Source organism: Manis pentadactyla, chromosome 12, assembly GCF_030020395.1.
Source record: "Manis pentadactyla isolate mManPen7 chromosome 12, mManPen7.hap1, whole genome shotgun sequence".
In the NCBI taxonomy this organism is placed as follows: domain Eukaryota; kingdom Metazoa; phylum Chordata; class Mammalia; order Pholidota; family Manidae; genus Manis; species Manis pentadactyla.
The window spans coordinates 2,025,565-2,082,090 of NC_080030.1; the positions used below are offsets into that span (position 1 = coordinate 2,025,565).

At 58.7% G+C, this 56,526-nt stretch overlaps 3 protein-coding genes across 9 annotated transcripts; all 3 read right to left on the minus strand.

Annotated features, from left to right (window-relative positions):
* Positions 1 to 13,482: 13,482 nt before the first annotated feature.
* REXO1 (RNA exonuclease 1 homolog) lies at positions 13,483 to 37,692 on the minus strand. 5 transcript variants are annotated; one of them, XM_057489646.1, is made up of 18 exons: positions 37,392 to 37,674; positions 35,735 to 35,789; positions 35,059 to 35,108; positions 21,738 to 23,419; positions 20,731 to 20,835; positions 19,859 to 20,069; positions 17,802 to 17,947; positions 17,579 to 17,710; positions 17,339 to 17,462; positions 16,659 to 16,772; positions 16,395 to 16,532; positions 16,194 to 16,307; positions 15,620 to 15,693; positions 15,323 to 15,433; positions 14,766 to 14,881; positions 14,542 to 14,680; positions 14,269 to 14,389; positions 13,483 to 14,187 (listed from the first exon to the last, which is right to left on the minus strand). In XM_057489646.1, exons 3-18 carry the CDS (start codon positions 35,063 to 35,065, stop codon positions 14,099 to 14,101), a joined length of 3,423 nt encoding a protein of 1,140 aa, XP_057345629.1. In that variant the 5' UTR covers positions 35,066 to 35,108; positions 35,735 to 35,789; positions 37,392 to 37,674; the 3' UTR covers positions 13,483 to 14,098. The 5 variants fall into 5 exon arrangements, 4 of the variants coding, with proteins under 4 accessions (XP_057345629.1, XP_057345630.1, XP_057345627.1 ...); XM_057489647.1 differs by having other exon boundaries at positions 35,735 to 35,871; positions 37,392 to 37,527; XR_008992961.1 differs by lacking the exons at positions 35,059 to 35,108; positions 35,735 to 35,789 and having other exon boundaries at positions 13,483 to 13,729; positions 13,824 to 14,187; positions 37,392 to 37,691.
* On the minus strand, positions 23,433 to 26,810 carry LOC130679891 (septin-7-like). The gene is given in 2 exon segments (XM_057489440.1): positions 23,433 to 26,385; positions 26,806 to 26,810. Coding segments are annotated over 2 exon segments (1,176 nt in total). The 3' UTR covers positions 23,433 to 25,214.
* Positions 37,693 to 42,474: 4,782 nt separating the features above from the next.
* On the minus strand, positions 42,475 to 55,085 carry KLF16 (KLF transcription factor 16). 3 transcript variants are annotated; one of them, XM_057489650.1, is made up of 2 exons: positions 53,335 to 55,085; positions 42,475 to 44,673 (listed from the first exon to the last, which is right to left on the minus strand). In XM_057489650.1, exons 1-2 carry the CDS (start codon positions 54,713 to 54,715, stop codon positions 44,372 to 44,374), a joined length of 1,683 nt encoding a protein of 560 aa, XP_057345633.1. In that variant the 5' UTR covers positions 54,716 to 55,085; the 3' UTR covers positions 42,475 to 44,371. The 3 variants fall into 3 exon arrangements, 2 of the variants coding, with proteins under 2 accessions (XP_057345633.1, XP_036746624.1); XM_036890729.2 differs by having other exon boundaries at positions 52,873 to 53,472; XR_005025994.2 differs by lacking the exon at positions 53,335 to 55,085 and adding an exon at positions 45,620 to 46,931 and having other exon boundaries at positions 44,554 to 44,673.
* Between the last annotated feature and the right edge of the window lie 1,441 nt (positions 55,086 to 56,526).

Below are 56,526 nucleotides of genomic sequence, written 5' to 3' on the forward strand. Positions count from 1 at the left end.
GAAGTCGAGTTAAAGTTTTATTTACGGAGAGAAAGTGCACACTCAGAGAGAGGGGAGTGTGGGCAACCTCAGAGAGAAAGGCGCATTGAAAGGTTTTTTTGAAAGGCGCATGAAGGATTTTTCAGGAATGTGACAAAGGGCTAGGGGTGTGGACCTGTGAAGTGGTCTCAAGATGAGACATGACGTTTCTTATCAGTCCTCCCGGTAATTCTGCAAAATTAGCTTAACACAAGAAATGCACTGCTCGGATTCCCTCCAGAATAGCAGCTTCCTGGTTTGGGAGCATATCAATTAAGACTGCCTTCCCTGCCTCCAAGGTGGGCTGAGTTATTGTATGTTCGCTGAAGAGTATGTTATGTGTGGATAAAATGAAAATTCCTGGGGCCAGGATTCTCACCTGGGCCTAGTCGGCTAGCTCACTACACATGTGGGCAATAGGTTGCTACTGACTCTATAGAAAGAGCTCCACCCAGTGCTCTGGGTGACACGGTGACACGGCCGCGAGGCTGCAGGAGAGCAGAGCAGAGGCTGGAGTGGTGGCAGCGCTGAGGTCAGAGGCCTAGAGGATGTCTGCAGGACGGCTGTGCAGGCAGAGAGGCCCAGAGGCAGAGACCGGCTTGCTGCATGCAGACTCGCTCTGATTGGATGGGATGTTAGGGATTGACCTGCCACGGTGGAAATAAAGTTGGGTAAAGCCCTTTCACCCCAAGAACGTTTTACTGTCATTTCTTTGGTCACATTGAATCCATAGCGAAATTGCCCAGGGTTGAAACCCATTGGCAGGACATTAAAAATCTCACTTCTTCACTTCCTGGGTTTTGAAATGCAATCTTAGCTTTAAGACAGAATCTTTCCTGTCTTACTGTGCTGTTATGGCTGGGCTAGCTTGCTAAGTGAACTGTCCAGTCCGCAAATTACTTGATATGGGGATGGAGGAGGAAAAACAGCATATAGGTAAAGGTAAAAAAATAAGCTGGGCCTTTAAGCAGGCTAAGTGAGTCTCACCATGACATGATTTACTAAACACAATAAAGACAAGGGTATGCCGAGAGACGTTCCTTTGTCTGGGGAACACTCAAGCATTCCAGGCCAGTTACTCCTGGCTTCTGGAACTTTAACTGATCTCACTGAAGAATGCCTATATTCTTAGTTTGCTATTTTTACCCTAGAGAAGGGACAAGCAGAAGGTGCCAAAGAGCCCCGTGCACCTTATTAAGAAGTGCAGACTCTATTTCATACGCAATATGATTTTGAGCAGCGAAATATGATCACTTTCTTATAGGTAGGTCACCTAGCAGTAGTGAGGGGAAAGAATTTAAGTGGGAGGCACTGAAGGATTGGGGGTCAAGTAGGAGGCCACTGCGCAGCTTAGGGGAGAGACGGTGAGGGCTTGGAAACCCACTGTGGTGGTGACAACCGAGAGGAGACACAGACGTGAGAAAGAGCAAAGTCACTGGAACCGGGCCTGACTCGCTATGCGCGGGATGGAAGGCGAAGCCGTCTCCCGGGTTTCTTCCTGGGATGGCGGGGGACAGGTTCCGATACTGGTAAGAAAGTTGTGGGCAGAGGAAGATAATGGACTAAGTTTGGAAGACTTTAGGTTTGGGATACTTGTGAGTAACCTAGGAAGAATTAATATTGTCAAAATGGTAATCCTACCTAAGGCAATCTACAGATTCAAATGCAAACCCTATCAAAATACCAACAGCACTCTTCAACGAACCGGAACCAAGCGTTCTAACCTTCATAGGGAACCACAAAAGACCCCGAATAGCCAAAGCAATCCTGAGAAGGAACAATAAAGCCGGGGGGATGTCACTTCCAAACTTCAAATCTTAGTAGATCTGCATAAGAAGTCAAGATCTACTACAAAGACACAGTAATCAAGACAATTTGGTACTGGCACAAGAACAGACCCACAGACCAGTGGAACACAATAGAGATTCCAGACATTAACCCAAACATATACGGTCAATTAATAGACGATAAAGGAGCCGTGGATTCATCATGGGGAAATGACAGCCTCTTCAACAGCTGGCGTTGGCAAAACTGGACAGCTACATGCAAGAGAATGAAACTGGACCATTGTCTAACCCCACACACAAGAGGAAAGTCAAAATGGGTCAAAGACCTGAATGTAAGTCATGAAACCATAAAACTCTTAGAAAAAACATAGGAAAAAAATCTCCTGGACACAAACAGGAGCAACTTCTTCATGAACATATCTCCCCAGGCAAGGGAAACAAAAGCAAAAATGAACAAGTGGGACTATATCAAGCTGAAAAGCTTCTGTACAGCAAAGGACACCATCAACAGAACAAAAAGACATCCTACAGTATGGGAGAACATGTTCATAAATGACATGTCCGATAAAGGGTTGACATCCAAAATATATAAAGACCTCACGGACCTCAACAGACAAAAAGCAAATAATCCAATTTAAAAAATGGGCAGAGGACCTGAACAGACAGTTCTCCAACGAAGAAATTCAGATGGCCAATGGGCACATGAAAAGATGCTCCACATCGCTAGTCATAAGAGAAATGCAAATGAAAACCATAATGAGATATCACCTCACACCAGTAAGGATGGCCACCAACCAAAAGCCAAACATTGACACATGTTGGTGAGGTTTTGGAGAAAGAGGAACCCTACTACACTGCTGGTGGAAATGTAAATTAGTTCAACCATTGTGGAAAGCAGTACGGAGGATCCTCAAAACACTAAAAATAGAAATACCATTTGACCCAGGAATCCCACTCTTAGGAATTTACCCTAAGAATGCAGCAGCCAGGTTTGAAAAAGACAGATGCACCCCTATGTTTATCACAGCACAATTTACAATAGCCAAGAAATGGAAGCAACCTAAGTGTCCACCACTACATGAATGGATAAAGAAGATGTGGCACATATACACAATGGAATATTATTCAGCTATAAGAAAACGAATCCTACCATTTGCAACAATATGGATGGAGCTAGAGGGTATTATGCTCAGTGAAACAAGCCAGGTGGAGAAAGACAAGTACCAAATGATTTCACTCATGTGTGGAGCATAAGAACAAAGAAAAAAAACTGAATGAGCAGAACAGCAACAAACTCACAGAACCCAAGAATGGACTAACAGTTACCAAAGGGAAAGGGACTGGGGAGGATGGGTGGGAAGGGAGGGAGAAGGGGGCGGGGTGAAAAGGAAGGGGACATTACTATTAGCAGACATAATGTGGGGGAGGCATGGGGAGGGTTATACAACACAGAGAAGGCAAGTAGTGATTCTACAGCATCTTACTATGCGGATGGACAGTGACTGTAATGGGGTATGTGGGGGGGACTTGGTGATGGGGGGAGTCTAGTAAAGATAATGTTCCTCATGTAATTGTAGATTAATGATACCAAAAATAAAATAAAAAAACACAATGAGATATCACCTCACACCAGTTAGGATGGCCAGTATATCCAAAAGACTAAGCAACAAATGCTGGCGAGGATGTGGAGAAAGGGGGAACGCTCGTACAGTGCTGGTGGGAATGTAAGCTAGTTTAACCATTGTGGAAAGCAGTATGGAGATTCCTCAAAATACTAAAAATAGAAATACCATTTGACCCAGGAATCCCACTCCTAGGAATTTACCCTAAGAATGCAGCAGCCCACTTTGAAAAAGACATGTGCACCCTTGTTTATGGCAGCACTATTTACAAGAGCCGAGATATGGAAGCAACCTAAGTGTCCCTCAGTAGATGAATGGATAAAGAAGATGTGGTGCATACACACAATGGAATATTATTCAGCCATAGAAGAAAACGAATCCTACCATTTGCTACAACATGGATGGAGCTGGAGGGTATTATGCTCAGTGAAATAAGCCAAGCGGAGAAAGACAAGCACCAAATGATTTCACTCATGGGTGGAGCATGAGAACAAAGCAAAAACTGAAGGAACAAAACAGCAGCAGACTCACAGAACCCAAGAATGGACTAACAGTTGCCAAAAGGAAAGGGACTGGGGAGGGCGGGTGGGAAGGGAAGGAGAAGGGGAATTAAGGGGCATTAGGATTAGCAGACATAATGTAGGGGGTGGGACGGGAAGGGCAGTGTAGCATAAAGACAAGTAGTGACTCTACAGCATCTTACTACGCTGATGCACAGTGACTGCAATGGGGTATGTGGGGGGGACTTGATAATGGGGGAAATCTAGTAACCACAATGTTGCTCATGTAATTGTATATTAAATATACCAAAAAAAAAATTGCACGGCCCCACCATCATTTCTCAGTGTCAACCTTTCAGCTTTCAGTCACTAAGCTGTGAAACTCAAGTGATAACTTCTTGAAAAATAATATCCAAATTACAGCTACATACACTAAATCAGGTGGAAATGGCAGCAATTACCCAGATAATAAAAGAAAAACAAGGCAAAAATATCCAATTATTTGGGTTATACATTTTCAGTTGTTCTAGATTTAGATAATTATATCTGTTATCCTTTTAGGTATACAATTTGAAATTCTTGCCTCAAGTAAAATCAAACAGACAAGCCCTACAGAGAACATTACAATTTATAAGATAGATTATTGTTAGATACAATGACTAATTCCTTTTTAGATCTATACTGATTTAAGTCTTGAGTAAATACACACAGTCTATTTAACACTGAATTGAAATACATCATCTACAGGCAATGATATAGTTCTTTACTCATTTCAAAAGGTTTATTTGGAAAACACTTTTTTCTTTGTGGTTTTGCTATACACCTAATTAAAATCTTCAGGCTTGACCTTAAAGACTGTGAATGGTGAGTTGCTATTGTTGTGTAATATAAGCGAGCATTTACGTGATACAAAAAAAAAAAATTGAGTGGCGGCGGAAACAATTTGCCAAGCCCCTGTACTGGTGTGTTTGACTCAGGATGGATTTGGGGGCGCACTGCAGAGGGCCACAGATACACTCAATCCTACATTTGCTTGACCCAGATGGTCCAGCCTTTATCTCTCACCACCCCACCATGGAAGATGGGGATGTGAACATCCCTACACGTTCTATTTTGTAGTTTCTTCTAAGGTGTTTTTGGTTGCAAGTCAGTTCAAGTTCATTGTTGTAAAGCATTATATTGTTTGAATATACCACCATTTATTTGCCACTTTATCATTAAAGGATATTTGAGCTGTTTCCAACATGGGACTAATAGGTTATAGGGATGCCGTGATGTCTTTTGGTGAGTAAATATACCCTTTTCTGATGAGAAAGACCTTGTTTAACTAGGTCTAAAATAGCAGTCATAGGAGATGGGGAGGTCCACCAATCCAACTTTATTAGATACTGCTAAACAATTTTCCAAAAATGGTAAGTCAACTTGTTCAACCACATGTTCAAAGTGTACGAGAGTTCTAATTACTCCTCAGCCTCACCAACACTGAGAGTGGTCTTTTTCATTTTGATACTTTATAATGAACCAGTAGCGGTCTTACATTAGAAAAGATTTTCTTTTAGCTTTTTATTTTGGATTTTAAATTAAGTTGCAAAGGTAGTGCAGACAGTATCCAGTTTCTCCTAAGTTAACATCTTAAATAACAATGGTACATATGTCAAAACTAATTAAGTTATTGGTACATGACTGTTCAGTAAGCTATAGACTTTATTGGATTTCACCACTTTTCACATGAATAGCTTTTCTGTTCCAGAATCAACTTAGGACACCACACTGTACTTAGTCATTAAGTCTCCTCTGGTCTGGGAAAGTTTCTCAGTCTTTCCTTGTTGTTTGTGATCATGGTAGTTGTGAAGAGGGTTGGTCAGGCACTTGGTAGAGAGCTGCCAATTTGGGTTTGTCTAATGTTTTCCTCAAAATCAGCCTGCGGTTGTGTATTTCGGGGAAGACCACCACAGAAGTGAATTGCTCTGCTTAATCACAACATACCGGGGAATAAAGTTATCAGCTGATTTCTCCCTGGTGATGGTAATCTTGATGAGTCAGTTGTATTAATACTGACAAAGTTTCACCACTGCACACTTCCTCCATATCCCCTTCTTTGGAAACGGGTCACAAGCCCAGCCCATACTCCTGGGGAAGGAGTACCTAAATATATTATGTTCCTCCCCAGGACACCACCTTTATTTATTCAGTCGATCATTTGGATCAGTATGGACTTGTATACTGACTTTATATTTTCGGTTATAAACCAATAATACACTATTTATTATGTTAAAGAAAACAACAACTTCTCAGATTCCAAAAGACATATGCACCCCTATGTTTACTGCAGCACCATTGACAATAGCCAAGATATGGAGGCAACCTAAGTGTCCCTCAGTAGATGAATGGATAAAGAAGAGGTGGCACATACACACAATGGAAAACTACTCAGACATAAGAAACAAACAAATCCTACCAGTTACAACAACACGGATGGAGCTAGAGGGTACATTACGCTCAGTGCAATGGCCAGGCGGAGAAAGACAAGTACCAAGTGATTTCCCTCCATTGTGGAGCAAAGCAACAAAGAAAAACTGAACAAAACACCAGCAGACTCACAGAACCCCGCGCTTGGCGGCCGCGTCCCGACAACCCCACGGCCCCCACCGCCCCGCTCCTCCGGGATCCCCGCGCCAGCGCCCCGTCCTACCGAGCACCAGCGCCCGGAGCAAGTGCAGCTGGAGCGTCCGGAGCGGCCACCACCCGCCCGCCGGCCTGCGCTCAACGTTGGAGTCGGCCGCCCGCCGCGCCGCCACGCGTCCTGGCCGGGCTCTCGGGCGCCGCGCGGACTCCGCGGTGCAGGCGCCGCCGCCGCTCGGGGCCGGGAGGGACCCCCGCGGGCCATACTGAGGGGCCGCCGCCGCCTGCCCGCGGCCCAGGGCCCTCACGCGCTCGCGGGGGTCCCGTTAGCGGGCGGCGGCGGGCCTCGGGGGGCGCGGCGGCGGCGGCGGCGGCGGTGAAGTTCTCAGCAGGAAAATTCCGTCAGACCGCCTTCACCGGCCCCGCAGCCGGAGCGCCCGGGCAGCGCCACGCCTCCCGAGGACTCCGGCTGCAGCTGACGAGTCGCCGCCTTCGTGGTCCTCCAAGAGCGGCGCAGGGAGAGAGGCGCGCACAGGCGCCCGCCACGGCCGCTGATTGGCCGAGGGGAGTTGGCTCGCTGGACCGCGCCCCGCCCCCACCGCCTCGCCTGTTTTCTAACTCGCGCTGGGAATTCCCCACAGAGCCGCGAGCCCCGCCGGCTTCCCGCGCCGCTTCGCCCCCTAGGGACGAGCGGCAGGCCCTGCAGGCACTGCTGCCCTTGACCCTTTGGTAACCACGAATCCAAAGCCTGCAAAGGCAGTAAGTACGGATCTATCGATAATCACCCTAAATGTAAATGGACTGAATGCACTAACCAAAAGACACAGAGTTACAGAGTGGATAAAAAAGCAAGATCCATCTGTATGCTGCCTACAAGAGACTCACTTCAAACCCAAAGATATACACAGACCAAAAGTGAAGGGATGGTTAAAAGATATTTCATGCAAACAATAGGGAGAAAACAGGAGTTGCAGTACTTGTATCAGACAAAATAGACTTCAAAAGAAAGAAAGTTACAAGAGAGAACGAAGGACATTACATAACGATAAAGGGGTCAGTCCAACAAGAGGATATAACCATTTATAAATATCTATGCCCCCAACACAGGAGCACCTACATATGTGAAACAAATACTAACAGAATTAAACGGGGAAATACAATGCAATGCATTCATTCTAGGAGGCTTCAACACACCACTCGTTCCAAAGGACAGATCAACCAGACAGAAAATAAGTAAGGACACAGAGGCGCTGAACAACACACTAGAACAGACGGACCTAATAGACATCTATAGAACTCTCCACCCAAAAGCAGCAGGACTCACATTCTTCTCAAGTGCACATGGAACATTCTCCAGAATAGACCACATACTAGGCCACAAAAAGAGCCTCAGTAAATTCAAAAAGGTTGAAATTCTACCAACCAACTTCTCAGACCACAAAGGTATAAAACTAGAAATAAATTGTACAAACAAAACAAAAAGGCTCACAAACACATGGAGGCTTAACAACATGCTGCTAATAATCAATGGATCAATTACCAAATTAAAATAGAGATCAAGCAATATATGGAGACAAAGGACAACAACAGCACAAAGCCCCAACTTCTCTGGAACTCAGCGAAGGCAGTTCTAAGAGGAAACTATATAGCGATTCACACCTATTTAAAGAAGGAAGAACAATTCCAAATGAATAGTCTAAAGTCACAATTATTGAAACTGGAAGAACAAATGAGGCCCAAAGTGAGTAGAAGGAGGGACGTAATAAAGATCAGAGAAGAAATGAATAAAATTGAGAAGAACAAAATAATTGAAAAAATTAATGAAACCAAGAGCTGATTCTTTGAGAAAATAAACAAAATAGATAAACCCCTAGCCAGACTTATCAAGAAAAAAAGAGAATCTACACACAGAAACAGAATCAGAAATGAGAAAGGGAAAATCACAACGGACACAACAGAAACGCAAAGAATTATTAGAGAATACCATGAAAAATTATACACTAACAAACTGGATAACCTACAAGAAATGGACAACTTCCTAGAAAAATACAACCTTCCAAGACTGACCCAGGAGGATACACAAAATCTGAACACAACAATTACCAGCAAAGAAATTGATTCAATAATCAAAAACTACCCAAGAACAAAACCCCCAGGTCAGATGGATTCACCCCTGAATTTTATCAGACGTTTAGAGAAGACCTAATACCCATCCTCCTTAAAGTTTTCCAAAGAGCAAAGGAGGAGGGAATACTCCCAAACTCATTCTGTGAGGCCAGCATCACTCTGATCATCTGAGGCTTGGGACAAAGGGAAGAGAGGGTTGTATGGGGTGACTGTCTAAGATGCAGTGTAAATTGGTCCTGTCTGAATATTTTGGTGAATAGTTTCACCCAAGCAAAGCACTGGTCATAAACATTTCCTTCAGTCTGTTCCCCATGATTAGCAGAAGGTTTAGATTGATCTTTCTGCATCCCCTTGTTCCACTGGGAACAAGCATCTTCTCTGTCCACTTCCCCGCCACCCCCGCCGCCCTTTTCTTCCTCCTGGGCTTTCATCTGTTACTCTGCCACTGATAGGCTTCCAAGGAAGACCGCCTCATTCATAGTCCCTGGCCCTCTGAGCACTTTTTCTGAGTTGACGCTGACCTCTCGAAAAGCTAAACTGTCTTCTGTGCCCCACTCCTGCAAACACACGCATTCCTACGCAGCTCCTGGACATCTCCCGTGTCTTGAATCCTTGCCAAGATGTAAGAGAGCAGGACCGCCTTGCTAGTCAGGCACGGGAACTCCCTCCTGGGCTTCATCAACGGACCCCATGTATTAGGGCAGACTTTCTAGCTAAGAAGCCCTGGTGAATTTACCCATGGAGGAGAGAGGAATCACCATTCTACCCTCTCCACCCTTCCTTGGAGTCCCCCCAAATATAGGAACACTCAGATGTGTTAGCAAGAGCCACAGAAATGTGAGAGATTCAGTAGTAATTATTCACAGCAGTAAAATAATTTTGTGTAGCCTCCCATTTTGGTCCTGAAGTCATATAAGGAACCCCCACAGGGATTTTCCTGCCTCAGGGGGTAAACTATGGTAATATCCTGAGCCTGAATCAAGTCACTATTTCCTAAAACAACTTTTATCATCTGATCATCTGAATTCATAGAAAGTTGAAAACAGCCTATTTTACTAGAGAGGATTAAGTATGTGCTCCTTCCTGGTGATCATTACATTGAATGTATATATATATGTTTCTAAATCATAAATCATATAAGATGGGTTAGAGGAATTTAAAAACACACAGAAAACTTTAGTAGCACTGAGTCCTGACTATGCTTAATGCTTAAAAAATTTCTTGACAAAATTTATCAGACCAGATAGAAGTTCGTCATATTCTAATAATTTTAGTAGAAGCTTATTTACAGGCACAGCGGCTCATAGTAAAACCTAAAGTATATGAACACTGAATTAAGTAGAAAATGTGATTATGACCATCAAATGAGAATCTTGTAAAACAAACCAAGGGTAGTGGTAATTATTCTAATATTGTATTTTAAAACATATACATATGCCTTTTAACCTTTGGGGCAACCCAGTGAAGCCCAGCCATTGGGGTATTTGAGTTTCAAGGGAATTCAGTGGCTGTCTTAACTCGGTTCCCTAGAAGCAGAGCCTGGGGCTAGTTGAGGGAGGGAAGCAAAAAAGAGCCAAACAGGGACACAGCCTCAGGTAAAATCTAGCATCACAAGGTGCTCAAAAACGTAAATCCTGTCTCCAGGGAAGGGGCATGAGTGAACTAGCTTCAGTCGGCCGAGGACAGTTGTCTGGAGACGGAGGGGCAGCGGTGAGCCTTTAGCAACTGCCTACAGCAGCTGGGAAACGGGTCCACCGGTCTTGGTGAAAGGGTTTTGGGCGGAGACCAACAGCATCCACTTCAGTGACCTAGGAAAAGGCTAGAAAACCAAGGCTGAGCAGTTCATCAGAATCTTCTGACTCTTAAGCCAAATGCCCTTTCTTGTTCCCTTTTTCCTCCCCCCTCCTCCTCGTCTTCCTCCTCTTTCTGTGTTTAAACCCTTGATCACATCAGAATGTTTGCAGGTCAGGATCTGGTCATGGGTTAGTGGGCTCAAGGTTTTCCATGAGGTTGCAATCAAGTCATTGGCTTGGCCTGAGGTTTCATCTGAAGGGTCGACCTGTGTGTGTACATGTGTCGGGAGACATCTTACAACCTTACTCACATAATTATTGTCAGGCTTTTGTTCCCCACCACATGGGCTTCTCCACAGGACTCCCTCAAGACTCGGTAGCTGGCTTGCCCAGGATGAGTAGACACAGAGAGTGTGTGAGATAGAAACCACAGTCTTTTCATAACTTAACATCAGAAGATACGTGGCATCCTTTCTGCCATATTCTAGTCATTAGAAGCACCCAGCAAGTCCATGCCACACTTAAAGGAGGAAGTTATACAAAGGTATACATTCCAGGAGACAGGGATCACTGGCGGTCATCTTAGAAGCTGCACATCACAGTCCACCCTCTGGCGCTGAATGATTCATGTCCTTCCTTATTCAAAAGGTGGTACTCAGGTCCGGATTCTAATCACAGATGACGCCACGGTCAAGGGGGCTCACAGGGGCCAAGTCAGAATCCAGACACCCGAATTTGCCAGATGAGACAGTGGCAGGACAGGAGTGAGTTTCTAGGGCTGGGGACTCCTCGGGACCCCGGGGAGCATGACGCTGAGACGCCTTCACCCAGACTCCCGGAGTGATGCTGAGAGTTGTGTCTCAGTCCTAACATCTCCCTGCATGAATTCACCTCTCCGAGCCTCAGTTTCTTCATCTATGAAATGGGGGTGTGGATCCTTGCAGGATGTTAGTAGTGCCTGGCCCACAGTAGGCATTGTAGAGATAGGTATTTATTCAATACACTGTATATTCATTATAGCATTATATATGCTATGTTATAATATGAACGGTAATGGTAGTTATTAAAATTAAAAATACAACATGCAAAAAGTAAACAAGTGAATTAGAAAGATTGTACCAATAGCTAAACTAACATTTCTTACCTAGCCCATGTAGGTGCTGTTCTAAGGATCCCTCATGGATTAGCTCACAAGTATACAATGAGGCTATTTTGCAAAAACAAGAAAATTGAGGCTCAGAGGTTAAGGAGCTCGCCCACGGTTGCAGTTGGTAAATAATTTCTGGATTCTGAGCTTCCATGCCTCATTTCTGGAAGGAAGAACTGAGCAGGGGAAATTCAACGAGATGGTGTTTGCAAGCATGCTGTGAGCCAACACTTGAGACATTTAAACATCAGAGTCCGGCGGAAGTGATGAGTTAGAAGTGTGAGCTCTTCAGCCCAACAAATATGGGTCTCAGTCCAGGTGGCCTAGAGCAATCGTACCTCAGTTTCCCCATCTGTGAAATGGGGCTGAAAATAGTGCCAATTCTTTCAGTTGGAGGATGAAGCCCACGGCAGCCGCCACAGGCTGGGAGCTGCCCCGCAGCGCTGACGCCAGGACGTGGGGCTCAAACTGGAACCCACAGCAGTCATGTTAGGGAGGGGGCGTGGCCGGGGCTAAGTGCTGGGAGTCGAAGGAGCAAATGAGGACGTGGGCGAAGCTGGAGGCTCCTGTGGCTCTGCCCCTTAGACTCGCAAATGAGTCTGTCTCCACCATCAGACTAAAACCTTCAGAGGGGAAAACAAGAAAACAGCCCATCGGGGCCAGAGACAGGACAAGGGGCTAAGTGGGGGGAAGAAGTTCGAGGGGGGCCCATCAGTTGAGTGCACATCACTTCCTTCCTTAGGAAGTGGTCCCCCTATTCCCGATTCACTGAGGCCAGGCCGAGGAAGAGCGCAGAGAGGGCATAGCCTGCTGAAGGTCACACAGGCAGCTCAGCTCCCCTCCCACAGAGCTCTTCGTGCTAATCGGATCCTTCCGGGAGCCAGGACACTGGACTGTCCCCCACCCCCACGCCATCTGAGCACCGTCCACACCCTCTCCCAAGGGCAAGGGTACAGTGGGCTCCTCCCAGAACAGGAGGCCCACTGAGAAGTCACCTGCCCGTTTTCTTCTTGGGGAAACTGAGTACCAGATGGGAAAAACACACGCCCACATGTATATGCATTAATTTATCCACTCAACAAACACGAAAATATGGTTCCTATAGCGCTAAAAAGAGAGTTAAACATAAGGGCCTGGAGGGGGCAGGAGAGTGAGCTTTGGAGAGGAGAGAGCCCCCAGTGAGCCCAGACCTCTCAGCACCGAACCAGCGCCCCTCCTGAGAGTCTCCCCTCACCCCAGGAGCTGCGCTGCATGGACAGGACTGCTGGAAGGACCCGTCTAAGCCCCGGTCCTGGCATCAAACTGCCTGATGACCACAGGCATGACCAGAGCCAGGAGCTCAGTGCCTGCTGTGTAGGCCTTGCAGTGCAGTGTTCAGTCCTGCTGTACAGCTCCTGGGGGTCACAAGGGGGGGTTCATCCAGCTGTGCCCCTGGTGCCCTGTGCCAAGGCAGAGTCACGGGTCAGAGCTGGAGCCCAGGCAGATGAGGAAGTGCTGTGAGCCTTGTGGCCATCCCGGCTTTTCTGGGAGTGGGACAGGTGCACAGGGGGCCAGTGGCCACCGCCCTTCCCATGGTAGCTTCCCAGATTCAAGGCAGTGGCTCTCCAGGTCTCCTCCCCCACCCCTCTGCCCCCCACAGGCAGACAGGGCAGCAAGCAAACACGGCTGCACTTGCAGGCCTTGGCCACCAGCTGCACTGCGGGCCCCGAGGCAAGGCCACAGGGCTCAGGGCCTGCTTCCCCCGGCAGGCTGGCTGCCCGACGTGGGTTGGGACAGGAGCTGGTTCTCAGAGAGGCAAGCCAGGTTCCCACCCTGCTCCCTAGCTGCAGCCTCACCAAGAACACGACCAGATGCCAGATCTAAAATCCATACAAACATTTATTCTGTCCCTGTTGGGGCTGGGGGAGGGGGGTCAGGGCACTGGGCTGTGGGCCTTTACACACAGCCTCGGGAAAAGGGCAGGGGCTCCGGTGAGGCCTGGGGGGAGGGTGGGGGGGCTGGCTTGGTTCCCAGAGGTCCTGCAGTCCAGGTAGGCTGCGCCAGGGAAGGGGACTCCTGGGCCCAGCCGGCTGACCAAGCCCGGCCCAGGAAGGCAGGCAGCACCAGGGTCCTGCTGCTCCAGGTGGGAAAGACAACTGTGCAAGTCATCAGGCTTAAATTAAAGAGAATAAAAATACAAAATAAAAAAGGACAACCCCGTCTCAAACCTGCACGGCCCTGGAGGTGGGGGTGGGAGCAGGTGGTCTCGCTGGGGGACGCGGCGGCCCTCGCGGCAGCAGCAGCCTGGAGGGCAGGGGTCCAGGGCGGAGGGGGCGGGGCTGAGCGGGGCGGCGGGGACTCCGGCGGCTCTCGTGCTGCTGCTTGCCCGCTCTCGGTCTCCAGTCTCAGCGACGGACCCGGTCAGCTCCCGAGGTTTATTGCACTGTTTGGAAGAGGCCTGGGGCAGAGGGCGGGTCGGAGCCCCGGGGGAGGTGGGCGGCGGTCACCGCTTGGTCTTGGCGTCTTCTCGGATCTTCCAGATCACCAGGTGCATGCAAGCGCTGGCATCCTCACTGGAGCTGTGCCCGTCCACTACGGAACAGCGCCGTGTCAGGAGGGGCCGGCCTGACTGCTGGGCCCCCGCCCTGTCCCCCGCCCCTGCCGGGCCCTCACCGCTGTCCTGGATGATCTGTCTGAGGTAGTCGGCCATGAGGGTCCTCAGGGAGCGCTTGTACGGCAGGCCCAGGCGGTGTGGGAAGAGCACAGCCGTGTCCACCACGGTGCTGTGGATGACCTAGGGACGCACGGCCAGCTGGGACTCGGCGCCCAGGGCCCAGGGGCTCCGGGGTAGTGTGGCCACGGAGAGAGGCAGGCTGCAGACACGGACCCTACCCCCTACCCGAGGGCTCGGGGCCTGCAGTGAGTGGGGCCAGGGCGGCTGGGCACCTTCAAGGCCAGCAGGTCGCTCTCCAGGCTGTGTCCGATGAGGATGGTGTCAGCGCTGAACATGCTCAGCAGGACAGCCTGGACGTCCCGGAGAGAGATGCTCGTATCGGCAAGGTCAGCCTCAGTCACCCCTGAAAACCTGGAGTGGGAGGTACAGGGTCCATGAGGGCAGCTGGGTGGGCTGAGCAAGGCCTGAGGGCAGCGGGGCAGGGCTGGGGCCCTACCTGGTGTTGTAGTCCACGATCTCATTGTCTGGCTTGACGAAGGTGTCGTAAACGACGTGCATGTCCGTGTCCACCACTGTGACGCGCGTCAGCTCCAGGCCGTAGGTGGTGTAGGACTGCAGGGCCAGGGATTCACCCTCAACTCCACCTCCCCTGCCGCCCAGGCCCCGCCTACCAGGTGCCCGGGCCCTTTTCAGACAGATTCGCCAACTGGGCCAGAGACCTTTGGGCTCCTGTGGCCACTGGAGCGAGCGGACCTGGGGCGCCCCTTCCCAGAGCCCACACAGCCCCTGCACAGTGTGTGACGGGTGCAGGCAGGGATCCAGGCACGGGCGGGCAGGCGCTGGCAAGGCCCGGAGGTGCCAGACACGGCTCGACGCACGCCGGGGCTGGGACCTGGCTGCTGTCCCGCCGTCACCCGCTGTTTACCCCAAGACCTGCACTGCCTCAGAGCTCGGGCGGAGGAGCAGGGGCGGCCCGCTGCGGCCAGGATGCCTGTGGTCCTGAGCAGCAACGAGCGCCTGGTGGGCACCCGTAGAGGCTGCTGGGTGACTCACCATTTCACAGTCGAGGGCGAATATTCCTGGGTGGGCATCTTCTGAAAGCTCTTTATCGAAGGTCTTCACGAAGCCTTCGAGGTTTTCCTTCCGGCCATCCTGCACGTGTTGCTGGGAGCGGGGGCGGGGGGCGGAGGTGAGGGTGCAGGCTCGGGGGCTGCGGCAGGAGGGGCCCCAGGAAAAGCCAACAACAGGGCGGACCCAAGGCAGGAGGAGGGGGGCTCAGGGCTCCAGCCTGGGCCATACCTCAGCCCCTCAAGGTTGGGGGGCGCTCCGAGCAGGGCCCAGGAGACCTACCTTGGCGACCTGGCAGCCGGTGGAGCCAACGGCGGCTGAGCAGCACAGGTACTGGGTCTCCCAGCCACCGGCCACTGAGAGGGAGACGCGGTCAGGGCCCATCCAGCCACCAGGCCCCATCCCCACGCCTCCCGCAGGTGGCTCTGGTACCGTCTGCCTGAGTGGGGCAGGGGCTCCCCAGACAGGACCCCGCCCTGGGCCAAGGGAGTGGGAGCCCCGTTTCCTGGGAGGTACCAGGGTCCACGAAGGGGTGAGGATTTGGGACAGGAGGGCCCTCCCTGGTTTGGCAGTGGGGTCACGCCCAGACACGGGTGGGGATGATACCCCACATGCCTGGCAGAGATGGGTGTGCAGGAGGCTGGCAAGCAGCTCGAGAACACGTGGGTCCCCAGAGCGCGAGCCGGGCGACTGGATGCAGCCACAGGCCAGGACGGGCCTCCCCGTGCAGGCGGGCGGCCCCCTGGGCACGGGGCCCAGGGAAAGCCGGTCACGGGAAGCCATTCATACTGCCTTTGGCACAAAAAGCAAATGGCAGAGACTAAACTGGGGTCAGAGGGAGGGGCCCGGGTCTCACCTCGGTTCCGTCGGAGCCGCCCCCAGTGGTAGGAACACTCCTCGTCCCGCACGCAGCGGCCCGAGGGCGACACGAGGTACTCGGTGCCACAGCGGCAGCAGATCCTGCAGGAGGCTGTGGGGGCCGGGACGGCAGGCATCAGGGGGCCGCAGCTCCACGCGCACCGCACCCATGCTGGCCCCCGACGCGGCCGCGACTCACAGTCCTTGGGCTTCTTCTCCTCAGCCGTGAAGACGAGGGCGCCGCCTGGCCGCCCCGGGTGCGGGAACGGGTAACCGTTCTCCTTGAGCTGGTCCTCGGTGAGCAGGTACCCCTTGAGGCGGCCGTACAGGGCGGCCCCTGGGGGTGGCGGGAGGCAGTCAGCCCGCAGCCGGGCCAGGTGGGGCAGCTGTGTGGGGGCGGCGGCCAGGGGGGGCTGCTGCTGTGCCCCAGGCGGCAAGCTGCACCCGAGGGAGCCAGGCTCACCTTTCGGGTCCTCCACCTGGAGGCTGCTTGGGTGGCTGAGTGAGAAGCTCGTCTTGGCGGCCAACTTGCCCCCCAGTATCACCTCGTGGGACACCACCTTCCGGCTGCTGGCTTCTAGAAGAGGGGAGGATGAACTAGCCTCAGACTCCCACATCCCTCCGCACGCGTCCCTCCCTCGGGGCCTCTCATCAGGAGAGGCCTGGCTCAGGGGATGTGGGGACAGTCTCCATGCACACCCCAACTCGGGACCAGCAGGTCTTGCTGCCTACAGGCCTCCCTCTCCGCCCTCCCCCCAGAAGGGAAAGACTCCAACACACAGCTGAAGCCTTCGGGCTCTGCGGAGCATACAGTAAGCAGGAGAGGGGCCCGTGCTCACAGCTGCTGACACCCTCCTGGCCCATCCTCGGAGCCTCACGCACAGAACAGGTCCACCGAGCCTGCCTTTGAAGAGGCTGCCCCAATAGCAGGCGGCCCCTCGGCTCAAGACCCAGAGATCTGAGGAGGGCGGCGGACGGCAGGGAGAGGCTGCGTGGAGGGCCCCGTCCGGCCACGGAGATGAGCCAGGAGCCAGCGAGCGGGGGCGTCACACGGCTCTCAGCCTGCCTGAGGCCCACTGGCTCAGAGCTGCAGAAAGGGCCCGAGGACCCAGCCCCTGCCCGGCCGCCCCAGACCTGGCTTACTGCTGACACCAGGCATGGGGCCGGGGGCCAGGCCCCGCAGCCTCTTCAGGGCGTTCACGGCGACGCTCAGGTAGATGTTCTTGCTGGGGCTGCGGTCGTAAGCCACCTTCTCCTCAGTCAGTGCCTGCAGACAGACACCACTCAGCCCTGCGTGTCCCTCCCAGCAGCCCAGGGAAGACGTCCCAGTGGCCCATGCCAGGCCCTCAGCCCAGCCAGAGGCCACGACCCAGGGTCACGTACCCTCTCTATGGCTTCCTGGTTGGAGGGACAAAATTTGAGGCACTCCTCGATGAACAGGTTGAGATACCGCTGGCGGATGACGGTGGGGACTTTGCCCCCAAACTCTTTTGGGATAACGGGCTTCTTTAAGCTCTAGAGGAGACAGAACCCCCAGAGGTGGAGGCCCCTGCCTGGGACTCAGATGTACCTCTTAGAACCTACGGGACACCCGGGGCGGGGGTACCTGCAAAGACGGGCTGTGCGCCACACGCCTGGGGGTGACCGTGGTGGTGGTCTTGGATGCCATGCCCGACAATGTGCGGGTCTTCAGGGGCTGGCTGCCTGGCTCAGGGCCACTGGGAGGCTGGCTGCTGCCGGCACCTGTGGGGGCTGGCGGGGGGCACGGGGTGTGAGTGCAGGGGGTGCGCATGCCTGTCACCGAGCTGCAGAGCACCCAGCAGCCCTGGGGGTTGAGCAGCAGCAGGACGCACATCTCGGAGCACAGGGGGAAGGGCCGGGGTCTGGGGCACGGGCTGCACAAGGACATTAGGCTCTATCTGCTTTTGGGCAGGTCCACGGAGAGGGGGCAAACACAAATGGGGCTCCAGGGGCCAGCTCAGGCAGTGTCGCCGCCAGGGCGGTCCAGCAAGTGGCAGGGGGCTTGGGGGGGCTCTGCCACGTGTTCCGGCCCCTGACTCTGAGGCACAGGCGTCTAAAGGAGGAAGAGCCCTGGCTCCTGGGCTCAGGACCAGAGGGCATGGGGATGTCCCAGCCTGACCACCATGACCAGAGGCCTGCCCGCCTCAGCCTCTGCGTCCTGCCTCTCCTTTGATGAGGTCACAAGCCAGTCTCCTGCCCCCAGGGAGGAGGGTGCCCGCCTGCAGGGCTGTTTCCGAGGGGTCCGGGCAGTGGCAGAGGGCCAGGGGAAGGGTGCGTGTGTGTGCGTGGACGCTTCTGACCAACCTCCTCTGGGTTCCGCCCTGAGGAAGGCACAGGAGCAGATAAGGAGATGGAGGCTCAGAGCCAAGGGCCCAGGTCCCTGACTCCTCGGGAAGGGGCCGGGGCCGGGGGCTAAGGCTGCCACCCATCCCCACCAGGGCGGCCCTCGAGGGCAATGCAGGAAGGCAGGGAGCTGCTGGCTGGGCAGGACGCCCTCCTTCCTCTGACGCAGGAAAGCTCTGGGCCCACTTAGACACAGACTTTCCCCACCGTGCTGGGGGTGTGTGTGGAAAGGGGAGTGAGCACGAAGCATCAGATAGAACCCCTAAAACTTCAGGTGAGCCCCCTGCTCCCAGGGAAGCTGCCCGCTGTCCCACCGTGCGGTGACCACCGTGGCAACCCATCCCAAGCCTGCCGTGACTGTGGGACTGTGTGCGCGGGCCAGCCTGAGTGTGGTGGGTCTCAAGGCCTGCACAGGTCAGGGTTAGCTCCTCCCGGAGCCAAGCCAGCACCCAAAGCAGCACCCAAAGCAGCACAGACCCCACCGGCTGCCAGGCTGCAGCCCATGTGCTCTGGGAGGGGAGGGAAGGTCAGGACCTGAAGAGCTTCTCCTGAAGAAGGTTCACAGTGCTGGGGGAGGCTCTGCGATCCAAGGGCGTCTGAACAAGCAGAGAGGGGGCCCTGGGCACCGATCGGGCAGGGGCCTCCCCACCGCAAGGGGAGCCAAGTCTGCTGGTGAACACACACTCCGGGTGGCCCTGGTGCTCTGTCCCATGTCCCCAGCTGCAGGGGCCCCCCCACGCACCCACTGAAGGCTGCTAGCCCATCGCAAGGCCAAGATGCTGCGACTTTCAATGAAGGCCAAATGGAGAAAGTGCCCTCAGAGCCAGAAGAGGAGATACGGAACCCAGCGACCCCCACACACAGACGGCTGGCTCAGTACGGTCAGGGCCAGTCGGCCTCCCAGGTCACACCACCCTAAGGCAGCCCCACCTGGGCAGGGGCCTAGCATGCACTCAGACCAGCCCCCTGCCCCAACCCCCCCGCCAGCCTGATAGCCCAGGGCCCCGGGGGAGGCCTGGACAGAGTGGGAGTCACGGGAGGACCTCTGGGTCAGGGCCTGGTGCTCTAGGTCCCACAGACAGACGGGATGGGGAGGAGCCAGCCCCACCGCGAACAGCTAACCCGCTGAGTCGGCCTCCTGCTAACAGTCGCAGAAACTGTTTTCCCTGTTTTGCAGACAAGCACACCGAAGTCCGTGGGCCCTGCTCAAGGACACTGCCACTGATGGAAGGGGGGCCTGGCCTGGGCTCCTGCCTGACGAGGAGAAACAGCCCCCAGACCCTGTGCCCTGGGACTCACCTGAGGCCAGGCGGGGGCTGGGGACGTGGGCCACTCTCCTCTTCTCCCCGGGAGCAGAGATGTGGATGGAGGACGGCTTCTCGGCAGGCCGCTGGGCAGCCTGCAGCCAGCTGGCGGACTCCCTCTGCGCCTGCTGCGCCCGGTGGTAGCACACCTCCTGGGCGGTCGGGGGGCGGGCAGGGGGCACTGGGCCTCTCCTCGCAGGCTCTGCCTGGGTGATGACAAATTTCAGGGCCTGGCTGTACATCAGGGGCACCCAGGGGGGCAGGCTGACAGGAGGGCCTGGGGTGGGTGGCCGGGGCTCCGGGGGTGGGGCTGGGCAGGCCCACACTGCTCCTCCTCCAGCTCCTGCGGAGAGCCTGGTGGGAACCAACCACCTCCACGTGCTGGCCGGCACACTCCGGTCACTGCGCTGTCCCGTGCAGCCTGCGCTGCCCCGCTCTCACGGCTCTGGTTCTGAGGGCCCGATCAGATTGGTGCCAATCCAGTCCCGCTCCCTGATCCTCTGGACGAGGGCTGCATGGGAAGGATCTGGCGACTCAGTCAACCAGAGCTCCGGGGGCTTGGCCTGGAGCCTGTCCTCTGCCCCAGGCTTCCCTGTGCCCACTCGGCCCACAGCACTGTCCTCATCTCCAGGCCACACCGCATGCCTCACAGCTGGGACCGGGGTGGACAGAGCCCTGGAGGGCTGCCACTCGCGCCAACCCTCATCTCGCCTTCCTTGGGGCCCTGCTCCGCATCTCTGGGCACCTCAGGACTGCCCGTGGGCTGCAGGCACCCTCTGACGGGACACTGTCTGCCAGGGCAGCCATCAGAGAGGAACGCAGGGCCCTCGGGCCGGCCTCTGCCTGGACCCAGGAGCAGACCCTTACCTCAGTGCCTTGCTTGGAGAGATGAGAAATTCTCCGCTTCTGCCCAGGGAACAGAGTGGTCAGGCCCAAGGGCCCCTTGTCCTCGGTCTTCTCCTCCTTGGGGGGCTGAAACAAGGCCCATCCCTCAGCAAGGCTCCCTGCCAGGGCCTCCCTACCCTGCTGACACGGGGGGCTCCTGCTGCACCCTGAGCGTGGGAGCACCCACTCCCAGGCCGGCTGGCTTAGGGGTGGGGGGCAGTCACGTGCTCTGGGAGGGGCTGCCATGGCCTGAGGCGCCACTCGGGGTCTTGCCTCCAGCCGGCAGGTGCACCCAAGCACATGCCCCGGGGGCCGGGGGGGGGCAGATTAGACCCCACAGCCAGGGCCCTGCGCCGGCCTCATCCCAGGCCCACCTCCCACCTTCCAGGCCCTGCCAAGGCCAAGTTCTGCAGACATGCCCCAGCCCCCAGGTCACCACAGGCCTCGGTTGAAGCAATCCCACCCTGGACGGCCGACCTACAGTGCCCCCGACCACTGCCCACACAGGGTGGGTGGGGCTCAGAACTGGGGGCACAAGGGCACAAAACTGGAGCAGCGAGGCCTCAAAAGGCCATGAGCCGGGCCAGCTCTGTGAACTGCAGAGGCCGCCGGGAGGGACAGCGCGTCCTGCCTGGTCCGCAGGCTGGCCTCCCTCTGCCGGCCGACGTGGGGACACCGGACAAGGGCGCCCAGACGGGCTGGGGCTGGCCTTGCGGGGAGGAGAGGGAGTGGGGAGGGCCTGGGGGGCGGCCGGCGCCTGATACCCCTCTGCTGGAGCACGCTCGGACGCTGCCGCAGGAACCCGGCCAGGCCGGCCGTAAGCCAGCGTCCTCTTTCTGGACGGGGTGCAGGGGGGCAGCAGGCAGCCACCGACGCCTCCTGAATTCTGAACGAGTTAAGAGGCCGACACTGAGGCAGCGCCCCATCCTGGCACACAAGCCCTGGGAACCAAGCCAGGGACTGGCCCCCCACCCAGCACGGACCCTCACCTGCCGGGCCAGGCGGCCCCTGTCCTCCGTCTTGACACTGGTGGACTCGTTGAAAATGCGCAGGCACTCCTCCATGGGGTCCGAGTCGAAATCCACCTCCTTCTCCAGGGCCGAGTAGTCCACGTCCACGCCCACCCCCGAGGACGCGGAGGAGGAGGGGGAGGCCGGGGCAGGCAAGGGGGGCAGGGAGGCCTTGAGGCGCTTGTGCGGCCCCCGCGCAGCAGGCAGGCCCAGGCTGGAGTCCGAGTCCGAGTCCGAGCTGGAGCCGAGGCAGGCGAGGGTGGGGGGCTGGGGTGCAGGCGCCATGGGCACTGGGCCCTCGTCTTCACTCTCATCCCCAAAAAGGTCAGCGTGGCTCAGGGCCCGCTTCTGCAGCTTGGGGGCACCCCGGGAGGCGCCCTCGTCCAGCGAGCGGGCCTTCCGCTCTGCCAGCTTCCCTGATGGGGTCTTCCCGCCCTTCCTGTTCGGTGGCTGGAGGGCACCCCCGCTTGTGCGGCTGGGGCGTGGCCCTGGCCGGCCGGGCCGGCCTTTCCCTGAGCTGGCCACTGGGGTGGCAGGAGATGGCTTTTTCTTGGTCCCTTCGGGCCGCTCTGCCCCATGCCAGGGGCTGCCGCCCTGCAGGCCCCTCTTGTCCGCACACGGCTTCTCACCCGGCCTCCCATGCTCGCCTTCCTTACCCCCGTCTTTCCTCCGGGCACCTTCCGCACTGTTCCTCTTCTTGGGTCTCCCCTCCTTGGTACCACTGGGCTCCTGCACGCTGGCGGGGGAGCTGGGCGTGGCTCGTGGCGCCAGCCAAGGGGCCTGGGGAGGCTGCCCAAGGTCCCCCACGTCGCACTGCACGGCCATCTCCTTGGTCTCTCGCAGGCCGCCCTCTTCGGGCTCCCGGCCCTCTCCAGGGCCTGGCTTCTCTGGGGCCTTGTCCTCCGCGCCCACAGGGGTTTGCGGGGGGCTCGCGGTGGCAGGCCTGTCACCCGGCGCTGTGGCATCGTCATCCGAGTCGGAGAACCTGGCGTCACAGCCACCGAAAGGGTCATAGGGCTTCTTAAGCACAGGTGTGTAGGGCTCGCTGCCACGGGGGCCGCGGGGCCGCTTGGGGGCCCTTTCGTCCCTGCAGCTGGCCCTGCTGAGCAGCCGGGCAGAGAAGTTGGACAGCGGGTCGTACTCCAGGTCTGTGGATGGCTTGGAGTCGTCTAGCACATACTTGCTGCTGGGGACAGGGCGCCCATACCTCCGGGACTGGCCCACGGCCTTGGGGACGTACTCCAGGGTGCCGCCGCCCCCTCCGCCGTGGCCCTGAGCCTGGTCCAACGAGTACTTGCTGCCCAGCTCGGCAGGCGCGGCCAGCGGGGTGGGCTGGTAGCTGGGGTTGGGGCTCAGCAGGCTGCAGCCACTGGGGTTGTAATCGAAGGACAGCGGGAAGGTGTCATCGTCCAGGCCGGTGGCAGGGCCGCGGGACGCCAGGGCGGGGGCCTCAGCCGCGCCGCGCCCACGGGCTGTCTCCAGCAGCTCCTGGTACCGCCGCTGCTCGAGCTCCACCTCGGAGCGCACGGCCTCGATGGCCCGGCTGACCAGCTCCAGCTCCAGGATGTCTGAGCGGGGATCGCCCTCTCTGGCCGGGGCACCATTCTCCCTCTGCACAGGGGGCTTGGGCAGCTCAGGGCTGCACGGGTCGTAGCCCAACCCTGAAACAGGAGAGGGAGAAGCAGCAATCAGCAGGCCGGCGGAGGAGGCAGCCAGGGGCCCAAAGAGCAGCCAGAGCCTCACCGCAGGCCTCAAGCCCCACACAGAGCAGAGGCCCAGTCTGCTGGCACCTACGGAGCAGGGCCCACAAGCTCGTAGGAGTTTCTGGGGCACCCCGCAGAGGCTCACAGGCAGAGTGAAGGCGACTTGGTCCGGGGACTTCCTGGCCTGGCTTGTGGAATCTGCAGGGCCACCAAAGGGATTGGAAACTGTACCCACAGGGCCGCTGAGATCCTGGGGACCAGGTGACGGCAGTGGGGTGCCCACCAAGCCCACCCACACTGAAGCCACAGCACACGCTGCTGCCTGCAGCTGGGGAACCAGGAGCGGGTGCATGGACGACCGGACCCCCAGGCTGGCGGAGACACTGGACAGGATGCAAGCTTCCCCAGGTGGAGTGGGGTGGAGGGCTGGGCCCGACACAGCCCACCTGGCAGGGCTGACGCGGGAGCGGCCCCACCACGGGATGACAGCCACCAGACTGTCCACCAGCTTTCCCACCGAAGTCCACCAGCAAGAAAAAGGAAGCCACTGAAATGCCCACCAAGTGGTACTGGGTGGACAAAGAACCCCCACACGACACATCCAAGGGGAAACAGGAGGCTGCACGCCACCCAGGGGAGGGCCCCGCGGGTCTGAGAATCAGCATCACCTGCTCAGACACACGGCAGCTGGAAAACACCAGGAAGCAGGGTGGAGGCAAAGCGCGCAACCTTCTAATGTTTTTTTTTTTTTTACATCACAACATTATTTATCATGTGAATTTTTTACAATACAAACAAAAAAAATACAGAAATGCATATATGAATACAGCTAAACGCAAAATGGTGACTTTTTTTTTTCCTTTTCAAGAGGTCATGATTCCCAATTCTAGTAAAATAGACTGCACATAGGTAGAAATAGGTTGGTCGTTAGCTTCACAATTTTGCCTAGAAATGAACTATAAATGCATTTTCCCCCCCTGCTACTTACCATGAAGTGTAAAAAGGGAATTAAAGGAGTTTTCTTTTTGGTTCCTAACATATGAAAGATGCTATATTCTATTTTAGCAGGACCAATATATGGAAAATACCTAAATTAAATATTACAAAAATGAAGCAGTAATGAGATTCTGACTAAAGAGGGCACTAAGTGAGAATATATATATAAAGAATCCAAAACAAACACACAAACAAAAGTTTGTTATAAAAAAGCTCTAGGTGCATTGCAAGCATATAGGGGTTTTTTTCCATGTGTATTTTTAAACAATGGAAGTGTCAAAAAATAGGGTCAACTGTGTTAGACTGAATTACATTATTGTATACGCTGCACTGAATGGGACCTTTGTACTTTATTTATTATAGAGAAGCACAGTTTGCATCATATTATGGCAATTTATCCTCAATGAGAACCTTCCAGACTCCTTTTATTTTGGACTATCCAGTAAACAATCAAACCACCAGAACACGACTGTACAACAGTAAAATGTTTTCTTGCATTAAATTGAAGACATCTGTTTAATAAAAAAAAGAGAAAGTAGGAAAGGTACTTAGAGCTGTTAGTTTCTAAGTACACAACACCCTAGACAATTCAAGGCATCTTAATCTCCATCAAGAACAAAGAATAATAATTTTTCATGTTGTTAAATCCGCCATTAAGGATTAAAACTGGTGCAGATTGGTCAAACGGATCCAACCAACGCTGATGTCCAAGCTGGCATACTGGCAACTAATACATAACTGCTGGTTAATTGAGGGTTTAAAAGATCTTCCCCTTCTTCTTGTTCTTTTCCAAGGTCCTTGAAGAGTTCTGTTGTTCTAAAATACGTTGTTGGGCTTCCCAGTTTGCTTTGTCATCTTCAAACTGACGACGTTTTCCCTCTATTTCTTTGGGCTGGGCTTCCAGATGCTTTTTCATTTGCTCATGGCGCCTTTGGAACTCAGCTTCACAGTCCCTCAGTTTTTGAACTTTTTCTTTGACCTTCATCTCAAACACCTGCTCCAGCTCCATCTCCATTTTCTTCATCTTAGCTACAGGTGCCCTTCTTTCTTCTTCCATTTGTGCAAGTGGGCTCTTAGTAAGCTGCCCTTTAGGCTTGTTATTATCAACTCCATTTTAAGTCACAGCTGCCAGTTTTCTGCTCCGGCAGTTTTCATAGTGTGCATTATTAGTGACATCTTTCAAGTCCTGCCTGTGTGTTCTTATGAACATATTTCTTAGAATTGTAAAATCACAATGTTCACCATTTTCAACTTCAGCAGCACCCCAAGGATACTGTCTTCCTCTGATCTGTTTGCCATTAAATTCAATGATAGCATTACTACCTACCACAGCAAGAGGGAAACGGTCCTTTATCTTTTTAACAAGCTTGTTTTCTTCTTCATCATCTGTCTCTGGAAACTCATATATTTTAATTTTATGTTCTTGGATTTCTTTCATTATCTGTTTTTTAAACTGCTGGCATTCCTCTGGTGTGAGGAGGTCTGCTTTGGCAGTAAGTGGAATGATATTCACTTTTTCATGCAAACACTTCATAAACTCAGTATCCAATGGTTTAAGTCCATGTCCTGAAGGAGCAATGAAGTATAAACACCACTGCACCCTGTTATCAGGCATCTGCCATCTGTCCACTCGAGATTCTGCATTTAGGTAGTCCTCAAACGTACTATCAATGTGGTCAGTAACAGGCTGCCGGCAATGACTATTATCCACTGCATCTCCAAGTCCTGGGGTGTCAACTATTGTGAGCAGCAACTGAACACCACCTTCTTTGATTAAAACTTTGGATTGTTCCACCTGTACAGTCTTTTTTATTCTATGAGAAGGACCTGGATACCCTGGAGAATACAAATCTGTGAGGAATAACGAGTTGATTAATGTTGACTTTCCCAGTCCAGATTCACAACCATAGTGTGAATTCAAACCCTCTCTTCACTGATTTTCTGTAGACTTGATTTGGGAGATTTGCAGATCCCACATAGTCTTCAAGGTTCTTCTGTTGAGCTCCTTTCGCCGCGGCCCCCAGCCTCGTCTCAGGCCGTTGCCCCGGCCCAGTGAGGCGGCCGCAGAGCGCCCCACGCCTGGCGCTGCCAGTCCGAATCGCAGCGGCCCGAAGCTGAGACTCCCCTTTTAATATTTTATCAATCCAAACAGTGTCCCCAAAGGTGTCTGGGGACAGACAAGCTGTGTGCTGTTCACTGGGGAGACGGCATTTTCCACGTGACAAGCACAGCCACAACACACCAACGTGGCACGACCTTCAGAGGGGCTTCTCACGTTCAAAGGTGCAGAAATCCTAAATAAAACACGAGCAAATAAAGCCCAGTGTTTGGACAAAGGACTAGTATACCGCATTCACACACATCTTGCTCAAGCGTTCCCAATCTGCGTGAGTTCACCACCAGCAAGTCTACAGGTCTCAATTCCATGGAGTCTCTTTAGTCTCCAAGCTGGAAGCCCCGGGGCTGGCAGAGAAGGGCCAGTTCTCCGAGCCTCCCCAGGGAGCCACCCCGCCCATGCCCTGACTTGGCCCAGTGAGGTCCATTCCGGCCTCTGACCCCAGAACCTAGGTCTAGAGTTGGCCTATGTTCCTTTAAGGTGCCCTGCTTGTGAACCACCGCCAGGACCCTCAGGCAGCTCCGGGGGCGGCCCCACAGGGGCTGGGGGCTGGGCCTGGAGGGGTCCCTGCAGGTGCGGCTTGTCTTCTCCCCACCTCCCCCGGGGAGGAGAGAGGAAGCCGGTCTGTGCTTCAGGCCACCCAGCACACCGGGACTGTGGGGCTGTGTGGGGACGTAAATGGAACACCAAAACACACACGACAGCGCTGGGTGCTGGCACCAGGTCGGGGGTTGAGGGCAGTCATTTCATACCCCCGCCTCACAGCAGAGGATTCCGGGGTCAGGCCCTGGTGAGGTACAGGGAGGAGCCACCCAGAGGGAGGGCAAGAGACCCCAGCAGTGACTGACCCCTGACCCGGCTTTGGTCCAAAGACATCAGTCGGAGACCCACCCCCAGCCCACCACCGCCTGGGCGGACAGTGAGGAGGCGAAACCCTCCCCTCCCTCTGGCAGTCCCAGATACGAGCAGAGTGGAGGGGTCCACACCTAGACCGCCTGCCTCACTAGGCACATCTTCCACGGGGTGGGCAGTGCTGGTCTCAAAGGGGCCTCCAGCCCAGCCCTCCCAACTTTTCCCTTTCAGCAAGGATGCCGCCCACCCCGCCCTGGCCCACCCCGCCTCCCCAGGTCCGGGAGCAGAGCAAGGGCCCACCCAGTGGGGATGCCCTTCCCCTGGGAGAGGTGGGCTGGGGTGAGACAGCCCCGAGAGGTGGGTCAGGGAAGAATGGAGGGGACTCTTTCCCCACCCTTTACCAGGCCAGGATGGCCCGCAAAGGGCCGCAGGCGATATGCAAATCAGCCAGACTCCCTGACCCTCCTCAAAGTATTGAGGTCAGAGGCCAGACCTCTGGCCACCTGGGATTTTGAAAGGAGGTACTGCCCCTAAATCAGTCTGCAGTGGAAGTGAGGTGAAGGGAACTGTGCCCTGGGGCTGGTTCCAAGCAGGAAGGAAACAGGCCTTGCAAGGGCCCTGAGGCTGCCTCTGGGGCACGCTGCAGGTAGAGAGGGGTGGTCTGGCTGTCTACCCTGGAGCCTCGGGCAGCATCTGCTTGCTTTCTAGGGGCCATTACACCTGCCCCCACCCTGCCGCCTCCTGGTGGCCTGGCTTCTTCAGGTGGGCGCACTTGGGGGGCCCAGCTGCTCGGACTCTAGAGAGGCTGCAGCTCCTGGTCAGGCCCAGCCCCCGCACCCACCCCCTGACCTGAGAACCCAGGACCCCCGCCAAGCTGGGCCATTGTCAGTTCCAATTGGAGGATGCCTCCCTGAACCCACCCCCGCACCAAAAAGCAAAAAAAAAAAAGCCAAGGTCAGAGACCCCAGTTCTGGGCCTCAGTTTCCCCACTGGTCCTGTAAGGCTACGTCACCAGCCTGGGGGCCCCACACAGGCCCAGAAGCTTCAGGCACAGATGCCGGAGATGCCCTGAGGCTCCGTGGGGGGCAGTCGGGGCCCAGCACTCAGCTCCTGCAGTGGGTGCCCCTGAGCCAGGGCTGCCTGTGGCTCCTGGGGGTGGGGACAGCAAATGCAGAAAGCACCTGCTGTCACCTAGCCCCTGCGCCACCCTGCCTCAGCAGGCCAGGGCCTTTGCAGGACTTGTGACAGCTGCAGGAGCTCCCCAAGAAAGTGGTTTGCAGGCTGCCAGGTGCCCCAGGGCCACGCCCGCCCACCTGTGGGGCACATCAGAAGGCTGGAAGGTAGGGAAGGGCGGCACCCAGGGCACCTTGGAAGGCACTTCCAATTATCCGGGAATTAACTTCGATGGGAGCAAACAGGTGTCCCAGTGGGGGTTTGCACAAGGTTAAGCACACAGCTGGTAAACAAGATTAATTAGGCTGTTTTTGGAGAAAGGAGAAGGCCACTGGTTGGCTGGAGAAGCCCCCCACGGCCCAGCCGTAGAGTTGCTCTCTCAGGAGGCATGCCGCCTGCCCCCGGGTGCCAGGGCAAAGGAAGGGCCAGGTGCTGCCTGGCTCCAGAAGAGAAGGGCCTGCGGGCAGTCACCTGAGGGACATCTCTCGGGAAGCCCGAACCACTGGGGGACAGAGAGCCCATGCCTCTTCCCAGCCCGCAGACGGCTTCGCGCACAGAGATGCAGGGGCCGCACAACCACCAGGAGCCGCCGGCCCTTCCCGGTTCAGACCCCTGGGTGGCCTTCCTGGCGACTCCATCCCGACACACTATCAGTTTCTGGGACCGTCATCTTGCACCGTGGAGACCAGGCTGGCTTCCCCACCGCACAAGGGGAGGCTGAACCCCAGCTTCCAGGGCTGTGGGACACCGAGCAGGAACACCCACCCGGCTGGGCCCAAGCCTGGGGGAGACCGCTGCCGGGTGGCACCACAGCCAGAACACCCCTACCGCTGCCACAGCCCCGGCTCCAGAAGCCCGCAGATGGCAGCCCCTGCTGGGGGCGTGAGGCCCCAGCGTGAGCTTCAGGAGGCACCCCCAGGCCCTCCTCGCTTCACCCTTATAGTCGCCTGCCTAGGCCAGCCCATCTCCCAGATGAAGACAGAGTCTCATCAGGTCTAGCTGCTCCCTAAGACCCACGTAGCTAGTGACCCAAACCTGGGTCCCTTCCCACCCAGATGGGGTCCCAGTGATGCCCAATCATCTTCGGCTTCTGCAGGCCCACCCCACCTCAGCCCTTTCCTTCCTGCCCCACCCAAGGTCCAAAGACAACAAGCACAGCCTGCCCAGAGGCCCACCCCCTCCGTGCTCTGATGAGGTGCCTGTGGGACTCACTCCTCCACCCCAGGAGGCGGCCCAGCCTGTGGACTCCCAGCGGGGGCGGCAGGGACATGAGGGGACGGTCCCTGCCGTACTGGAGATAAGTGGGGACACAAGGCTCATCACAGTGGACAGACTCGACCCACCCCCGGGCCCAGGGGCTGCCTAGGTGGCAAAGACCTTGAAGGTGGGGAATGAGGGGAGACAGTCCAAAAAGGCCTCAGTTCCAGGAAAGATGCCAGTGAGGGCCAGCTCTGCCCAGCCAGAAGGCCTCCGCCCCTGCTTTGGGCTTTTCTGGGGGGTGGCATCTGGCAGACTGTGCCCCTGAGGCCACCTCCCAAAGGGAAGACAGAGCAGCCTCCCAGGTCCTTGGAGGGACTGGCCGTCACCACCTCCCTCCGGAGCCTCTGTTCCTGGGAGACCCCCACCCTCAGGCAGGACGTCCTCACGCCCCACTGGGCAGGCTGGGAGCTGAAGCCCTGGGGGGAAGTACTGGCCAGTCTCTTGCTCTGGATGGAAGGAGAGTCCTGCAGCCGCCCGGGGCTCCCCAGACACGCCCACATGCTTTCAGGGGGTCCCCCTGTCTCCAGGGCCTGGGACACTGGCTCAAAGCTCAGACCTGCAGACAGCACCCCCCTGAGCCCCAGGGGAGGGGAAGAAGAAAGAGGGTGCTGTCCAGGCCTGTGGCCACCACCAGCCCAGCTCTCCGTGCCAAGGGCCACCCCGGGCGCCACTGACCACAGAGCTGCTGGGCTGCCCCTTCTGGTCCCAGGAAAGCCAGGGCAGTGAGCATGCCCTGGACCATGCACAGCCTGTGCCGAGCAGCCAAGACTGAAACCACCACAGGACCTCAGCCACGCTTCAAAAATACAGGGACACACACACACACACAGAGCAGGAAAACATGAAGGGCACTGGAAACGCACACGATCGCGCACACACTTGGGGAGAGCAGCAGGATGGATGGGTAGCAGGGGCAGCAACGGGCATGCCCAGGGCTGTGGCTGCAGGCGGCCTTCTCTCCGCGGCCCTGCCCCACCCTCAGATGGCATGACAGCCCCAATCACTTCCACGGTCCCAATAAGGCAAAGGTCAAGAGAGAGCTCTCCCCTCTCTGGCCAGGGCACCTCCAGGTCCCCAAATAGGATCACCAGTTTCTTCTGCCACCTTCCTCCAGAGCCTGTCTGGACATGGGGCATCCCCTACGGGCCTGCACACCAGGGCCGCAGGTGGGCATCGGCGGCTTTCAGTACATGGCCCCGCAGGCAGGACTGGGGACGCGTGGCAGAGGGCAGGCTCTCCCGGTAGGCCAGGGCCTCCCCTCCTTCAGGCAGGGCTAGCTTCCTGCCTAGAGCCAGAGAGCCTCTGTCTCAGCAACTCCTCCAGGAAGCCCTCTGGGATCCCTACAGACCCAGTGGGACTGGGCCGCCTGGGCAGGCCTGTGCTCTCCCCAAGGCGACCGGCACAGAGCTGGGACTCAGGCATGCGGGTGGAGGTGGCTGGCTAGGCCCCGGGGCTTCCGTGTCCCAGCTGCTGAAAGTGCCCGCACTCTGCTCTCAGAGCCCTTGGGGCCACTCTGCCAGATGAAGGGACACAGCCTCTCTGGACAAGAGACTGTGACGTGTGACCGTCACCTGGGCAGGGGTGGACCTGGCCTCTAGGACACACAGACAAGCATCACAAGGACTCGCCTGCAGTGAATGGGGCCCCAGTGCCCCTGGACACACCCCACCCCCTCACCTTCGGGGCCTGCCTCCTGCTGTCCCCTGCCGCCCAGAAGCTCAGCACACTGACCCCCCAGCTCCTGGCCAGCTGCCTGGCTAAGTGTCTACCAAGGTCTGTGGGCTGAATGAGTGCATGACAGAATGAAATGACGCAACCAAGAGTCCCAGGCCTTGGTGCCTGGGGCACATCCGTTCCCGCAGACACAGCCAGTCTCTGTGGTCAGGAGAGAGGACCTGCCAGGCAGGCGGCTCCCAGCAGCCACTTGGCAACGTTACCCGGCTGAGTCCCCCCAGCTCCCCATCTTTGGGGCGGGATAGCTGGACATCAGCGACGTCCCCAGGCCTGTGCTAGGGAAGGACAAGTTACAAGTCAGTGTGACAACAGGAACCTCCAGCCAAGGCCTGCTGGGGGCAGCGGCAAGGCCGGGAGCAGCCTCTCCTTCCCCCTCCAGGGTCCACCCAAAGCACAGAGCAGGAGAGCAGTCGAGGCCCTTCACCGCAATGTCCCCCTGCAGACAGCAGGCAAACTCTTATTCATCCTTCAAAGCCCAGCTCAGTAACTGCTTGCTTGAGGACGCTCACCGGATGCCCCTGCAACCCCAGGTGCCAACTGCTTTTTCTCCTGGACCCTGGCTCGTATGTGAGCTGCTGGACACCCCACCTCCACCCCCGGGGGCCTCTGCCTGGTCCACCAATATGTACTGAGTTCGGACAGACCTGGAAGAGCTGCTCGAGGTCCCGGGGCCAGCTCCCGACCTTAGATGACACCAGGCCTGAGTGTGACTGTGAGTGTGCGTGCCCAGCTCAAGGCCGCAGCATGTGACACGGCCGAATCCCACCCGGAGTGCACAGGCCTGGGGCCCCATCCGCCTCCCTCCTGCTCCCCAGCACGCAGAGGCAGCCAGGAGGGGGGCAGCCTCCCCAAAAGGCCCCTCAGCTCTCCTTTCTGTCCTGCCGCCCCACGAAGCCCAGGCACCTATGGGCGCTCCACAGAGCCATTTCCAGGAAAACACCGGTGCCTAGAGAAGCCGCCAGACCCATGGCCCTGCAACTGGCAGCACACATGCCTGGACCCTCCAGAGGTTGCCGCTGGCCACTGCAGGATGGACATGGACAACAGAGGCCAGGAGACGCCTCCGCACCCCCAGCCTGCCCTGGCCGGCTGCCGGCTCCCTGACCTCCTGCACCCCGTCTCTCGTTCAGGCCTGCACTTCTGGACACGAATCTCACTGGGCCAAACGGTCCACCTTCCGCATGTGGGTAACACGCCCAAAGCCTGTGCGCCCACCACCCGGCCTCCAAACCATCTGCTCGCCATGGGAGGGGAGCTGTAAAGGGCGTCTGCGGGTGGAGGGGAGGGCAGCAGAGCAGGACGCTGTTTGTGCAGTGCAGCCACGCGAGGCAGGAGGGGCCGTGCTGCTGCTTGAGGGCTCCCATCATCACCCATTTTGCAGAAAAATAGCTGAGGCCAGGCCGCCCCCTCCCAGGCCGGCTCTCTGCATGCACAGAACGCAGAGCTGAGGCCCTTCTTTGGGACTGCGCTCTGCCACAGGGCTGAACACTGGCTGCGGCACCTGCCCTCTTCTCTGGGGCCTCCGAAAAGCTTGGGGTGGGGCACATATCATGAGCTCCTCCCCAGCTGCTGGGCCGCCCCCGCCGACCCCATCCCTGGTGCTTGGACTATTCTGCCTCTCTCCCCCAGGCCTTAAGAGCTGAGGGGAGGCTGTGCTTTGCAGGGTTTTGCCCAGCTTTCCCATCCTGTTCCCAAAAAACTGGCCAAGTCTGGGGGGCCAATCAGGTTTCCCGGTCTCACCTGGCACCAGTGAGCTGGATAGACATGTGCATGTAGGGGAAGAGACACTAAGCAAAGAATCCTAAAGTATCAAAAACAGCTTTATGGGGAAATGCAGCCTTATGCAAATGGTGCAAGCCTGGATCTGGGCAAGAAGGCGGGCTTTTTAAAGCTCTTCGGGCCATTGGGGGGCCACCAGGTGTGGGAACGACTGACCTGAGACACGGGCAGGGGACAGCCCCTCACCTCACCGGGCATTGTGGAGCCTTAGAAAACAGAGCCTTAGAAAACAGAAAACTGGTGGGGCAGGATCACAACTCAGGAAAAAGACACAAAGCCTTTTGTTTTCAAGACCAGAAGGGAGCCTGCCAAGTTGGCCAATGCGGGACTTGGGGGCGATTTGCAGAATGTCTTCCTTTTAACTTTTTAGTGTTCACCAACATTTTTAAATTAAGCATTGCTCTGAGTCTTCAGGAGAAAAGCGCTGTGAGCAGAGGCGAGGCCTGGGCTTCCCTGCTGGGGCGCCGCCCCTGGAGAGAGGGGCTGCCTCTGTGCGGGGAGAACCGGAGGCTCCGGGCAGGAGGCGAATGCTGTGCTGGTGACATTTACGAGAGGGCTGCTTTGAAAACCCAGAGCCCCTTTCCTCAAATCCCATCTTTACGAAAAAACCCACAACAAGAGAACAACAGAGCCACCCACTCAAGGGCAGGGGAGGGTTCTCCTCTGGGAGCCCGCAGGCCTCGATCCCCTGGGCCCGGCGCCAGGTCCTGGGCCAGAGCCGCCCTGGGTTGCGCAGTCCCTGGGAGGGACAGGATGTTTAAAATGTGAGGTGGCCTCAGCAAAACACAGCCTGTGACTTTAGGCTCACCTGGGGCAGTTCTGCCCCCAAGGGCCCTGGGCACCTGTGGTGGTCACACTGGGGGTGCTCCTGGCATCGAGTGGGTGGGGCCCAGGGGTGCTACTCACCCCCTACTGCAGCCAGGACATCCCCACCAGAGAAGGACCTAGCTCCAATGTGCAATTTCTATTCCTCCGACCACCTTCACACTCCCACCCAGACAAAGGCGTAGGCCCAGGATGGCCCGACCGGAGGCACGCTGAGCGCCAGCACATCCCCAGGTCCTCAAGCGCCCCGGGCAGGCCCTGGGCACAGCAGGCCATGCTGCTCTCTGCTGGGCGTCCCCTTGGCGCCAGCCCTCTCCCAGGAAGGGGAGGGGCCAGACCGAGCAGAGCCCCCGTCTGTCCCATCACAGACCCGCGGGAAGCTGTCTCCCTGGGAAACCTGCTGGCGCCCGGCCCACAGGGAAGCAGTCAAGCAGCACAGTCGGTGGCCTGCTCAGCCTGGTAACACCTGGGGGCTGCCCGGCTCCAGCGGCTGCACCATGCCACAAGGAAACAAAATCCACCCTCTGCTGGGAGGCACTTGTTTCTCCAATCCCTGCCTGCCTTTCCCACCTCACAGCCTCACTGGGGAAGCAGGGCTTGCTCCCAAGATTCCAGGCCACAAATGCCACCAAGGGCCTAATCAGGGAGCCGCCCTGCCTCCCACTGTCCCCGGGCTCAGTCTTGCAGTTGTCCTCTAGGCTACTGCTGTTACCTGCCTGCTGCAGGGCAGAGCGCTGGTCCTGAACGTATCGGCAGCCTGGTGTGTGTGGGAGCCGCGGGTGCTAGGCAGCCAGAATCGGCAGGAGGTAGTGAGCAGGCAGGGGCCAGGCCACCCGGATTCAACCATAGGTCCCCCACTTACCAGCCATGCATACACAGGTGAGTGGCTCCCCATCTTTGGGCCCATTTCATCTGCAAAATGGGGACAATCACCCCTATCATTTTTAAGGGTCCCAGACAGAGCCTGCCCTAGTGTATGCTGCGTTAACTGAGCATTCCCACGCCCATCGTTGGGGGTAGGGACCCTGGAGCCCACACGAGGTGGGGCGGGTCCTAAGGCTGGAAGGAACAGGGTTCCTGCCAGGCCCCTCACAGGCCTGAGTCTCAGCTGAAATGGCCCAAGGCCAGAGGTAGTGGGCACACAGGAACCCACGTATCCCCTTCAAGTGGCCCCCCTGACAGCTGCTTAAAAACGAGCCCAGGCAACCTTGGCCACAAGTGGACCCTGCCAAAGGCTGGTTGGCTGCAGTCCCCTGGGGCACACAGGACTACATCACCAAAATGGGAAAGGTGTCCACTCAGGAGCAAGAGGAGCAGTAAGGGAAGAGGTCCAAGCACATGCTCTCCTCTGGCCCCTCAGAGGGCAGCCCCGTGAGCGTGCCACAAAGGAAAGAGAGGGTCCGAGAGGCCCCACAGCAAGAAAGAGGCTGGGCTGGGATCTGACCCTGTCCTTCTGCAGGGGGAGGCAGCATTCTACCAGAAGGTAAGCGGAGGCCTACTACTCCCACCCGAGAGGCAAGAAGACTGCTTATACTCACCTGCAAAAGGTAAACACAGATGTACTGGGGTGAGGAGTAGGCAGTGCATTCTTTCCTGTGGGAAAGTGGGGCAGACGGGACTACATCACCAAATGGGGGTCCTTTGGGAATGGTCCTGTGGGAAGCTAACTGGCCATCTGCGATGCAGAAAGAAATCAAAAGACTGACTTGGCATGGGAGGAACCCACGAGGAGAGAAACCAACGCCCAGCGGGTTCGGGAGCCTGGAAAGCAACACGGACCGGAGACAAGGCAGGTCAGTGGTTTCAGGGGATGGCCCTGCCCTGTTTGCCCCAAGGCGGAAGTCAGGGGCTCTGCACACCACCACACACCATGCCGAGAAGAAAATAAACAGAGTCAAGACACTGGGCTTCAACAAAACCAACACAAACCCTCACAGAGGAGACTCCCACAACACTCCGGACCCCACCAGAGGGACCTGTCGGCATGTCTGTCTGCCTGCCTCAACACAGGTTCCTGACAGCCAGGAGCGCACCGGCGCAGCTCTGAGGGCCCTGTGCCTGGCGCAGGTGTGGAGCCAGACAGTGAACACTGCTGTCGGCCGGCTGCAGGTGCCAGGGGTTCCAAGCAAATTTATGGAGGAAACGTGAGAAAATTCTACCTTACTTTTCTTTCTAGCAGAATGCGGAAACAGGCCTATTACTTAATAATTTTAGTAAGGGTTCTCTCCTCTTTTGAAAAAACGTTCTGAGATGACAATCACTCTTCTACGGGGAAAGAGAGAACACTCGAAGCTGAGACCGAATAGGGACGTCTGGGTCCGGTGGAAAGGGGGAGCCCGTGCTGAAGACAGAGAGGTCACCGATGGGGGCCTGAACCTCCCTTGCAAGGAATGACACCAGGTCTACCTCTCCCTCCAAGCCTCTCCTTGTAATGTCCCTCTTTTTTCCCTGTTCCTAACAGTTCTCAGCACGAATCCCGCACCCCCTACCAGACGCCCTGACTGATCCATTGCAGCTTTCCCCCAATTCTGCCCTGACATTGATAATCACCACGAGAATGTGATGTGCAGCCCACTAACCAAAAGCAAGTCATTCCTTGGAAGCCTACCCGCCCTCCCATCCCACCTAGGTGGGTTTGAATTACTCCCTGTCCAGTCGAGTCTGGCACCCGGCTTGACACACAATAGGTGCCCTAAGTAACACCCTCTTTGACTCCCACTACAAGAGACAGCGGTGGCCAGTACCAGAGGTGCGGCCGGCGCAAGCAGCGCGGAAACCGGGCTGCCACCACCAGCACTTGAGACTGGCGGGGCAGCAGGAATGGCTCACCGCCAAGACCTCGCCAGGAATAAGGGCAGAGGAAGGGATCCTGGGCCTGCCCACCGGTGACAGACGCTCTCGTTCCCGAGCCCTTTACTCGGCGCCTGGCCTGCGTTCTCTCACTCCACCCTCGCGACAGCTCCAGGAAGGCATGTCCTTTCACTATTTACATTTTACGCTCGTGGAATACGAGGCTCACATAGGTCCCCCGACTTGCACCGGACCCCGGGGTGGGTGGTCCCGGCTCGGAGGATGCCGTCCCGGAACGCGTGGGGAAGGGGCTGGGCAGAGACCGGGGGGAGGGGCCGGGAAAGACCCGACGGTGGAGTCCGGACCCGGGAGACGAGCCCGCGGGGGAGGGCTGGCGGGCATTACCTGCTGCGGAGGGCGCCTCTCCGCCGCCGCTGGGCGCACCCGGGCACCGGGCTCCACGGTGCCGGAAGTGGCAGTAGGGCCGCCGGCAGGGTCCCCCGGGCGCCCCAGCCCAATAGGGGCAGTCGATGGCCCGGAAGAAGCCGGTGGAGCGTAGCATGGTCCGTCCCGCGGCGGGGCCCCGGCCCGGAGCCGCCCGGGCTCCCGGGCCCCTCACTGGCGCCGCGGTCGCCGCCGCCCGCGCCTTACAGACCCCGCCGCCGCCATCTTGCTCCGAGGCCCCCTCACGCCCCCGGGACGCCGCCGCAAGGGACCCCGGGAACGGCTGCCCGTAGCGCGCCTGATCAGAAACGCCGGCTCCCGTGGGATCAAGGAGCGTCGCGAACCCATGGGCCGGGACAGGCTGCCGCGGGAGGAGGGGCGGAGGGCATGAGATGCCCTGACTGCGGCCCCCAGGGACTTCGCCTGTGCCGCCATTCGGCCCTCAGCGGCGGCAGCAGCGCCATTTTGAGCCCCAGGCCCCTGCGGCGCCTGGGCTGACCGCGGCGCGCCTGATTAAGAAACGCCCCCCAGGGCCCGGCCGTGGCTTATTTGCATTCACTTTGCACGTCATTAGCATATTACTCTAAAGTGCCCCCTGTCGGACAAGGCGAGTCCTAACTTACCCCCTCACCCACCTACCTGTACCCCTGTCGGCAGCCTCTAATTCCCAGGTCCACAGGAGTCCCGTTCTCACCAAACTCCGAGCACCTGCTGCACACCAGGCTGCCAGAGTGTGTTTTTACCCTCCTACATATAGGTGTAACAATAGCAGTATTACACAGAGCAGTAATAGTATAACTTCATTCAGGGACCGGTTCCACTGTGCATAAGTACGTGGGAGGGGGTCTTCCCACACACACCACCAAGCAATTCTCGAACACCAGCAGGGTGTCCGAGAACTCAATTCTGACGCTCTCTGCCCAGAGACAGCGCCAGATCCCCAGGTGAAGGGCTCTGTCCTACAGGACTGCCCTCCACCCCCAACTCCACATGCGGGTTGCAAGCCCCAGGCAGTTAGTTCCCTGTGCTTCTGACCCACTGACTACAGACTGGAGGTTCCCATGACCTCCTCCTTAGGTTTGATTAATTTGCTAGCGTGGCTCCCAGAACTCACGAAAACACTTACATTTACCAATTTAATAAAGGACAACACAAAGGATACAAGTTAACAGCCAGATGAAGAGAGACACAGGGCGAGATTCCAAATAAAGGAGCTTCTCTCTTCGTGGAGCTGGGGGCCTGGCTCTGGGCACGTGGAGGCGTTCTGGCTTCCCAAGCGTAGAGCTCTCTCCGAAAAAGAAGCAGGATCCAGGAAAATGAAAGGCCCTTCTCAGGGGTTTTGTGAGGGCTTCCATCACACAGTCATGACTGACTAAATTACTGGCCATTGGCTGATTCAACCTCCAGCCCCTGCCCTTGGGTGGGGGTCCAAAAATTTCTCATTAACATGACAAGACGCCCGTTTCACCTTTAAGACTCTATAACTGTGGATGAAGACCAAATATACCTGGGAAATACACATTTGGTCATATGAACGACCAAATATGTATTTCTTATGACTCATTATACTGCACAGGCCCTGCCCTAGATGCTCTGCTATCCAGACAAAGGAGAATGGAGGCTGGTGGGGAGGCTCAAAGCCTGATGGCCTTGGCCACCGTCTCAACGCAAAGCAATGAGTGGCCCATTGAATGTTGGCGGGACTGCAAAATGACGCAACTTCTGTGGAAAACAGTGTGGCGGCCGCACAAAAAATTAAAAAGAGAACTACCATATTATCCAGCAACCCCACTTCTGGGTGTATACCTAAAAGAATGAAAAACAAGGTCTGGAAAGAAATATTTGCACACCTGCAGTGATAGTATTATTCACAAAAGATAGAAACAACCCAAGTGTCCACTGACAGACTGTATCAACACAGTGGGGTCTGTCTACTGGAATATTACTCAGTGTGAAAAGAAAGGACATCCTGACACCTGGTACAACGTGGATGGACCTAAAGAACATCGTGTTCAATGAAATAAGTCAGACACAAAGGACAGATCCCGTCTGATCCCACTTGCTGGAGGTCCATAGAGGAGTCACATCCAGACAGAAAGTGGACAGTGGGACCAGGGTGGGGACAGTTTCATGGGGACAGAGCTTCAGTCTAGGAAGATAGAAAGTCCGGAGATGGAGGGTGGGGACGGCTGCACAACGTGTGAATGTGCCCATGCCCCCTGCTGTGCACTTAGACATGGTTTCTATGGCAAAGTTGTGTTTTTTGCAGCAATTATAAATATATAATAAGAGACTGGGTTCAGTGTTGGGGGCAGGTGGCTGGGGAGTGTTAAAGATGACTCTACAGAGGACTCGATTTTATTTTTTGCCCAAAGTCTGTCTCTTGGCTAGTCAGCAGGTCCTGTGGGCAGGGTTCCCCTGCCTCCATGGCTGTGTCACCAGTGGCACCTGTAAGCACTGAAGAGAGAAGGATGCTCAGAGGGTTGCAAGAGGGTGTCTCTCTTGAGGAGAGCCTGAGGTTGTGGACGTGTGAGGGACCTTGTTGTCCAAACCAGGAGGGCAGTGGGGAGCCACGGAGGGCTGGAAGCCAGGAAGGACTCGGTGGGATTTCTCTACTCAACCACGTTTCTCCCTGAGGACTTCCCACTGGGTGCGGTCACAATGCTTCTCATTCTCCAACAGGCAGGAATTCCATTCACACTGGCCTGCTGCCCACCCCTCACCAGACGGGGGTCTGAGAGTGAGGACCCTGTGGCCCGAGGACCAGCACCCACGCAGACCTCACCACACATATCCATAAAAAGGATCAATGACTGACTGTTTACACCATTTGAAAAACTGGTACTCACATTCACACCAGTTGTTGATGGAATGAAGTGGTCCTCAATTCTAAGGGGGTCAGAAAACTTCATTAAATGTGTGCTAACTAGGGTGTCACACTGATGATTGAGCACAGAAGTGCACAGGAGATGGGAGGGATCTCAAATGGGGCACCTGGATAGACCTTCTGTTTTGTTCCACTCAGTGTTTTTTATCTGAGGGGAAACACATATTAATATAAAATTAACTATTTTAAAGTGAACAATTCAGTGGCATTTGGTACATTCACTATGTTGTGCAACTAGCATGTCTAATTCCAGAACATTCCCTCACAGCTAAAAGAAATCCTATCCCCCTGGCTGTTACCCCCACCCCTCCCCAGCCCCTGGGCCCACGAGCCTATGTTCTGTCTCTGGCTTTGTCTATTGTGGACATGTCACAGAAATGGGGTCACATGCCATGGTGCCTGTGTGTCCAGTGACTCACTGAGCACGGTACGTCCAGGGTCCATCCATGTGCGTGTCAGAGCCCCGCTCTTTTCCACTGCCGAATAATATTCCCCCACGCAGATGGACCACATTGTGTGTGTCCGTTCATCCATGTTTGCACACATGCTGTCCCACACTTTGGCCATTGGGAACGGTGCCACTGTGAACACGTGCATATGTATGTTTGAGTACCAGTTTTTCATATGACAGAAATGTGTTGCCCCTGTTTAAGTCTTGGGGAGATGTCACATAAAAACTGCAATTCCCAGCCTCTCTGAATAATTGGCCTCTCGGGGCCACCAGCTGGCGATTGCCAGGAGCCCCCTGTGAACCGGGGACTGCCTCAGGTGCCCACGCGCGCCCTCTGGTGGCTGCTTCTGGGAGGACAGGCTGGGGGTGAGAGCGAGAACTGGAGACCGGGGACCCGGGCGACAAGTGATGGGCTGGACCAGGGGAAGGCAGGGGGAGGGGAGAAGCGTGTGATTCTGGACAGGTTTTGAAGGTAGAACTCCAGGATTTCCGGATGGATTGGATGTGAGTGGTGAGCCAAAGAGGGGAGTCAAGGGTGACCCCAAACATTTTGGCCTGAGCACAGGTACGATGGAGCTGCCAAACAGGGCGGCCTGGAGGTGGGGGAGACACTCACGCTGGCGCTGGAACGGGGGATGTCGTCGGCACACAGTGTGGCGTGAGTGTGCAAGGAGCATGGCGAGAGGGGACCTGAGCTTAGGGACGAGGTGCGGGGGATTGCGAGGGGCAGGCCTTCCCGACACCACATGACCAGTAAGTGTCCAGGAGGCGGGAGGCGACATGTTTGAGCTCTTCGGGGCACGTGGGAGTGTGTCCCCGAAAGATTGCGGGGAGGCTGCGCGCTCGAACCCCGTATTCCAAGAACTCTGTCACAAGGGGGCAAAGAGGCAGGCCCGAGCTGGGGGCCCTGGGGGCCAGGTAACGAGGTATGCGGGCTTGCGGGGCAGAAAGGCAGCATGGGTGAAGGAAGCACAAGGGGGCTGCACCAGGGTGGTCCCGGCCGCGGCGATCCCGACGGAGGGGCGAAGGAGCAGTTCCCAGGGCGGCCGCCAGATGGCGGGCCCCGCCTTCCCTCGGGTGAGCAGGGGAGCGCGAGGGGAGGGTCTGCGCCCCCACTACTGCAGCCCCGCTCGCCCTCGGGGTCATTTTCCCTAGAAGGGTTTCAAAGGTCTCACCAGCTTGTCAATTTTCCCGGGGCGCGAGGGTCCCGACCCCCCGACCCCTTCCCAATTGGGAGCTGGCACACCGGAGGCGTACAGCAGGCGAGCGGCCCGACGGCTGGGCGCGCGGGCAGCCAGGGTCCCCGGGGAAGGAGCCCTGCCTCGCCGCTCCCAGGGGCGCGGGCTCTCCCGGAAGGCGGTGGGCGGCGGACGCCCCCGGGAGCCGTGTCCCTGCGCCTGGTTGCCGGGTAACGGAGGGAACGGGGGCGGGGGGCGCAGCTGTGCCAGGCGTGGGTGACACCGGACGACAACATGCGCTGCTGCGAGAAGCCCCTCACGAGCCTTGGGGTTGGGGGCATCGCTTCGAGTCCCCACCAGTGGGGCCTCTCGAAGTCCGCCACCGGACCCCTAGGTTCGCTAAGTCCACTGCTTGTTTCCCCCGGAGGAGGTTGCTGACCCTGGGGGTCACATTATTGAGTGATACCGAAGGGCCGGGACTCCCCCGGCTGGGGGCCGGCGATAGGAAAAACCACACAGGCACCTGCGTTGGGTTTAAAAAAGGGTTTATTTAATTAAATACAAGGAAGAGGCCGGGCAGGGGAGGAGTAGGGAGCGCCACCCGAAAGCACAAGTCCCTTGGGGCCCTCCCCCACTTGAAAGGCCACACCTAAGCGGCTGGCATCAGGTCCCAATGACCACTAGCCCCTTGGGGGAGGAGGGGCACGGGTCTCCCCAGACCCCTGGACCCTGGAGAGGGGCCAGGGATGAGTTCGCAGCTCCCTAGGCCTCTGACCGGCAGTCCACCTGCAGACAGGCACTGGGCAGGGCTGGGACAATCCAGACAGGAAGAAAACGGGGCCCAGCCCACCCCCCATGGACTAAGGCATCTCACCAACACTGCTGGACCGGGTCAGAGGGCACACATAGTCCGGCTCCTAAAGGACCTGCCTGTAAGACACTCCCCAGCCCAGCTCCAAAAGGGCTTCCCCGGCCCGTCCCCCTCCCCAGGACACTAAGCACCCTCCCTGGATCCTGCCAGGCCGGGTGAGGTCCACACCACAGCCACCCAAACCCCGCTCCCTCGCCTGAGAAAACGGCAGGAGGCGGGGACGGGCCCTTCCAAGGTCTCAGTCCAGGGCGGGTGTCCTCTATCCAAAACGAAAGCCAACTGAAGCCACTGCAGGACACCAGGAGAGTGCACCAGCATTCACCACTCCCTAACCTACGCTCCCGTCATGCAGACCCCTCACATACACCCACACCCCCTGAGGACGACGGACCACCCACGGCCCGGATCAAGAAAGGGACTGGCGCCTGAAAAAATATTCTACCCGCTCCGAAAAAAATGAGCTATCCCGGAGGGCTCAGGGGTCAGCCCTCCTGCTTCCTGCCTGCGTGGGTGGGACCTCAAGCTGGTCCAGGGCCACGTACCCAGGGGGACCTGCCAGGTGTAAGGGCCAGCATTGTGTCCAATGGCTGTCGTGGTCCCAAACAGGAGGGATTGATTGTCACGTGATGCTGGGAAAGGCCAAAGTCGGGGACCCTGGCCAGCACCAGCCTCCCCAGAAATGTTTCTCACTCACTCCCACATGCGCCCAGAGGGGTGGCTCCACCCCCCACACCAGCCGAGATCCAGAAAATAAATAAGTCAGCATTTACTCCCATCTCATGATCTCTGCCTCCCCACAAAGTGAGTCAAAATGCTCTTTGGAAGTACCCCAGTTCCTCCCCCTCCCTATATCCCAGGTCTGAGGCAAAACGCAGGCCCCTACAGAAACCCTACCACCTCCCTCCCTACAGCGCCCCTGCTGCTCTGGAGCCGGGCAGCCCCTCCCATGGTCAGAAGCTGTGGACACCTGAGATTGAGTACCCGAATGGGGGCGGCGGGCCGCACCCCAGTTCCCTGAACGTCTCCAATGGCTTTCAGTGGGGTGAGGGGCCCTGGGGCGGGGTGGGGGGTGGGGACAGGCCAGGGCTCTTAGTAGCTCCTGGTTCATTTATGGCTCTTTGCACACACCATCCCAACCTGGAGAGAGGGGCATGGGGGGCCAAGTCCGAGCACTGGTTAGCGGCGTGCCTTTCCTGGCCGCTCCAGGCCCCCCACCCCCAAGCAGGGAGGTGCCTGTGGGGGGAGGGGAACGCCTGCCGGCCACCCACATGGGGTCCCTGCTCATTAACACACAGGAAGAGAGTTATCCATCCTGGCTATTTACAGACGCAGACCCCAGGTGCCCCTCCTGAGGACCACCTCCGGGTCCCATCTCAAGCCCCTCCTTGCTTTCTTGAGGGGGGAAAGGGCATCCCCGGGGCCCTCAGGGAAACGCTGTGAGTGGCCAGGCTGGCCATCAGTCTGCGGCCAGCCCCGGGGCCCTGGACAGCAGGCGTGTCGCTGGTGCTCGTGCCCAGGCCCAGCGGGGGCGCGCAGGGCGGGTGGGCGAGGGCTCTACAGGCCGGCAGGGGCAGGGCTGGGGGCCGGGCTGGGTGCGGGGCTGCCTGCCAGGCTACAGGGCAGCGAATCGCTGGGCGAGGTGCTGCGGGCGCCCGGGCGCCGGAGCAGCTCCGGGCGGAAACCAGGGTGGCGGCGCGCATGCTTGGTCAGGTGGTCGCTGCGGGTGAAGCGCTTGGAGCAGAGCGGGCAGGGGAAGCGCTTCTCGCCGGTGTGCGTCCGGTGGTGACGGGCCAGCTCGTCGGAGCGCGCGAACTTCTTGTCGCAGCCCGGCCAGTCACAGGCAAAGGGGCGCTCACCTGGGTGGTAGGGTCAGAGAGCAAACAGGCAGTGGTCAGTGAGGGGGACGTCCCGTCGGATCCCAAAAGGAAACGTCACTTGTCTCCCTCGCCACCTCAACTCTGCGTGCAAAATTAAAAGGTGTGGATGTGCAAAGAAAACGACCCTCGCTCACCCCACGACCCCCTAATGAATATTCTCGCTCTTATTTCCTGCAAACTGGTAATTACCGCCTATGAACAATTTCCTGGGTTAAAAGTAGAATGTACAGAGACTGAGCTCTGTCAGCCCACCCCCAGCGTCCCCACCTCGGTGCCGAGGGTCTCCTAGTGTGCTTGGCCGGGTCCTGCTGCCCCTACCCCCGCACGATTCCTTTCCACCTCCCACGTGGGGCATTCCGCGACCTCCCAGGTGTTCGCGACCACCTTTTGGAAATGACCACCAGGGCACAAAGTGGGATCGCAGTCTAGGCAGTTTCCCTCGCCCGACCCCTCCAAGGACCCTCGTGGACGCCCCCCGGGCCACCTGCAACACTGCAGGTTTGCCCTGCGCGCTCGGAGAATGCGGAAGGCCGCGGAGAGGACTGGCCACGGGCGGGTCACCGCGCGACGCCGGGAAGGGGCAGGCCCAGAGGCCCGCGACCGCCGGACTCACCCCGCCCCCGCGGAACCGGCGGCGCTGGGAGGGGCGGGCCGGCACCCGGCAACTTCCTTCGCAGACCCCTCCCACCGCCCAGCCGGGCCTCGCCCATCCTGCCCGCGACCTACCGCCGCCATCCCGGCCCACGGGTCCCCTCCCACCCGTCACATCGGGGATGGGGGGGCCTCTGTCCCAGAACGGTGCCGTACGACCATCACCGTGTGCTGTCAGCGCCTCCCCAGAGAACCCCAGGCCGCCCAGGGCCCCGCCCCAGGCCAAGGGTGTTCGCATCCGGAGCCTGCGCCCTTCCGGCCCCGCGCCGGGTACCTGGGACTCTGGAATCTCCGGGTGTCATTTCGCCCGATGCCCAGGAGTTTTGGAAAGTGTGCGCCGGGGGTCTGCACAGAGCGTGGACACGCGGGCCTGTGCGACGCCCTCGTGACACTGGACGGAGCACCGCATAGAAGCCAGCGGGCAGGACCGGGTGTGGGGCGCCAGAGCGGGCTCAGGGTCACCTCATGGGTTACGCACCCGGAGGCCTGCGCTGGGCACGGCGGTGACCCGGGCTGACCCTGTTTCCGAGCCCACAGATGGGGGCAACAAAAGGGGGATCCGCGGCAAGGCGCCAGAGGAAGGCCCCCAAAGCAGGATTGGTGGGGGGAGTGCAGAGGAGACCAGGAGACAACGGGGGGGGTACCATGGGGTTGACCCGCAGCCTGAGGGGAGCAGGGCCTGGATTCTCAGGGTGACCCAGCGACTTCTCTGCCCTGAGAACCCACGGCCTGCACGGGGGAGGGGTAAGGGGCACCGGCATAGTTCAGAGAGCTCCGGGCCCAACCGTGGCCCAGGAAAGCTCAGACCTCTCCTTCCCCATCCCTCTTCCTCCGGGACACCCCCAGCACTACAGAAGGGGGTCAGCTCAACAGCCCTGCCCCCCGCCCCGTTTCTGGTGCGGTGTCGGTTGGTCACGCTCATAGCTGGGGGAGGGCGGGCCCCAGGAGGCTGTGAATCCAGGTGCGCCGGTCCAACCTCCCCGTAACTGTCACTTGGGGAGCGACAATCCCCAAGCCGCACTCGACCCCCAATCCCGGGGACTGCCCCCTCCACACCCCAAGCCTTCCCTGGAACAACCCAGAAGGCAGGGTCAACAGGAGCTGAGGGCGGAGTCCCAGCAGGACGCCGCTCTGCAGAACCAGGGGGCTCAAAACAATCCCAAAGCCCACCCCCTCGCCCCGCCCCGCCCCGATGGTGACCACTCGGCTGTGACAGCTCGCGAAGACCGCAGGCTGAGGCAAGGGCCCGGTTATGGAATCGGGGCTGCTGGCCTTGGACCAGGCGCCAGGCGTGGGGCAGCGACGCGCCTCCGAGGGGCACGCAGCCCCGTCGCCATCTTGCAGGGCGCCGGCGGGAAGGGGGGGGCCCATCCGCGGCTGGCGCGCCCGCAGTCGGCTCACTTCCCCATTTAGGGCGGCGGGACTGGTCCCCGCTTCCCACCTCCCCTCCACCCCGCAGTTTCATTTCGCGAAGAGCAGGTTGCAAGAGCAGTGCCAGCGCCGCCCGGGCAGGACGCACGCCGCCGCCGGGAACACAGCTGCCGCACGTAGCTGGGCGGCTGGGACATCCGTAGCCAGCCGGCCCCACTCACGTGGTCCCGCTCTCGCCGGGGGTGGGGGTCTCCGAGCAGCCTGGACACCTGCCAGCCCCGCCCCTAGCCCGGTTGCTGCGTAGCGCACGTGCACACGTGGGTGGCGGTACCCGGGTGCGCAAGTTTCCCGCCCCCACAACTCTGGGCGAATGCCGGCAAGATGCCAGGTCGTGCCACTCTCCCACAGTCCGCTGGCCAGGAGGGGGCTCAGGGCCGGCGAGGCGCTCCAGGTGCGACCACCTGGTTGCTCCAGGCTCTCAGGATGGCACGGGCACTGGAGGAGGGTATAGTGGGCGGGGCCTCGGTGGACTTCACTCTCTTAACTAGGGCTTGGTCGGGGTGAGCTCAGGACAGCCCGAGCCACCAAAGTGCCATGCAGGCTCAGAAAATTGGAGGCTAGGAGGTCCTAGACACCTGGCAGAGGCGAGCCTGGAGGTGGCACCACGCGCCAGGCCTCCCTGGCCACCACAAAGGGAGCGAGCGCTCCACCTCCTTGGGCTGGGGGGCAGGGACCGAGGGCAGTGAGTCTGACAACGAGGGCAGTGAGTCTGACAACTAGGTGACCTCCTGAGGTCATCCAGAGAGGTGGGGAAGGAGGTGCGGCCGGCATCTGGCCCTTGCACACATGCCCACCCACCAGGTGGAAAGCATAGGGGGAGCACGCAGGGAAGGGAGCATCCCTCCAAACCTGCAGAAGGCTTGGGGCTGCAACAGATGGGGGAGGAGGGGAGCCGCAGGGGGCTTTCCGGAAGGAGATGGCCCCAGAGCCGGCTGCAAGAGCCCAGAGGCGTTTCAGAGGTGCAGGAGGGGAGTCCAGCGGAGCAGGGCAGGGCTTTCCCCTTCAGCTTAGCCACCCTGATGGCTTTACAAAGACCAGCCTGTGCAAGGGCCATCTGCTCCACAATCTTAAATACTTCCTGGGCCCTGGCCTGCCAGACCCAAGGCCTACCTCCCACCCCCTCCCCCTCCCCACTTTTCCTGTAGGGCTTCCCCATTCAGCCACTCTAGTGCCATCCAAAAGCTCAGGCAGGTGTCTCTCTGGCCATCTCAGTCCCTCACACCTCCCCACACGGCAGCAATCCCCATCAGCACTCTCTTCAAAATATCTTCAGACCCCACCCTGGCGCCTCCGGGTTCCAGCCCTCAGCTCCTACCCGGGCTGCCCAGTCTGTGCTGCGCCCTGCAGCCTTCTGGAGCTACCCCCTCACCGCGGGGGGCAGGGGGCAAAGCTTTACTTGGGCCCTTCATCCTCCCACCCTCCTGCGGCTTCTCTGCAGCCCCACGAACTGCTCCTCGCATGCCAGGTTCCCCCTGCCTGCAACGTCTCCCTGTCACTTCTGTCCTCGGTGTCCCTCAGAGCCATCTCTGCTTACCCTGATACCCGGGCCCCCACACACACAAACGGTCCCCTTTCTCGGCTTTTCTATCCTTGTGCCAGCATCTCTCCCCTGGGTGTGATATCTGCCCCCATCCCCGCAACTGTAAAGCTGAGGGCACCAGGCATGGCATGCTATGGGTGCTTAATACATCTGTGGGAAGTCTACAGGCCCGACTTGGGCTGGAGCAGCAGCTAACGTGTTCATCTCATTCTCACACGCGCATGCACACACACAGCCACACACACCCGGAGGAGCTATCCCTTCCCCGTGTACTTAAAAGGCCAGCCACCTGCAGCCCCCCGCCCCTCCCCCCAGGATTCCCACTGCCTGGCCTACTTCCCCACCCAGATTGGCATTTTAGTGCCTGGGGATGAGGGGGCACAGGCATGCTAAGGCAACAGCACTGGATGAGGGTACCCGCCCCCGCCCGCAGCCCTCCCTCCCTTCCCAACCCCAGGCCAGCTCCGCCTGCTGGTATCATTTACTAACTCCTGGGCCATCTGGGCCACCTTTATCAGGGAGCCTGGGTGGGGGGTGGTTATCACCCCCCACAACGTTAAGGGCCCTCCCCCCCCTCAGCTGGGGCTCAGGCACCTGCGGCCACTTCCAGCTGCTCTCCAAGCCCTGCCGCCTGGAGGGGGCGGCTCGGTGGGGGACGCAGTCCCCGGGCACTGGCTGGAGGCTCACAGGCCGCCCCCACCCTCTAGGGCCTGGCAGTGCCCCACCCTGCCCCCCTCCTCAGATAAGCCACCAGTCTCGCGAGCCCTGCCTGAACCTAAGGAGCCCACAGCTCTGCCTGAGGCAGGGGGGTGGGGTCTGCTGGTCACTGAGACAGCCCTAGAGGAGCCGGTGGTCACGGTCCCTCCAAGCCTCACTGTCCCCACCTGCCTCTTACCTGGGGCCTCTAACAGCAAAGAACACCCACCACCACCACCTTTCCCCCCACCTTGGGCTCCTTGACCAGAAACCTGGGGGACACCCTAGCCCCCTCCTGCCCCCAACATCCTGGGGCTTCTCCCCCAGCCCTGCTCACAGGTCAGCTCTCCTCTCTCCCTCCCACAGGGCACCAGCGCTCCCCAACCCCTCTGGGATCCTAATCCCTTCTCCTAACCGGATTTTCCTCTGCAAAGCTGGGCCTGCCTCCCTGCCCACCCCGCATCCTGCCCTTGGCATTAAAGGGAACCCTCACCTGCTCTGCCCCTTCCCAACTCACCTCGACCCATGGCCCCAGCCCTGACCCCTACCCCTGCAGCCAGGGTGCCTCCCTCTCCTGGAACACACCCCTCCCACCCCACAAGGTCAGCTCAAAGGCCTGGTCCTACAAAAAGCCTTTTGCTCTGTCTCCCCCACCCAAAGTTTCCAGGATCCCAGGGGACAGGGACTGGGTCCTTCGCTACAGCATCTCACACAGCAGATGCTCAACTAACGTTTCCCAGACTTAAATGAACTCGGTTTTACAGTCAAATAGGAGTGTCAACTGGGGGTGATGCTGCAACCCCCCCAAGGGACACTGGCGATGTCTGGGGACACCTGCCATCGTCAAGACCAGGGGTACTCCTGGCATGGAGTGGCTGGGGGCAGGGGCCCCCCACAGAGAGCAACCTGCCCATTTCAGCACTGCAGAGGAGGGGAGGCGGCCCTGGCCTAGAAGCCCCACTTCCAGATTGACCTGCTTCTGGCGGAGAGGAGGCTGAGACCCCCAGAAGGCTCATGGCTGCCTGTGGGCTCACTGCACGCTGGGGTCTTTGGAGTGGGGGCACAGTACCGAGATGGAGGAGGTGGGAGAGCCGGTAGGCAGCCAGCCTCTCCTCCCGCCCCCGCCCCATCTCCCGCCTCATTCCCTGTATCCACGGCAACGGCGTCAACATCTCCCGCAGCTTCCAAAGTCCTTCCCTGCCCCAGGCGGGAGGAGCTGAGAGCTGGGCCCAGGGCTGCGGGCCAGACTAGGGGGACCACACGACAGCAGCGGGGTGGCCCTGTGGAAAGATCCCACAACCACTTCCAGCTTCCCCACCCACCTGTTCCCAAAGGAGCCCGCACGAACCCCATTCAGCTCCAGCGGGCTGGCGCGGGGTGCCTCGGTTTGCTCCCCTGTAAAATGGGGCTAGGCCAGGACTGGCTGTCCCTTTACACAGAGGTGGAGAGCGATCCTCAGACGGGGGTCGGAGGGAGAAGGACACTCTCCCAAAGGCCCCCAGAGACGGCTGAGGTCTAATTAACTGCTTCCCCTCAGATCCGTCCCCAGGCCTGCCCCCGCCACTGGGTAACACCAGACCAGCCTTGGGATACCCAGGAGAAGCTTGGCTTCCCACCCCGAAAACAGGCGTGCAGCGGCCGCCCTTTCCCTGGAGGACAGAAAGACCAAAAGGCCTTTCACCAGACCCCAGGCCAGGTTTGGTGACCCTGAGGGCGAGACAGACCCTGAACACGCAGTCACTGGGCACAAAGGTGTCCAAGCCCCTCAGCAAACAGGCCCAAGGGTGCCTGCATCTGGGATTTCCACTCTCAGGGGCAACCAATTGGTCCAGGAGCTGCCCCCCATTCCCCCAGGTCCCCAATACCATTATGATAAAGGGGATTTGGGAACAGGATTTGCAGAACCACAGCTGCCGTAGGAGCTCGGGGTCCAGTGGAGATGGCACACTTCCCTCCTCCTCCCACTGCCTGCACAGAACTCTGACACACCAACAGGGCCTCAGGGGCCTCAGTTTCTCATTAAAAACCACTAGGCAGGGGCGCCATCCTGGCCCCAGTGAGTTCTCCCTCCCCCCATCCCTACCCCGGGGCTAAGGGAGCTGGCCACCACTGCCTGGGGGCCTATGCATCTTTGAAGGACCCCAGGACTCCCTAGGGAAGTATCTCCCCAAGGCTGTGGTGGGAGGTGGCCTGGCCACCCCCTTCACACAACTGGGTAAGTTGGGCAGGGTCTGGAAAAAAAAAAAACTATAACCAGTGCAGTGGGGGTCCAAAAGCTCTCAGGGGCCACACCATGTGGTGGGACCACAGCGATGGGTGCGAGACAGGGTCTCTCTCTCTCTCAAGTCTGTGTTCAGACGGGCACTCACCCCAAAAGAGACAGGGCTCTCCCGGACCTCAGCCCACTGCCCGCAGAAGCACCACCCCTTCTGATTTCCCTAAACGTGCCCCCTTGTCTGCACAGACACCCCTCCCCACCACCCTGCCCCAGACATCCTTCCCAGAGACATTTGGACCTATCTTGAAGAGGAGGTAACATCGACAGACCACTCAGGGGACGACAGTGCTCCCCAAGGGGCATGCAGCCTCCCCCTCAAAGCCCTGTCCTGGCAGCGCTCACACGTGGACAGAGCCTCCAGGCCCCTGGGGTTGGGACTGTGAGACAGGATGCCAGCACAGCAAAGAGGGGTTGCTGCCCGCCAAGACGCCACCACACCACTAGGGCCCGACCCTGCTTTCCTGCGCCTTCTCCACGTTCTCTCAACAGCAGCCTGTCCACAGAGCCCTGCCGTCCAACGAGACCCCCCCAAAGAAACCCCCCGAGGGAAGCGTTTCCTGCGCCCTTTATACAGATGGGAAAACTAAGACAGGAAACAAGTAAATCGCGTGCTACAAAGTGTCACAACCAGGACACCTGACCCAAGCGCAACCTCACAGCCTGTCCTTCCAGGACAAGACGAACCCCTCCGGTGCACACACCCCACGGTCACCGAGGCCCACCCTGCCCGCCCCCAGTCCAAACTCCCAACGTGGAGCGCATTCTCAGGGTCGAGCGTTGAGATCTCCCGAGTGGGGACCCGCTGGGGGAAGAGAAGCCACTGACAGAGCGAAAAGGTGGCCAGCGCCCCCTGCCTCCCAGCTCCCGTAGCCCCACCTCCCACCCCCAGCTCGGCTGTGAGGTGATAATGTCGCCGAACCCTCCCCCCAAACCCACGCACGTTCCCGACTCCCGAAGCAGGCGGGGGAGCCATACGCTGGGAAGCGCGGCGAGGGCCTGACTCCCTAAGGGTCCCCCAGACGAGTCCCTCCCCTCCACTCACGCCCCAGCCCACACTTCCAGCCCGGGTCCCCGCTTTCTGAAAACACAGAAAGGGAAAAAGACGAGCCCCGCACCCCAGCCCGCCATCCTTCGGGGTTAATCCACGCGCGCACCGGGAGACGTCGACGCGGCCCTTTCCTTTCCTGCACACCTGGGGAAACTGAGGCACGAGGGGACGAGGAAAGAACCGGACGCTGCAGCTACCGCTGCCCCGCCACCCAGACGCAAACGCAACAGAAAACGAAACAGAAGCGAAGCCGGGGGGGGAGGGGACCGCCCCGGAGCCCCGATGCGCCCTTGGCGCCCGCCGCGCCGCGCGCCCCGCCAACCCCGCCGCGCCCGCCATCCGCGCCGCCCGACCGCGTGGCCGCCACGCCCCCTGCGCGCGCCCCACCCACCGAGGCCCCGCCCTCCCGGCCGGCGCGGCGGCTGCCCGGGCGCGCCCCCCTCCCCGCCCCCCCACGCGCCACGCAGTTTCGGGGTCCCGGCGGGGGAGGGGGTCCAGGGGGACGGCAGCGCGGGCTGGGGCAGCCGGGCTCACCTGTGTGTGTCCGCAGGTGCGACTTAAGGTGCGAGGACTTGTAGTACGCCTTGGCGCAGCCCGGGAAGGGGCAGCGGTGGCTCTTGGCGGCGGCGGGCGCGGCGCCGGGGGCGCGGCCGGAGGACGGGGACGAGGCGGCCGAGGAGCCGGAGGCGGGCGAGGCACCCCCCGGCGCGGCGCCGGGCCCGCCGCGCAGGTCGGCCAGGATGCTGGCGGCCAGCAGGTGGGGCGCGGGGGCGGCGTTGGCGCTGGGGCCCGGACCGGGGGCGGCGGGGGGCAGCGGCGGCGGCCCCGGGGGCCCGGGCGGGGCGGCCTCACGGCGCGGCGCGCGCACATCCAGGCCGGCGGCGGGGCCCGCGCCCTCGGGGCCCGGCCGCCCGCGGTGCACCACGGCGCCCGAGGAGATGGCCATGAGCACGTCGGCCGCGAAGTAATCCACGCATGCCACGGCCGCCGACATACCGGGCAGGGGCGCGCGGGCGGGCCGAGCGGGCTGAGAGGAGGCGGCGGGAGCGGCGTCCGTCCGGCCAGCGGCGACTGCTCGAGTGCGGGAGGAGGAGGAGGAGGCCGGCGCGCGCCGCCGCCGCCGCCGCCTGCGCTCGGCCCGCCCCGCCCCGCCTGACGCGCCCTGACGCACCGGAGCCCGCGGGGGCGGCCGCGGTCCGCCCCGCCCGGAGGACGCCCCCTCGGGGCGCCCGGCCACGCCCCCCGCCCGGCGCGCCCTCCGCCACCGCCCCGCGGGCCGCGCGCGGCCGCTGGGGGCGGGGCCCGAGCAGGAGAAGCCGCCCCGGCGCACCCACTCCTGCCCCGAAAGCTCCCGGTCTCCAGACCCGCGCACGTGGTTCCCCGCCGCACGGGGCGCGGGCACAGGGAGCGCGCCCCCCCTTTCCCGGAGCACCCCCTTCCCACGCCGGGAAAACCCGCCCCTCCCCTGCGCGGCCCTCCACCGAGAGCGTCCCGCCCCGTGCCGGCAGCTCCTCCCTCCCCGGACGGCCACGCCTCCGGGGCACCCCTCCCTCCTCGGCGCACGTCCCGCCCCCTCGCAGGCGCGCCCACCCCGTTCCCGGGCGCGCGGCCGGCGGCAGCCCAACCCCCTCCCCGGACGTTTCCGCCGCGGTCCCGGGCGCGCCCTCGTTCTCGATGGGGTAGGGCTTCGTTCCCCACGTGGCCGAGTGAGGGTGCGGAAGCGGCCGGCCCCGCCCCCCGGCCACGTGCGCGACCCTTCCCCCTCTCCTCTCCGGGGCCTGCGCCCTTCTGGGCCGCGCTCCCCACGCCCCACATACCCTCCCTGTGGGGATACGCTGGCAGCTTGCAGGGCTTCCCTGGTCTGGGCAGCGGGCGCCCGCGGCTGGGCACGGGAGGGGTGGGGCTCCGCGTCCCGCCGGCTCCAGGGAGCCAGCGTTCCTCTTTCTGCGCCCCATTCGGGAGTCACTGGTGCGCGGCTCACTGGGGTTGGGAGGGCCCGGGTAGGGGGTTCGGGAAAGAGCCAGGAGGGATCGCAAAGGGCTGGGCTCAGAGCGCATCGGCGAGGCAGAGGCATCCCGGGCCTTTCCCGGCGCCTCCTCGGGGCTCGGACCCGGGCAGTGGGGCGTGTCGAAGCCCTGCGGACGCCCCGGCCGTCTTGTTCTACAGTGCTGACTACAGGCCCAAGGCGACGGGCGCGCGGAGTGTGGCCACGGGGTGACCCCCTTGGTTGGGACCACGCCCCCGCCCCTTCCGTTGGCCGGTCTCGGGGGCGGTAAGCGGCCCTAGCGGCTTCCAGGGGGCGGAGCTGCTTCGGGTGCTCAGTGACCTCCCAGGAGCTGTGTGCAGGCAGCGGCGGTGACCCCGTCCCCGGTCCCATTCCGGGTCCCTATCCCCCTTCCCACCTGCAACCAGCTAACTGTCCTGACCCGCTTGGGCTCTCTGCCTCCACCTGGCCACTGTCCCCTGGGCCCCCCGATCCTCTAAGCCCCACTGTCTTTGGTGCTGTTAGCTTTGTGGCAGCCCCTCTGGGGACCCAGACACACACACACACACACACGCTTCAGAGTGCTGAGGTGAAGTGCAGCCCCAACCGGCTCCCCTTGCAGAACAGCCCACGCTGAACAACCACTATTCAAGTGGTCACTTGGTGGGTGTTGGTGGTCAGGATTCCCGCCAGCCTGGACCCCTGTGTCTTTGAAGCTCTAGGTGAACCAGGTGCTAAGGCCCCACCATCTCAGCCTGCGGGGGCCTAGGACCGCCCCCCACCTGCCTCTGCCAGTTCAGAAGAGGCGGGAAGCCCTGTCCCTCTCCCGCGGACCCCAGGTCACACCTACCAAAGCTGGCAAGCAGCAGGACAAGAAAGGCCTGGACCCATGTTTTGGTTCTACTGTTTATTGGGCCCAGAGATCCCCGAAGAGCCTGCCCATGGGACTCACAGTCTAGCACCCAGCAGCTGGGAGTCACATCCTGGCACTGGTGGAGAAAGTGGAGGGGCAGCAGCCAGAGGCAGCTCCTCCTGGAGCCTGAAGTTGGAGGAACCCCCAGCAGGTGCTCTGGGCAGCTGCAGGGACACGGGGCAGTGGCTGAGTGCCGTCATCTTCCTGCAGGCCGAAGCGGGGGGGAATGTGACAAGGCAGGGCTCGGGGCTGCTGACCTGGCTGTGCCTGGCAGGCCAAGTGGCCCCAGGCAACACATTGTGAGCCTCAGGTACACAGCTGTGCCAGCCATAATCAAGGTCTCACCTGTGGGCCATGCCAGCTGCTCCACAGGCAGGGGCCTATACACAGGACCATGCTTCACAACCCGGGTTGCCTGGGTGACCAGCATGCATGTAACCCACAGACACCTGCCCCAGTGACCACGCTCACCTCTGCCTTGTTTTGTCACACGGTCCTCACTGTGACCTTTCAGGAGCTGGCACTCCATTTCTCAGGTGAAGCAACCTGGGCTGTCCATGTACTTGTGCACATGAGCGTGTGTGTGTGTGTGCGTGTACGTACACACTGGAATGGCCTTTTTTCAAGACAATGAAGTCTTTACTTTTTAAATGGTTAAACAGTACTTTCTGTACAATTTGACTTTTTTTTTAAATAATATGTATTTATTTTTCTTTAAAGGTCAACAGTATCTAAGCACAGCAATTATGGGCCATCCAGCCTTTATTTTTTGTGCTTTTCAGTATGAAAAATTATATCTCCCCCACTTTAGTGTGGGCCAGACTCAGGGACTTGCTTCCAAAGGTCACTGCAGGGAAACAGGAGGAGAAGCGCAGCCAACCTCCCCTTACCCAGGTGGTCAAGGCCAACCTCAGGGCGTCGTCCTATGGGGATGTGATGAGAAGGGCATCTCAACTCACAACTCAAAACCCACAACCCATCTGGTCATAAGAAAACTTCAGGCAAACCCAGATTAGTGACTTTCACAAAACATCTGACCAGTACCCACAACTGTCAAGGTCATGAAAAATAAGGAAAGACTGAAGAATAGTGTCACAGGTTTTAACAGAGTAAAAACACATGCTGAGTGGGGTCCTGTGCAGGGCAGGACAGTGGAAAAATGCAGGAGAGGGGAGTGTGGTCAGCAGGAACAAGTGAGCTTCCTGGTTTTGACATACTGACACGAGGACTATGGATAGAGTCCTGTGTCTGCAATTTCTCTGAACCCCAAATTATTCCAGGTAGCACATGC

Excerpts from the sequence above, each read along its gene's own strand:
- KLF16 (XM_057489650.1), bottom strand. The coding sequence starts at position 54,715 with ATGGGACCGGGGACGGGGTCACCGCCGCTGCCTGCACACAGCTCCTGG. Across the intron at positions 44,674-53,334 it reads CGCCCGCGCGCCCCTGCCCG|GTGAGCGCCCCTTTGCCTGT; the intron begins GTATGTCGGCGG and ends CCTACCACCCAG.
- REXO1 (XM_057489644.1), bottom strand. The coding sequence starts at position 37,548 with ATGCTACGCTCCACCGGCTTCTTCCGGGCCATCGACTGCCCCTATTGG. Across the intron at positions 20,836-21,737 it reads GGGGCCGCCTGGCCCGGCAG|CCCCCCAAGGAGGAGAAGAC; the intron begins GTGAGGGTCCGT and ends GCCTTGTTTCAG. Across the intron at positions 15,694-16,193 it reads GCGGCTCCGACGGAACCGAG|TGGCCGGTGGCTGGGAGACC; the intron begins GTGAGACCCGGG and ends TCTCCCTCTCAG.